Genomic DNA, 67,842 nt, shown 5'->3' with positions numbered 1-67,842 from the left:
ACCTCTCCCTAGTCAGCTGGCCCTTGGGGGAGTACCTCTTGACATCTCCCTCTTGATTCCTCGTCAAGGTGCATTCTAGGTCAGTGAGTCCACACTCCCTGTACTGTAGCAAATTTTCCCCTGTTTATTTAAAAAAGCAATTAACCAGAATGGAAGTTTTCCAGCTACTCCAGTCAAGTAAAGAACTACATTTAATTTGGGACCTAAAATTCCTTTGTTTCACTCTGCCTTGCCATATAGAAACAAGACAAATACCCAAAAGGTACAAAGTTAACAGCATGTAGCCCATAGCATGTAGTCCACCTAAAATGGCCTTGCTTATGACTCTGGCATGGAGATGAGGAAAAGACTCTGATGGGACCAACACCAACCTAGAAATATTCCCAAGAAACCTGATCCCTCAGAAGCATCAGATGAGTCAAAATTACTCATTTGCTCCTTCAGTTGGTTGGGGAGGGGGACATGGAGAAATAGCTTCTTAATATTGGCTCATAACATCTAAAAATTGCAGCAACCCACATGTGGTTCAGTTACGGTGGCTGCCGTGTAGAGGAGACAGAGCCAAGATCCACCCAGCCTCCATTGCTTCTCTCCCAAACTTGTAGCTTCGCTGACTCCCGTTGCAGTCAGACCCAAGGTATGAGCTGTCTGTGTAGGAGTGTTTGCAAGTGGTATTTCTCCAAGGCACAGTGTAACACTGACACACACACTCTGATAATCCAAGTCATCATCTAGCCCTGCAAAAAGGCAAACTGAGTGGCAATGTTGGCTGATTTTTGCATTATATTGCCAGGTCTGCCAACCTTTGTCTGCTTTGAAGACCTGGGCTGAGCAGCAGTGGGGTCCACATGAACACCTGGCATATTCTCAGGGAGAAAGGGACATAAGTTGCCTCTCCAGAAGACTATGCTTTTGGTGGTTTAAAGACAAAAGAGGCTTGTATCAGAAAATATTTGTGTACAGGCAATTTGAAAACATTCAGGTAACGTTATGACTGAATTACCTGATTCTATTTTCACAGTAAACTCAGCTATAGAAAACCTCCATTTATAGCAAAGCAAATTAAAGTCACTAATTGTTTCATATGTGCGATGTGGGAATTGCAGTTTCATTTATAATGAAACTTTGATTACACCATAATTGTTCTGGCAGAAAAAAATGAATCAATTTTTAGAGGCTTCTGCTGTGTTTTCAGACTGTGTCCGTGTCTGCAGTAGTTTTTATATACTTTGACTAGCATCGCGCAATCATATCTCTTTTGGCTTTCCCAGAATTGTGATCCACATTGCCTGACTCTCAAAATCCAGACAAACTCAACAGAAACACTCTGCTTTAGGTGGAAAGGCAAACAGAAATGCAGTGTTTTGGATAGACTATTAAGTCCTGACTGTTCTGTGCAGAATCCCAGGGGAAATATCAACGCATGCTTTTTACTTTCCTCGGCAGACTTCTGCACTTGACACGTCCTCTAATGCTTTTCCTCTTGCAGAAAGCCACTGTTCCCTTGCAGAAGGTGCTTCTGCCACTTACTACCAGAGCTTATCTAGTAATTGCCTACAAAGGATGAGCATGTCTGCACTGAACATCTGGAATGAAAAGACATCATTGAAAACACCTTCAAGAACTTGTTCCTAAGGTAATTAAATGCATAAATCACATTCCTCATGACCGTCTCCCTCCTGTAACATGTTTTGCTTCACACTCATCCATGAAGATCACTGCCAAGGTGGTTACTGGTATAACTTTTAATGTTACACTTGTCAGTATTTCTCTTATGTTTGCACTGGTGGGACAGCGGTTTAGGACTCTGAACTGTTTGTAGCAGGGATCTCATTTTCTTGGGTTTCAATGTCCAATGTACACAGGCCTGAGAGCTTTATAGAATAATATGTAATAATAATAACCTGAAGTTTATCAGCTGTGCTTCCTTTACAACTTTTCCAATGTCCTCTCCTATTACAAAGGAATACTGTAGATACCGGGTGGCGTAGGAGGGGAGCAACTCTACACCTCTAGTCCCATAGAAACCCTAGGGTAGTTACACACAGCACAGTGAAGGAAGAAGCATTTGTAATTAATGTCAACAGATAGGGGCATGAAGTGACTGACAACACCGTGTAATTGTGGCCCAAAGCAGGGAGACTCACAGCTGAGACCAAGGGTGTTGTTTCCATGTCATTGATACCAGGATTGAACCGTGAAGTGAATATTCACATCACTGGAGTGAGAAGTATTCAATTTCCTCAAGATAAACTCTCTGTAGTCTGAAAGTGTGAGGAAAATGTGTCAGGCCACTTTCTGGGCATACTTTTGTGAAAATGAAAGAGGTTTCCAAGATATGAGAAAATTAACACCCCAAATGAAGCTGTTTTGCCAGATGACTTCAGCCTTTTCATATTAAACTCTCTTCCAGAATAAGACTTGCATTTTTCTGAGTAACAGTTGTAGGCATCAGCAGTAATATGCTTTAGCATTTAGCTGGCATTACTAATGAATTTTTATGTGTGACACACCTTTGGATGGAAAAACTACAGTATTAACATTGAAAAGTGGAACCATTTTAACCTGGATTATTTAGAAGCTTTTCCTATGCTTATATTTTATAAATACTAATGACATGTTTCACTGCTCATGTTATAAATCATCCATGTGACACAGGCATTCACTTCTATATATTTGAGCACAGCACTGAACAACATGTGTCACTATTTTAGAAGATCCCGGTGTTCTCAACTGGAGAAACTGGTACTTCTAGAAGTCTATTCATCCCTACATAGGACTTGCAATCTTCTGAAAATCTCAGTGATGGGAGTCTGGTGTCATCAAAAAATCTGTCTTCAAATTTCTTCTTGTAATTTGTGTTTTTCTCTGAAGGTTTTTCACCAATCGAATATTTACCTCCTTGAAATTTCAATAATTCTGCATTCATAGAGGCTGAATTTATGGTAAATACATCTGCATTTCTCAGTATGTCATGGAGTTTCAGGTAGGCTAAAAAACTCCTTTGATCAGTTATAATAAATGTCTTGGTTCAGATAATGTAAAAAATATCCATTAACAATTAACATTAGTGCTGAGGCACATCCCATAATTGATTATGTCAGATTGCACTCTTGATCAAACATACAGAGATGTCTGATGATGCTGGAAAAATATAATTAGCAAATTTGATTGTAAACTATCATAAACCAAATTAACATATGGAAAATTATTCAGATAATGCTTTAGGAATCTAAAGAGAATTCTTATTATTTTAGTATGTCATAAGCCAGACACTGCCATGAAAGGAAAGAAAGATAAAACTAATTAAAGCATTTCCAGTAAAAAGCACTTTTCATTACAAAGTTCCATATGTCAAAACTGAAACTATTCACAGAAAAGGGTTGGTTTTAGTAAGTCTTAGGATAATTTAAATTCCAAATTGTCAACATACCTCTTTTTGGTTCTTTAAAGGAAAAGTCTTCTTTTCTGACATAAAATTCCTTTTTTCTTCAGCAATTTTCATTAATATATCATAAAAAAAGTTTAAAAAATCAAAGTCAGTTATCAGAAAAAAATCATGTTTTGACTAAACCAATCTTTTTTATTATTATGACATCATACAGAATTTTTTTTTCTCTTTGTCCTGAGTGAGCTTTGAAATCTCAAAAAATCCTACAAATCAGAAAACTGCTTTGCATTCAGCTCTTGCACATGTGTCAGCATTTGATTATCTCAGCATACTGTACCATTGGTTTTAGCTAGGAGTCACGAGACAATGTCAGCATTGTGAAACCTATCCAAACTTCCGAATTCTTTATTTGGGGGCATATTTTTTTCAGTGTGCACCTTTTCAGACAGATGTAAGTTTTAAATGTTTAACATTTTGCATTTTTTTTTCCCCTACACCTTATTACATTATATAAATAGCTATTGTGTGATGTTAGGCCTTTCTCTGTCATCCAGTGATAGACAGTTGATCCATCAGTGTGTATTTCACGTGCAGATCCTTTCATTTTCTGTTATACACTTCCACTGCTGGTTTCATGATATTTTTATATGTAGTTCCTCTGATGTTAAATAAATTAATTTGGAGCCACAAGTAATTGACCGAGTTTCCTACATAAAAGCATTTAATATACTGCTTTTTGACCTCTGCTCTCCCACATGCCAAGAGGAGTGTTAAAATTCATACCACCTTTGTCAGGACAGCAAATCTGGTCTGGGGTATATTTAAACAGAATTTTAAAAATAATATCCATGCAGGTGGCTTCTCAACTACTCGCTGTTTACTTGGATGTCTTTAGTTAAGACTATGGTGTCGTCATGGCCAAAGAGAAACTACCTCTCCAGTAACAGCTCTGAAATCAGTGCAGGAACTACATGATAACAGCAAAACCTTAACCTTCACATGGATCCTTATCATCAACCTAACCTAGGCGTCAAAGCACTAGTTCAATGTACTAAGACTTGAGTCAGAGACAGCTATCTGCTCTATCAACTTCAATTTCACAGGGAACTAGACAGCAGGTTTTTGTCATGAGCACGAGAGCAGCCTGTTCCCAAAGTGACTAAGACTTTTGGTGAATGAGGCAACACCAGCACTGTGTGTTGAGGCGAGACACAACCAACCACGCTCAGGGTTACTGGCTGGCAGGTGCCTGGAGGCTCTGGCACCAGCACTGTCAGCCAGTGCTACAGCCTGGCTTTGAGCTCCATGAATCCATGGCTGCTCAGTGTTTGGTTTATTCAAAGCACAAAGCAATCTCCCTGTATGCAATGTAGGCCAATCTAAAGTGCTTACAAAGAGGGCTTGTACCCCTTTCACCAGCAGCAGCTGGAAGGGTCCTCCTAAGTGTAAGAGAACCAGACACTAAATGCAAATGGCTGGTGACTTTGGACCAGCAACACAGCGGAACTGTTGCCAGTTGTCCCACCAACCCCATAATGTTACTCACGCTTTACCTCTCAGAGGGGGACTCAGCCAGCTACTGCTCTCAGGGCAGACACCAAGTCTGTGCAGGCACCATGTCACTAATTGCCCTGTGTAGCATGGGTCAGAGAAGATGGACATGCGGAGACAGGAATCATTAACATACTGATACATATCTACCACTTATTAATGGAGTAAGACTCCATGTTCAACAGGACAGTTGAGAGGACACAATGCCACGTGATAGTGCTTTTAGGGCAAGGAACAAAGGCTTCAAATCATCAGTCTTTCACCCTACTGAGAACCAATAAGGGTCACCTTGTCACTCGCTGACAGATCCTGATGGCTACACTTAGCTGAATTAACCTAACTCTGACTTTGGCCAAGGTCTCTGTTTCTAACATCCATATTGGAAACCTCAGACTTAATCTGAAAATATTCAAATCTGATTGAGTTTTCTGTAGGATCTGGGCAGGCTTGAATTGGAGCTACATGGATTTTAGGCTAAAATACTTTCACCCACTAAACAACCTTCCAAACCTTCCTGCAAGTCACTCCTGAGGGAGAGAATGCTCTCTTAGCACTGTAACAGCTGATGAGAATTATTAGCAAAATCAGTAACAGGTGACCTCCATCTCTTCTGAGTGCAGATGGACAAGTACAGGGCAGGGAGGACATGGTATGATTTCTCAGAAAAGGCAAGGCTCTATCTAAAAAGACTCACACTTTCAGTATACTGTTTCCTAGAAAGAGGTGCCACAACAGCCTCCTTTAGATTACAAGCACCCAGTTTGTGGCCAGAATGTTCTAATGCCTTCTGCATCTCCGCAATTGCTGTTTTTAATATTCCCTGTTGCACCAGCTAGGAAATCAGGCAAAAAAATAAAATCAAAATACACTGACATTTATCTTAATGGGATGAAACTGAGTGTAAGGAGAACATGCAGCTACAAAGGCACCTTCATGACAGAGTTAAAGACAACAAAAATTTAGCAGCTCAGTCAACAGCAACCCATTAACAACTAAATCCAAAGGCAGATGTCTTCAGCTTTGTGGCCTTACCGTAAGTAGTACAGAGGCTCACCTCCAGCTTGCTGTTACAGGAGGTAGAATTTTGCACCCTTACACTCCAGCTGCACTCAGCACAGATGCCTCTTTTACACAAGTTTTGCCATGGACTTGAGGTTATGTTAAACATAAGAAAATGATTTCAAGCATGTAGCTGAACAGAAGCTGTTAGAGGCTTAGCGTGCACATCCATACATCAGTATCCAAGAGTGTCCATCTGGAAGATGTCCAAGCAGAGAGTGTTCTGAGTGGTAGTTGCCATCTACCTCCTGCCCCTGAATTTTGGTATGGATAGATCTGGCCTTTGCTCAGTACTGTCTCCTCTGAGATACAAGGTCAAGGGGTAAGAAGGTCTGGTATATCTCAGACTAATGTTAGATAACCATCTAGCATTAGGTGGTGCTCAGTGTTTAAAGGTTAAACCTTATCACATGAACCTCGGGGCCACGCATTCAAAATTTGGATCAAAGAAGGCTGGATCAGTCTCGTAATGAAAAAAGGAGTTTGCCACCTGATACAGATCCAGACGTCAGGGCAAGCAGGAGCCATAAGAATCACAAAAGCAATGGCAGAAAATATCAGCAACTGCTCAGGCTTCATCTAGAACAGACATTATGTTATGCTGTGTTATGTTAAACAGAATCGAAATTCTATATGTGGTTGGGTGAAATATGCTGAAGTTTGGCTGCTTCCTGACATTATGGATGAAAATTCCACCTAGTGATGATAAGTATTGAGCCATAAACCTCTGCAGAGTTCAGGGAAGATTTCTTGTTTTCAGAATGTTCTTCTGATGTTACAACAATGTGACTCAGGACTTATTACATATGGCTGTTTCTTTTAATCTAGTGTACTTAGCTTCAATGTCAATTTTAGACAGTCCCCCTGGAGCTACATGAAAAACGAAGTCTCGATCGTTGCCCAGCTTCATGGAAATTCAATGCAAGCAATTATGAGTTGAACCCTGAGAAGGTCACGTTTATAAGTAAGAGCGAATAAAGGGAGCTTAGTGAGACTGACTACTCTGTGAGCAGCAGAGATAAAATGAAGTGCAGATGTTCTCAGCTGCTCGTTGTCTCCATGGTGTTTGCTGAGCTGATAACAACCATCACCTGAACTCCAGGATCTCCTCTCCATGCCATTGCCCAGCAAGCACTGGTCCAGGTGATAGCGCTTCTGTAAGTGAAGTGGGAGGCAGGCATATGAAGGACCGGGGACTGGGATCACCCTGCAACCCAGATGCTACTCCAGCCAGTAAAGAGTCTCCCAGTGGCCTCTCTGTCTTTGATCCACTTGGGCTTTTGAAAGTTTTGAGGTAGGATTACCTTTCCTGAGGGGTCTTTGGTTGCAAATTTAAAAACCCTTATTTCAGTGCTTAAGTTGTATTGAATTATTCTGGCAGGAAAGGACTTAATACTTCTCCTCCAATTTTATGTTATATTTCTTTACCACTGAGTGAAATAAAAAAAATACAGGTTAAAAAAAAGCTTGCTTTTATTTCATTTCTCTTCTTTTATTGCATTTTCTTTTTGCTGTTCTACATCACACCTTTAAAATTCTCCTGTGTTTTTGGAAGAGCTACGAAAAGGTAACAAGTGAAATAAGACATTGCAGTCCTGCAGAAATTGACTCATTTCAAATGAAACTACCTTTGATATGGTATGTTTTTCAAAATAATCCTTTTTTATTCTGCCAGCCCCACTATTCAATTTTGCAGGCTTGAAATGAAATAGATGTATAGTTTCCTATAAGTACTGTAAGACTTCAGAAGAATTAAGATTATTTACATTTTGTTATTTTAATTTTATTTCATTTACTTCTATCAGTCTTCAAGGAATATTTTGGTAACTGTCAAATGTCCATGATTTATCACAATAAAGAACTGGCGAATGGAGAGAGGTATCATTTCCCTCTTCTAGCCTAAATCAGCATTGCTAAATTAATATACTGTAAACATGCTGAGATAACTGCTAGTAGTGAATCTTGGGTTTAAGTGGTAGAATTGTCAACAGTTTGCCCATGGACAAGCTGACTCCTGGCATTGCTCACACTGAGGAGTTCTCATGTACCACAGTGAACTGAGAGAAAATTTTGTTTGTTTATAGATTTACAATATAAAGTTATATAGTCATACAAACTGAAAAGCAAATGCAGTAAAGGTCGTAAATAACAGTTAGCGTGTCCAGCTCACAGGGTTTTTTTTGCTTTGTCCAGTCCTTATAGCTTTGCATTTGGACTAAAACAGATGTAAATTGCTACTGTTCTGATCTGGTAGGATTTCAGATACTAACTAGGAAAGAGATAAAACTAGTAAGTATGCGGCTTATATTTGTGATGTGATTGACAAAAGTGCTGTAAAAGGTGAGGCAGTATAGGTTAGCAGTGACACCGTGTTTACAAGGCACATGGCTTTGTAAAAATTATGTCATATATTTTCTTGTTACATTTCATAAAAATTCATTCCGTACATCTGCTAGCTTACTACAGGCAGTAAATCAGCCTGTCCTTTCTCATTCTTTTGTTCTGGCACACAAAATTTCTACAGTTCATATATATATATTTTGGCAACCACAGGGATGATATTGAAAAACAGGGAAAAGTGCCTTTCCATATTTATACTGCTTTATGCCAGGAGACTTGGCATCTAATATTAGACAGCTGATTTCATACTTGACACAGATTAGTAGTGCCTTAGACCTAGCACCTCTCAACCCATATTTGTCCATTAAATAACTTTGACTCTTTTGTAATGCAAACTAGCTGAATGATAGTTTCCCAAGCGTACAGAATTGCTCATTATGTCAGCATCAGTGTCTGATTTGTGCTTTTGGTTGTGGCAGTAAAAGGACCTGCAACTCCCCTTTGTGCTAGCTGAGCCTTCCTTGAAGGGGCAGAAGAAAATAGAGTGGGTGTTTTTTGGGTTTTTTTTTTACTTCCTTTAGTCTTTATTTTTGTTGTTGTCACTAAATAGTAGCTTCTACCTCCATGTAGTAACATGGAAAGCACCTAATTAAATCCAAGGATTGTAAAATATTCAGTGCTGAAAAGGAAACTGCCACAAAATCCATTTGCACAGCATATTAAAAGGAAAAGAGCAAGTGCAGCTGGAGAAATTAATAAAACTTGACCAGTGGAATCTCTTGGATAAGATTCAAAAGCCTATGGAAATTCTCTAGGCTCTCATGTATTGAACAAAGTGAACCTCTTAGGTTATGACTCGGCCCTAAGTGAGTAGGATAATTAAAATCATGATAATATTTATTCAACACGGATTCATTTAATTTGGAATAGGATTCAATCGTTCATAAGCGCTGTAGAAGTGAGAGCTGCTGGAAGTGGTTTTATAAACTGGGTTGGGGAGCTCAGTGTTTTTCATCTTTCTTTTCAGTTGCTCAGATGTACATCTTCCTCACTACACACGGAGGGTGCAGGATGGATTCAACCCAGATCGCATGGATAAGCAGTGGGCAGCCGTGAGATCTGCCTCAGCGCACACCTGCAACTGCAGACGGTGTGCCAAAGCTGCAGGCTTGTTCAGCAGATGGCTGGGAGCATTTGGGGCATGACGGAGCACAGGGAGCTGTCGTCAACATCTAGACATGGGCAGGTAAGAGAGACTTTCCCTCTCACACACAGAGCCAGTCTATTTGGGGGATTAAAATGGAGATTTCAGAAAAAAAAGCCAACCCAAAAACATTTATTAGAGAAAACAGGACACTGACACCAGAAACGAAACTACTACAGGACTCTTATACTAAAAGTTACCCCCAAATACTCAGAAGAATCTCTGAGTTGCATTAGTGTTTGCACATCTGTGTTCATAGTCCTCTAAAAGTCTTGCTGCTTCCTTTTCTTCTTTCACTTCAGACAGTCACATGCCTGTGAAATATTTTGCCTGACTTGGGAGGGAAATACACTCCTCTGCTTTTCTATGCTAGATTATCAATTATGTTAAAGACTTCTCTGCCTACTAATGAGAGAAGGAGAGGATGAGCTTTCACGGAGAACTTTTCTTTGAAGTGAAAATCTTTAGTAGAGCCCTCTCATTTCTAAGGACACTATAATCATCTTGATGGGAGAAAAAAAAAAGGATTCTGGCTCTGTACCTATCTTCCTCCCACTCTCCCCCTCGTTTTCCCTCTCCCTCTCCTTTATGCGCATGTGCACGCACGCACACACGCTCTCTCTATGGGCTATGGAAGTAGCCACCTACAACGCATGTATTTTCTGAACTGCACATTTACATCTACACAGGTACAGTTATTTTTTTCAAAGTGGCCCATAGCTGTAATATATGCACACCAACACACCCACACCATACTTCAAGGACTTTACTTTTATTCTTTTCAGTACACTTTTATGGTTTTGACCTTTATTTTCCGCACACATCCTGTCAAATCTTTTGCAAATGAATTTTATAGACACAAATATTTGCTCTAAAGGAATTTGGAATTATAAACACCCATACTCAAGGAGACTTTACTTTAAACATGAATGCTTTGCTATGGAAATAGTTGCATTCTTCACTCAGGGAATAAAATCTGCATCTTTGTCTGACCGCTTCTAACCAAGCAGCACTGCTTGAGTTACAATTATGCGCCATAATTCCCTGTTATAGAAGTATACTGACAATAATAAATTCAAATGCATTCAGATAAATAAATCTAAAGTAAATGCATATTCCTGGAGGATGCTCAGCAAGCAGAAAAAAGAAAAGCCCCATAGACTAATATGTTTCTTCTTGGCAATAGCTCTCTCTGCCCTTTTGCTGATATATTCTTTGGGAACAGTTTAATGTGTTTCCTATAATTAGCGAGTACTTCATAATCACCTTCTAGAGAATGAACTCTCTCTGTAACACTCAGGTTGATTTTGCAGATATCATAGTGTAAATGGTTCTTGTATCAGCAGAAGGGAGGTTTCAAGGGGGGCTCTAAAACGTTACCAGGAGGCATCAACGTCAGTTCCCTGTAGCAGACTACATTTCTCCTCTTTGAGAAATACTAGTGAAATCCTGGTCTCACTGAAACCCGGCAGCATTTCATCAGCCACTTCCTCAGCAATCCAGCCAGGGGAATGGCTTAATTTACATTGTAAAGGGGGGGGAGCAGTGAGGTATGTGGGGACAGTCAGGTGCTCCTTTTCTTACCTGGATGAGGAGGTCAACTGTGGGCTGTCCCGGCCTGGGGAGGCAGCAGGCAGCTCTCTCCCAGGCATTTCCCTTGTGCCTTGCACTAGCAAAGCCCCTCCATACACTCTTAGAATCATAGAATCGTTAAGGTTGGAAAAGACCCTTAAGATCATCAAGTCCAACTGTTAACCTAGCACTGCCAAGTCCACAACTAAACCATGTCCCTAAGCGCCATGTCTACCCGTCTTTTAAATACCTCCAGGCACAGGGACTCAACCACTTCCCTGGGCAGCCTGTTCCAGCGCGTGACTACCCTTTCGGTGAAGAAATTTTTCCTAATATCCAATCTAAACGTCCCCTGGCACAACTTGAGGCCATTCCCTCTTGTCCTATCGCTTGTTACTTGGGAGAAGAGACTGACCCACACCTTGTTACAACCTCCTTTCAGGTAGTTGTAGAGAGTCATAAGGTCTCCCCTCAGCCTCCTCTTCTCCAGGCTAAACAATCCCAGTTCCCTAAGCCTCTCCTCATATGACTTGTGCTCTAGACCCTTCACCAGCTTTGTTGCCCTTCTTTGGACATGTTCCAGCACCTCGATGTCCTTCTTGTAGTGAGGGGCCCAAAACTGAACACAGTCTGCGAGGTGCGGCCTCACCAGTGCTGAGTACAGGGCAATGATCACTTCCCCAGTCCTGCTGGCCACAGTTTCTGATAAAAGGAAGGATGCTGTTGGCCCTCTTGGCCACCTGGGCACACTGCCAGCTCATATTCAGCCAGCTGTTGACCGACACCCCCAGGTCCTTTTCCACCAGGCAGCTCTCCAGCCACTCTTCCCCAAGCCTGGAGCGTTGCATGGGGTTGTTGTGACCCAAGTGCAGGACCTGGCACTTGGCCTTGTTGAACCTCATACAGTTGGCCTTGGCCCATCAATCCGGCCTGTCCAGATCCCTCTGTAGACCCTTCCTACCCTCCAGCAGATCAACACTCCTGCCCAACTTGGTGTCGTCTACAAACTTACTGAGGGTGCACTCAATCCCCTCATCCAGATTGTTGATAAAGATATTAAACACAACTGGCCCCGATGCTGAGCCCTGGGGAACACCACTTGTGACCAGCCAGCAACTGGATTAACTCCATTCACCACAACTCTTTGGGCCCGGCCATCCAGCCAGTTTTTTACCCAGCGAAGAGTACTCCCGTCCAAGCTGTGAGCAGCCAGCTTCTCCAGGAGAATGCTGTGGGAAATGGTGTCAAAGGCTTTACTAAAGTCGAGGTAGACAACATCCACAGCCCTTCCCTCATCCACTAAGTGGGTCACCTTGTCATAGAAGGCAATCAGGTTAGTCAAGCGGGACCTGCCTTTCATAAATCCATGCTGACTGGGCCTGATCCCCTGGTTGTCCTGTATGTACCACATGATGGCACTCAGGATGATCTGCTCCATAACCTTCCCCGGCACCGAGGTCAGGCTGACAGGCCCGTAGTTCCCCGGATCCTCCTTCTGGCCCTTCTTGTAGATGGGCTTCACATTTGCTAACCTCCAGTCAACTGGGACCTCCCCAGTTAGCCAGGACTGCTGATAGATGATGGAAAGTGGCTTGGTGAGCACCTCCACCAGCTCCCTCAGTACCCTTATGTGGATCCTATCCGGTCCCATAGGCTTGTGTGTGTCTAAGTGGTGTAGCAGGTTGCTAACCATTTCCCCTTGGATTATGGGGGCTTCATTCTGCTCCCTGTCCCTGTCTTCCAGCTCAGGGGGCTGGGTACCCTGAGAACAACTGGTCTGACTATTAAAGACTGAGGCAAAGAAGGTATTAAGTACCTCAGCCTTTTCCTCATCCTTTGTCACTATGTTTCCCCTTGCATTCAATATAGGATGGAGATTCTCCTTAGCCCTCCTTTTGTTGCTAATGTATTTATAGAAACATTTTTTATTGTCTTTTATGGCAGGAGCCGGATTAAGTTCCAGTTGGGCTTTGGCCCTTCTCGTTTTCTCCCTGCGTAACCTCATGACATCTTTGCAGTCCTCATGAGTTGCCTGCCCCTTCTTCCAAAGGTCAAACTCGCCTTTTTTTCCTGAGTTCCAGCTGAAGCTCTCTATTCAGCCAGGTCGGTCTTCTCCCCCACCAGCTCGTCTGTCAGCACATGGGGACGGCCTGCTCCTGCGCCTTTAAGATTTCCTTCTTGAATAACATCCAGCCTTCCTGGACTCCTTTGCCCTCCAGGACTGCCTCCCAAGGGACTCTGTCAACCAGGCTCCTAAACAGGCTGAAGTCCTCCCTCGAAGTCCAAGGTAGCAGTTCTGCTGACCCCCCTCCTTACTTCTCCAAGAATTGAAAACTCTATCATTTTGTGATCCCTATGCCCAAAACAGCCTCCAACCATCACATCACCCACAAGTCCTTCTCTTGTTCTATTCTGTGTACCCCTCTCCTGGTCACACCCCGAGGCTATGATGTCTACAGGCCATATGTGTTCCTTTAAATAATGCTAACTGCCTGTGATAGTATGGAGAGATTACTGTGTCGTTTTTAACCCTTTGAGTGTCCTGGGACAAACTCTGTCTATGAGAGCCTCTCCGGCACGCAGAGCGCTTTAACTGCTGCTTGCCAGTGCATTTTCTATTGAGTTGGCATGCCGAGAGATGTGGAAAATTATGACTGAATATCAATCTGATATATTGTCATGCTTTGTAATTATTCTGTCAAGTGTCTTGTGAGAGGAGAGAGCGGTAGAAAGAGCCATGGAAAACCAGGCAAAGACTGTTGTTATTGTATATATCTTTGAGCTTGATGTTCGGTAATTGCATAGTGATAAGAAGGACCACAGTTTATAAGCACTATTTCATTTGATTGTAAAATCAGTCTAGTGAAGGAAATGTCTAGAAAAGAAATGGTGTGGAAAGTTTACTTCTGGTACTGTTTGCCAGGTGTTTGAGAACTTCAAAAGAATTGATGACTAAAAAGCCCAAATTAAACAGCTCTAATTTTAATGCAATTTTTTCCATCTTTTTTCTTTCTCTACAAACTTGAATTTGATAAGAGAGGGTTGCACATTTAAAAAACACATTAGCTGATTACAGCTCACTTTCTGGACCCCATGGATCCCTGCACCTCCTCCTGATAGTAAACATCCCCAGAAAATTTCCTGGTTTTCAGTTTGAACCAAAGAAGGCTTTTATGACATCTCATGCTAAAATGTATTTACCTGAAATAATTGCTCAGAAGTGATCTACAGGATTTAGACTGCTCAGAATTACTTTATAGGATTTAGACTATGACAGCCAAAGGATTTAGACTGTGATAGTGCTCTCTGTCTCAAAAAACAGAGCAAAGAACTTATAACCAAATGGCTTTGTAGTAATCTGATTAGACCAAGCTTGCACCTTATGCATAAAATAATGCATAATAATATAGCTCTTTGATTTCCCGTAGAATTTCTGATGCACTCATGTTATAGTATTGTTCCACAATTACTGGAATACTTGGACTGAAAAGTTGAAGATATCTGTAAAAAAACTAGGCGGTATTTTTCAGAAGTGAAACCAAAATGTGGAAGGGCACTATGTCTTTCAAGTACCTGAAAGCAGCTAGTTAATAGGGTGATTTGTTCATTGTTGGAAAGGTGAGGGGAAGAGCATTTGTAAGACTAACCTTTCATGCAAGGATAAGTTAGATTAATGGTTTACAAAATGTTCTGGGTAAAGTAACTCTTTTACCTGCAGGGTTTTATGTAGGCAGGCATGTGAGAAGTCTGTTTGCAGTACTGCAGGGTTGGCATGCACTGCTTATTTAGATTCATACCTGCAAAGCCAGTAGTGATTTCATGCCATCAGAATGAATTTGGAACAGATTTCTTTGCTCTTTCCAAGAGAGATAATTTGTGAGAAGCCCTCCTGGGGAAGACTTGTTCTTTCTTTGACCTTCACACCTTTTGAACTGCGTGCTTTCGAGGAGGATGTTAACAGGGTGTTGAAGGACTTTGGTAAAAGCCTAAGACCAGATGCCTAAGTCTTAGATTCTCTGTCTACATCTAGCACAGAGATCCCATGTGGCCTGGAGCTTGTTACCTGACTTCTTATGTGCCTCAGATTCACTTACTCTGAAATTGTAAAATTTGTCCATCTCCCAAGTAAGTAGCTGAGTATTAAAACTTCTTTTTACTCTAGGGCAGGACACGTATGGACAAGAGAGGGCTGGGAACTTCACTTCATCACTGCTTATATCACACTATCAAATTACCAGTTTCTAAGGTGTAATTTGAGATGGACACAGTTCTGGGAGATCCTAAGCATCCACATCTTCCACTAACCAAGGTGGCAGCAGAGAGAAGTGAACATCTCCTGGGAGAGCCTGGAGAATCAAATCATACTATAGAGCAGAGTGAGAATAGATACGGATACATATATATGCATGTCTACCCACACATAGCAGCCAATTAGCCTGATAAACTAGCTAACATTCAGTCAGAATTGGTTTTGCTGTAGGTGTAGAATGACTATATAAATCAGACATTTCCCTTCCTTGCAAACCCAGTCATCACAAGAGAACGTATATAGAGGTTATACCTTTAAACACAGTAGGAGCAAAGAGCAGCCAGCCCTTTCGCTGCCCTCCATTTCCAGGATTGCTTTTCCAGAGAGTTCTTGCCATAACAAGCTCTGAGTTTCCACCCCAGATGAAGGTGACTAGGCTTATTCTACTATCCATTTTCTTTTTTCACAGTCTCTGGTGTTGTGGCTTTCAAGAGGCACAAGGAGACCTCTAAGACAATGTGCCTTGGCTGTGGCCATGGTTTGCCATGTGGCTGATTGCACGGGGCAGCAACTTCTAGAAACTCCCATTCTCTCTTATTGCAAAGGGCTTTAATTGTCTTTTCCGCTCAGTTATAAATGTCTTGCACATGTGGTGGTTGAACAGAGTCTCTGGTTGTATGGCAATGAAATTCTCGTCAGATGGGAATTGCCCATATAATAAGCTATAACACTTTCTCACATTCTGTAACAACAAGCTTGACACAAGCTTCAAAAAATCATTAAAATATACCCTAAAATACTTTACAGATGAGAATTTTCTCAGACACATGGCCTGGCCTGGCCTGGCTCTCGTTCAAGTTGATGCAAGTAATGCACTGCCATTATGTGTTCTTATTTAATAATAGCAGAAGCAGCAAGAAATTCAGGGACACACATTCAAACTGGTTCAGTAAAGAGTACACAGAGACTTTTCTGTAAGTGTCATGGAAAAGGACCTTAGAAATGTTCAGTTACATTTAAACATACCATGATAGGATGTTTTCTAAAGCAGTCACTCCCTGCACGCTGTTTTCAAGGTAAGCACTCAGGGATGAGTCTTAAATGGTGAAAATGCTATTGAAGATTGGGATAGGAAGCCAAACAGTGTCTCAGGCTGTCATACCTGTACAAGAAGATGACAGTGGCCACTACTTAATGGTTTCTTGAGCACCTATTGGAGATAAGTACCAAAAAGATGTTCACTGCTTTTTCTCAATAACCCTTGTGAAAAGAAGAATCAAATAGTGGTTGGAGAGATCAGTGGTTGTTAAAAGGGAATCCATGCAACACTGTAGGATCAGCCCTTGAATATATATGGTCTGAGTTCAGTGAACTCCACACATCTCTGTAAAGGCTTCCCCTTGTAACTGGGGGAAGAACATGCTCCCTATTTCTTTTCCTGTTAGAATAATTACAGTATATTAAGACACACTAGGCAGGTCAGAGCAAAGCCTGTTTGGAGTTTGCATTTCAACTGCACATTAAGCACTTGCCTTGTAATATATTCAAACTGACAGCATCGTTATGGTGAATTAATCTAAATTACGTCTAGACATATATTACAACAAGCATCATAGAGACTGTTCGGTGGCTGACTGCTTAGAGGAATTAAACAAGAAAATCCCAGGTTTAAACCTTACCAATAAATGACTAAACTTATAAATGGAGGAATAAATGAGTTTAGGCCATGCTTCAGGAACAATACCAAAATCTTCTCCCTAGAATTTTACTAGTTTACAGGTTCCTTCGACAGTTTACCACTTTAATTATCATCCCCTCTGCTGCAGGGGCATAACCCTGCTGTAATGCTATCGCAGGCTCAGAAGCCCACACAGGGAGAGTGCAGGGCAGTTACAGAAAGTCACAGGAAGCATTACATGATTTCTGCTTCTGTGCAGTAAAAGTGCCTGGATATACCCACATTTGAAAGATTATCATGAATCTCCTATGGCTATTTTAAGTCAGGTGTGTCAGGAACCTTAGCTACCGTTTTAATGTTAGTAAAGTTAAAGACATAAATTAGCATTGTTCCACCACTAGTGGTGATGGGGGGAGGAGGCGGCTTGTAGTTCACGCTGTTATTTATTATTTGTAAGGACAAAGGCTTTAGGAACAAGGTTGATTTCTTTTAGCGCTTTCCACCTACAGATAATCATTATTACCCAGCTGTAATAAATCCACAACACTGCCAGTGGATCATGTAATTAATTGTAATTTTATAGACTGAGTATATACAGTACTTCATCCTATACTCACTGCAGGGTAAAAGCTTGCAAATGCAAGGCGAGGGACAGCATATGAGAGGTTTGGTGTTTCGCCAGTTGACAGTAGCCGTGACTCTCGGGAGAGCTCTCGGGGCAGCTGGGCACGCAGGACTTACCTGAGCCAGCGTCTGTGCAGCCTGAGGAACCCCCATGTTATCAGAAAGGACTGTGCTGCTGTGTCACAACAGCAGGGAAATTACATACTTTCTCCCCTAGCATGGGGTTAGTGGCAAGGGAAGGAATGCCTCGGCCAGCCCGTTTGGTTTTGAGATCTTGATCCGTCTGCTGTAACGCAACCTTCACGCGACCATCCAGGAGGGCTGGGGAGCAGCTGAGGGAGGAAAGCGGGCTGAGCCCAAATTGGGGGGAATTAGATGCTGGACAAGAGACGTGAGACCGGAGACTGCTCCAGCACCAGGGCTCTGCATCTCCCAGTATGCTAGAAAGCACTAGTGATTTTTACACTTGAGGAGCCCCACGACAGTAAATTCAACTCCTTGACATGCCTTTTCTCTCTGTGGGGAAGCAGGAAACATTAGCATGGGCACAGCCTTCAGTAACATGTCTAAACAGCTTCCAGCCTGGAGAAGGCTTTCACTCGGCTGACTCAGAGTGCAGGCAGAGCTACCGTCCGTGCAGATGTGCCTGCAGATAAATCAGGTGGAAACAGAGCAGTGCAAGTATTGTACATGTTCTACAGAAATGGGGCTGAGGTAAGAGTGATGGCAACACAGAAAGGTCAAATTCGTTCCTTAAGATTGCGCAAGAGGCCTGTGCCAAACCCAGCATTTGAACCCTGGCACCTCCTGAATCAGGTGAGTAACTGCGAGTGCAGTGGAGGTTTACGTTCAGGAACACTATTGCTGCTGCCTTTAATAAGCACTTTAAATGCTTTGTCGAAAGAGTTTAATAGTTATTTAGAAAGCAGAAGTAGAGATGTGAGTGTACAGTGTTAGTTAGCCACTGCTAGAAGCTGGCTTGCATTTCTGGTCCCTGCTGGTTAAGGGAGGCTGAGGAAATACTACAGAGGTTTCAAAGGGGAGCCACACAGCTGACTTGTGGGCTGCCAAGCAGACTGTAGGAGGGGAGACTTAAGGACCATAATTTATTCCTGAAAAAAGAAGCCTGAGGTGATTTGGGTGTTTTGTATAAGTGTTAGCACATGGGATGGATATCTGAGAGTAGAGCGCTTTTAAACTTTTACTGACAAAGGCATGACAAGATCCAATCACTGATAAATGTCTTTTGGTGGGAGAAACTCCAAATCGCAGCCTGCAATCAGTGGCGAGGACCTCACATGATTGCCTTCAGGCTATGAAAGGATTCCTTCTCTCTGCCTCCAAGATATGTTTTGATTGCTTCCCTACCCACCTACCACTTTCTGAAGTATCAGACCTTGGTCACCAGTTGGAAACGGGACAACGGTGGGGTTAGACCACTGACAGAAGGCACTACATAGTCCCAGCTTTCTGCTTTGTGTAACTTCCTCTGATGCTCAGGGTCATGACAATGGCCAGATTTGGGGGAGGAAAAGCATTTTACTCCAAAAGATAGTCAGGCGGGGATCGTGAGAGTTTTTTCCTTTATCTTCGGCAAGGAGTGCAGTTTGCAGGCTGGAATTCCTCATTGTCCCAGGGGCCTTCAGGGTGCAGATACTTGGTTGCCTCTTCTTTGCACCTGGTGCAGAGCTTTTTCTCCCAAGAGCTGAAACAGCGTAACTGTAGTCTTTGGGACATGCAGGAATTCAAACAGTCCTTGCAGGCCAATAAAAGGACATCGTTACCCAAGTTAAACATTTAAAACAAAGTCCCAGAAAGTCCTTCTCAGCCACTGGCCCATCCTGGCAATGCCCAGACTCCTCATGCATGTCCCCCAGGCTGGCAGCGATGAGCAGCTTGAAGCCTGTCTCATTTCTGTTCCCCATCAGGATCAATAAACTGGAACTCTTCCTGCTCATCTCCCCTTAATAACTTAATCTAGCAGGTGTTCTGAGGAGATTCCCAAATAGAGCACATTGCATTCAAAATGCAATGACAGTCACTTTTAAAACATAGCCAGAGAAGAAGAAGGTCTTTATGTACCTGGTAAAGGGTGAAAATGCCCAGCCACAATATGGTCAGTTGACACAGGTTTAATTGTCCTTTCTCTGCCTGGGGGAATTTAAACCTGAGATTTCCAGAAGAAGAAATCTTTGCTTCTGGCACTCCCTTGAGCACTCTAGTTAAAAGGACATTTTACAAGCAGATAAACAGCAACATCAGTCATGGTTTTGAAGAAGTGTCATGTCCACTCAGTGTATTTGAAGGAAGAGTACTGACATATCCTTTCTAATGTAAATTAAGGCCTGGGAATACTAAGTGAAAGCACTCAGATACCTGCCTGCAAGGAGAAGTGGAATACTGGAGTTTTAGCCCCACTGTCAGAGTGTCCCATCAGCTTGGCTTCCCTCCTGTTTTACCTACTCTGTGGCATGCGGTGCTCTCCTGCACTGTATGAGGAGCCTATCCCAGGACTAGCAAAGAACTATGAGCTTGTGCATGGTAGTCCTGTGAACCTGAAGCTTAAAGATTTCTGAAGTTTCCAGCCAGATAAGAGAGAAACAGAGAAAGGCTACTCCAGAAGAAGAAACCTAAAACTATATTCAGTATATGGTCACTTCTGTGAACTGCCCATGAGAAATACCTGGGCTTTTACAAAACCTTTTGTCACAAATTAAGTTATTCTGTGAGCAGAAGGAAAAAAAAAACCAAACCTTTGGTGTAAATCAAGAATTATTGGCATGTTTCTTTGATTCACGTTTTTAGCCTTTTTTTAAATGGAAACACTAAGTTAGCTGTTTGTATATGTAGCTCTGTTTCCCCTTAGTTTTTGAACCTACTCATTGATTTGAATAAAATTTGAGGTAAGAATAAAACCCTCAAAGGATTTTAATGCCAGAACATTATTCTGGAGGGGAGTTGGAAGGTGAAAAAGTACAAGGGAACATGGAGAGGGGACAGAAAATCTGAATATTGGTCTGCTAAAGCAGCTAAGAGCCCTGTAAGAAACCTGACTTCATGTTTTGTACTCATTGCTTTTATCTGACTTATTTTTATGACTTTATTCTTTTGGCATATAATACCCATAGTTTCTGAAGGTCTGAGTCTCACTTATAAATCCCTCCAGTAGCTGCCTGTTCTTGTGACCCTTGCAGGAACTTTGCAGGAACAATATATTTGAGGGTTGTCAAACTCGGTTCAAATCAACCAACAAGTTCTGTGACTACTGAAAAGGAAAATATATGCAGGTGCAGTCCTGATAGAAATAGGAAAGCTTGTCAGCCCTGCAGCCATGAGCAAACCACCTGATACCAGCCAGAGCTAATGAAAGGAAAAGAAGGGCTCAAGCTACTTTACCCATTCCAACACATCCCCTTTAAAATATCAGGTTGAAATGCAGGCTAGTAGAAACTAGTTTATTGCTTTTAAATGCCTCAATTGCTGCTTGTGATTAATCAATAGAAGAGCGGGCTACAGCATGCAGGGAGGTTTGTTTGGCCAGCTGTGAGCCTGAGCAAGTCCAGACTCATGTTACCAGTCATCACTTTCTCACTGTTAATATATCCATGCAGAGCTCTCTGTTGTTGTTCTTGGGAAGAGTGGGTGAGGATGGAGGGAATATGTGGATGAAATATAGTTCCAGGACAGCAAGCATCATTTGATCGGCAAGTGGAGAGGCATAGGAGAGGAACATCTGCAATGCGCATACATAAAGATTCCTATATCCTGACTGTCTGAATATTACAGACATAATTAAGAGGTTGCAAAGTGATAATTAACTTTTATGTCCAACATTCTGGGGCGAGAATCTTGTTACTGAGCTTATTCATTCATGATGGCCAATACGCATTCATTTAAAAAGGCACATTTGTTCTTTTTATCTGATTTTTCTGTGCCCTTATGTATTTCAAAAACTCTTAACATTTTATAAGAATTAAAAATCTCATTTTCTGGGCATCACAATCAAAATAATTATAGTAATTTTATTTTTGCAAAATTATGTTTGGTATCTGCTTCTGTGGTATAAATATAACCCATCCTACCATGTAATAGAAATTCATTTTAAACAGTGCACAGTTACACAGCTCATGTGAGGTCTGATTCTATTTTCAGTTACTAGCCATGAAAGCTACTACTCTACAAGCTATCGGTTCAGTGATAACCATTTGGTGGGTAATTGCATAACTTACATTAGCTCAGTGCCACATGCCAGCTAAGGCATGAAGCGTTTGCTCAGGAGTAGCTGTGTGTCTAATTGCAGTGTGCTATTAGACTTCTGCTGAGGAAATTTCTGCAGGCCCTATTTGCATTTACACTAATTGCACTTTCTACACTGTCAAGGCAGTTTCCTCATATTCTCTCCTCTGTGTCTCTTCACACTTCCTGGGCTATGTGATTATAATCTACATATCTGGATATTGGTCAAGAACATCTGTATATTTTCATACAGATGATTATATCACTGCAAGTGCACACATGCAGCACAGATAATCTCTGCGCACACAGTAGTCATATATATGCTGGCATATTCGATTTAGGTCTGACTCACAGTAGAGCAAGTACGCAAACATAGCAGATGGATCAGACTCTGCACAGATGCTTTGTGATGTTGTATTCCTGTTTGGGAAATCCCTGACCCCAGCGGAGATCATCAGTGCTGCAGCAATAGATGAGGATTGGGACCGGGTATGAAGAAAGGTGAGTGTATGTGGCAGTACAGCAGTTGCACAGCGATTAACTCAATTTAATTTAAAACAATTTAACATTTCACTCCAAACTGCTGGAATATTACTTTCGGCACAATGCATCCACACTTGCCTCTGTCTTTGCAGCCAGCCTGTGATGTTGAATTGCCTGCATGTTTGACAGCCATGTTACCTTCCCTGACTCTAAGTAGGCATTTCCTTTGCTCCCTTACCAGCAACTTGACAAGCAGTGCAGCAAGAAGATGAAAAGGCCGCGTTTTTATGAGTAAAGGACAGACAACTGCAATAAAAGCTGCCCCTTTTACTGATCACGAGCCTCTCTGGTAGACTCAGCTAATAATGTTGCAATGCTGAAAAGCTGACCGGCTGCGGGCAGCCGGGGAGGGGGGTAAATTAATAGCTGCTGGGGCTGGCAGGCGGGGCTACCTGGGCTGCTGTGCTGCCTGGGTGCGATGCAGCGGGGAGGGATGGACGCGAAGAAGTGGGAGGGGAAGGGAAGAGAAGAGAAGCCCCCATAGGGACACCAGCACACTCTAACAAACCCGCAGCCGCGACCCCCGGGCAGAGGTTTGTTTTTCGGAGAGCGCGGCACGCGTCAGCGCGGCTGCGGCCCAGCGGGGTTGGTGACGGTGCTGCCCGGCGGAGCACAAAGAGCTCCTTGTCCGGCTGCTGGTGACTTGTCCCGAAGTGCTGCAGGCCTGGATTTGTTTTCTGGTCTTAGTCACTTGATCGCTTGCCCATGGGTTTAATCCCTGTCTCCAGTCACAGTGATTTTAACTAGAATTCGACTACATCAGCTATTAAAAAGAAGTGTCTGGGTGAGGGGAGTGAGCAGCGGCTCAAGGCCTGTCCGGGCTGCCTTCTCCTCTGCAGGGCTTTGGAGGGCCAGGGCGGCGCTGCCAAGCGCTTGGCGAGGCCGCACAGCTGCACTCCGCACCGGCATGCAAGGGGGAAGCCCAGCAGTGGGCCTGGCCCACTCCATGTGGCTTTTCCAGCCCCCTTCAGCCATGTCCCGTGCTCCTAGCTGCTCCAGCAGGGAGGGCCTCCCGCGACGCTGGCCCTGCACCTCCAAGGGCCTGGCTCCCACCTCAGCCTGCCCAAACCACCTGCATCCCACGCATTTGCAGCCTGTGCTGTGGTCCACACCGTGGCTGCCCAGGCCTGCATGGCGCAGTGCGAATGCAAGCTGCCCTGGCGAGGGGCGCCTGCTTCCCTCAGCCACCCCCATGGCAGGGAGACGAGGAAGCATGGGGGCTGCCAGTGGTGGTGGAGGGGGAGAGGGGAGGCGGCAGGGTATGACTCCAGTTAACCAGCTTGGGAACCAGTTGTCATCTTAACAGCCCAGTCTCTGCAATCAGATAAAAGCGCTGCCGCTGCAATCCAGTGGGAGATAATGGGGACCATTAGCCAAGGGGCTGAGCTTTTGTGCCCCTGCTGTTCTGCTGGGGCCTCTGCAGGGATGGGACAGGGACAGCTGAGCGGCTGCTGGCACCTCCTCACCCCACAGCAGACAAGGGGAGTCACATCCCAGGAGCACCCCTTCCTTCCCTCATGGCCAAGGCAAGTGTGAAGGACTACCTCGGATGCAGGGATGCTCCTTGCAGCACCAGTGCACAAAGCTGCAAGAGGGATCCCAGCCCTAATTTTCATTTTCTATCAGATTGACTGAATCTTCCCAGCAAAATCTTTTATGGAACCAGCAGCCGCGTCTTACAGATGTCTTTGAGCAGAGTTTCTTTTTTGAGATAGACATTCACATTCATACAAAAGTGGATGGATTTGCATTTGTACTGAGCACTCCCAGCTCCTGGTGAACTCATCAAGGCTTGACCAAGGGCAATACTCCTGGAAACAGGAGGCTTGTACAAAGTTGCCTAGTTGTCAGCATCACATCAGGAAACGCTGTCCTGTGTGTAGGTCACCTACACAGGCATGGCTGCTCTGAACAGGCATGGCGGCTGGAGCCTGTGGCCAGGCTTTACATTACGTAGTGCCATACCTTTATGTATGGTTAATATGCGAAGCTGCCATCAGGGATGCTGGGCAAGGCAAACAGAAGACTCAAGTGTGTGTAGCAGGCTGTTTTTCTGTCCTGCCAAACTGTTTTTCCTTGACCTCCCTGCCCCTGAATGCACAAGCTGGTTTGCACACCCCCTGCATACCAAATTTGAAGGGAGTCACACTAGTTTTCTACTTTAAACCCACTTGCACCTGTTTGTCTTTCCCAGTGAGTCTATCAGCACCAAATGTAGCCTCATGCCTCTTGCCTCCACCGCTTCAACAGGGAATCTGCCACTGCCGCTCACGTCTCAACTGAATGTAGGCTATTCTTCCTCAGATGACTCTAGAAACCCATTTAAGAAAAGACACTTTAAAAAATACTTCTTAAAGTTTTTTTTTTAAATTTTGGCTTCAGCTTTTTCTGTAGGGTCTTAAGGCAGGTATGTCAAAATGCTTACAATTTTAGTACCACTGAATCTCACTGGAAGCACAAGCTGGGTTGCTAAATTCCTAGACACATTTAGGACGTGGAGTTCATTTGTTTCTATTTAGTTCATTCTGCATAGGAATGAATACAGGCAGGATAAATGTGTATGGCACAGGAGAAGACAATAGTTTTGTCTGCGGCTTGTTTCTGTTGGTTTTATGCTCTGCTGGCCAGTGGGATGACACTGGTGTGAAAGGGGAATCAGGGCAATATCACTGCCCCAAGGAGCCCAGGACTGCTCCATCCTGTAGCACCCCAAAGGGGAAAGCAGCCAGCCCCATGGATCACCCCAGGATGGTGAAGCTATGTCACATCAGGTACAGGTGGTGGCTAGCAGGTGCCACCTCCTGCAAGGTCCCAGGCACACATGGTCTCTCAGATGGCAAATTACCAGCTGCCAAAGCCTCTCCTACACACCCCAGCTCCCCACGCTGTAGACAGGTGGTCAACCAGATCTGTGACCCATTGACCAGCTGTACCTGGTGGGTGGGATAGCAGCAGCAGGGTGCTGCTCGGCAGGTGTTTGTGATACAGGGCACTTGGGAGAAGGGAAGGGAGGGGAAAGGGGAGAAAAGGCAAAGCAACCAACATCTGCTTTCCCAGTCTCATGTTCGGCATGTGAGACCTGGTAGTTGTTGGCAGCATGATTGCATAGGGACTGAGTGTGACAATACAGGTACTGCAGGAAGGATCAAGAGAGTCATTCATCTCCCTTCACCCTGAGCATGTGACTGGTTTCACTGGGAGCTGCTCTGGGTTTTAATGAAATCAGATGGTCAAAGCAGACTAGGAGGATTTGAGAACATGTAGTTAAATTGAGCAATTTCTCCTTCTTATGTTACAAATAGTTTTGCTATGCTGACCTAAAAGCTAGGTTTTGTTCATCAGATCATTTATTCAGATCTATAGTCCACAGGATAATTAAAATTTAAGAGTTAATTAAACCAGCAATGATCTAAGCATAAGCCTATAAAGAAGGCAGGGAATCAGATACCTTATATCTCCTCTTAGAAGTCATGACTTCTGTCACATATGATTACTTTCCCCTGTGGTGTGCATGGGAAAGACCTGTTTCTAAATGAGGACATTTTCTATTAAAAACAGCAGGAGAAATGTTCAGACACTAAGGGCTTCATCTGTAAGGCTGATTTTCGAATGAAATCAGCCCCAGTCTGGCAAAGCAGTGGCACAAATGTTTATTTATGTGTGTGCGAATGGTTCTGTTGCCTTTAATGCCATCACTTCTGCTCCTGAAGTTAGGCATGCCCTTAAATGCTTTGTTCGAGCAGCCCCAGAGCACTCGCTGGAAGCTCATTCAATTGGCAACACACAAACCAAGCACCTAGAAATCATGGACTTCAAAAAAGTGCCAGCAATACACAGCTCCCAAGATCCTGGCACCTAGCTGTTGCTCTGGCAATGGCAAGTGGACTGTGAAGGAGGTAGGACTTGGGGAGATAGGGTGCAGAGCTTTGTAGAGAGTCATGCATGCACTGAAGGGGAAATATGCTGAGATGCATTCCAGGGGTGGGAGAGTTGAGCTGTAGGGTTGTTCATGGGACTGGGACAAAGTGGATTGTCGGGCTGTGTGGAAAGGTGGTGGACTCATCAGAGGTGGACTGTGGACTACACCTGGGTTTGGGAGAGAGGTGCTGTAAGGTTTGGTGGAAGTCTGTGGCGCTGCACCTGGGGCAAGCTGCAGAGCTGGCTGCGGGGAAGGAAACTGAGGACTGTATGGAAACTCTGTGGCTAGCAGTGGCAGCGCTAGAGCAATATCTGGGGATTATTTCTCTTACTGTAAACGCTATCAATTTTTCTTTCTGTTCTTTGCAAGGTGAGATTCTGCACAGATTGCAAGCTGACTTAGGTCATTGCAGTAGCATGGATTAATCATGCAGGATCCAACTGTACATGTGGGCAGTTTCTACAGCCTCTTGAGTTCTGGAAATGTAGCTGACATAGTGATCGGAGAATGAGATTGCTGTGGAAACTGGTTCAAGAAGCTCTTGCACTTCAGATGAGGCAATGACCTAAATGCTCTTTAAGGGTACAAGGAGTGGTTTGTGCTGTAACCAAGTCCGTCAATGAAACCGCACTTGAAAACAGACCTGAGGAAACAACACAATTTTTTTCTTCAGTAGTCATTGTTTGATTTTTTGAAACGAATAGATTGCATTTCCCCTTTCTTACAATCGTCAGCTTCTAACACTTCAGTTTTTCCCCAGCCCACCTGGCAACAAGGAATGAAAGCCACTATTTGGCTGATACCTCATGTCTCAAGGTAGAGGGTATCTTCTCTGCCTGATTATGGGTTTGAGAAAGCAAGTAGGGGGTTGAATAGGAAGATAACTTCATCTGAGCATCAGTTTACTACTGCTTTCTGCCCTCCCCATTGAAGAAGTGTCTCCTTCTGCAGACAACCTTACTGTATGGAGTCCTGGTGATTTGTCTGTCTCCTTCTTGTTTGGTTCAGAGGATGAACAGGTAGCTTGGTCAAGCAGCTCCAAGGAAGCAGCACAATTAAGTGTTGACTAGGCATCATTTGCCCAAACACTGAAGAATCTGGGAAACATATGGCAAAAGCATTAATGGGTAAGCAGTGAACAGAAGATAAGAATAACACTCATTGAAAAGCACTTAGTGCAAATGATTCGTTGAGCTCTATTTGCAGTAAATACAGAGTTTAGATAGATGTATATACACACATGTGTGTATATCAATAACATTGTCTGCTCTTTCAAGCTGCCTGCCTATTCACATGGTGTATCAGCCTATCCAGCAGGGTAGCAACACAAATGTTGCATTAATTTCACATCACTAAATGAATATTTTGGGGCACACTTGATCTCTTGCTAATTCCTACCTGTAGCAGGAATACATTTCAGACCTCTCATTACTTCAAATGCCAAGCAGAGACAGGCTGTTAAAACAGGCTTTTTCTGGTTTTCTTTGCAGACGTAGAAGGGCAAGAATAAGTGCTACCAGGACACCCTGCTTGGGATCACTTAGCTGAAAGCAATCAGCCAGCATCATCTGAGTTTTTTTAGCACTGTTGTTTGCATACAGGTATACTTTGCTTTCAGCCTTTGAGGAGCAGTGCACATAAGGCAGGCCTTCACAATGACATTGGTATCTTCCCCTGGAAGGAACTGCCTGCCCACCAACTGTGGCTGCAGTTATCAGAAATCAGCTAAACTCTGGGCTTATACGAAAAGGCACCAAAGGTGACAATGAAATGAACCCCGATGGTCCCCCTAATGACTCTTCCTTTGGGATTCATGAGACAGAATGGACTGAGCTCTGCAGGGCTCTTGTTTTATGTTATTTTATAAATGAGCTGGTTTGGGAGTACCATTGTAGCTGAACTTGCAATTTTTTTACCTTTTGCGACCTGGTGGAGATGGAGATTACAGAGGCAGGTGAAACCTGAGTGTGGATGTGGGGGAGAAGAAAGGCTGTGCAGTCACAAGACTGCCACACTGTATGACAGGGAATATGTGTGCAAAGCAGGCTGGGGGCAGAAGAGGGCAAGAGCCCTCATGTTTCTGTTATAGATCTGCATCACTGTACCATTTGGTATCACGATGACCTCAGCTTTCCTGCGGAAAGCACCTACTTTCAAAGCAGTTGGCAATGGCCCTCATATTCCAGCAATGACTAGTTAATCTCTCAGACGACCCTGCTGAGGTACTGGAATGAACTTCTCACCAAGTATGGGTCACAAATATTTACCTTCTTATTGAAATATCGTGTCTCCTACACACACACTCCCACACGTAGGCATATACACATAGCTACATAAATAAACCAAGCAGTATTTTAGCTTTGTAAGAAAAAGAATTGCAGAGGTCTGGCAGAGAGGGTAAAGAAGCCCCGCAGTGTAGGGGTTGTGCCTGGACCCTCCCTGGGTCCTGCCGTAGGCAAGTATGTAGGCAGATAGCTTGAAGAATCATTCTCTCCTCTCTCTCCACTTCTGCCTTTTGATTGCCCGCTACTCTCTCCCATTCAGTGCCAGCAAAATCACTATGGATCCATGCACAACTAGATTGGGAGGATGGAGTGGGGAGGGAGAAATTGTCACCCTTTCTTTTTCTGCAAGTCAGTTTTAGTCCATATCACCCATGGGACCTGGTTTAGTGCATGCTGCATGGGTGCAGGTGCAGTAGAAGCGAAAGAAGGTGGTAACAAGAAATTGAATCTGAGGGTGGACAGGATTGCATCTTTCTGGTGCATTTCTGGCTTAAAATGACCACGAAATCTGTGGCCATTCTGTAATATATTATCTCAGGAAAATGTATCCAGTTCCACTCTTCAGGCTAAATTTATGGGAGGAGAGTGAAAAATAAAGCTTCGTATTGGAAACTCTAACTTTACGATGCAGAAATCACTCCCATACATCCATGCATCCACCTATCCCTATCATTAGTGTAGTATCTGAATACATCTTACTACTATCTAACTCACATTTCTCAGTGGACTTTAACATTACTCTTTTTCTCATGCAAGTGGAAAGTAGTCAAATTCTCTGATGCGTTCCAGATAAGTAGGCAGAGAATGGCATGGGTCTATGAATTTTTTTTCTCAGTTGCTGCTATGTTCGTAGAAAAACGTAGAAAACGTAGAAAAACAAAGGTGGTGATAGAAGTGGAGTAAGGGATGCTGAGCCCAGCATTTCAGCAATGCCCTTGAATTCTTGTTTTACCTGTTTACCTGTAATTGTAGCTTATCAGAAGCACATCAGAAGCCTCAGGTAGAAATACAGACAGATCACTGGGCTTGAAAAAATGAAGCCATGGGCTCCCAAAGTGCACAAGGACAGAACCAAGACTGTGCTTTGCTGAGAACATAGTGAAATGCATTAGGCTCTCTCTAACAGAGAGAGAGATAAACCCTTAAGCTGTGCAGAGGAATGTCTTAGAAACTTTCAGTGTGCTTCTCTCCTCAGCTCAAATGCTTATTTCTAAAAGTGGAAAAAGAACTCATTCTCCATTTGCACCCACTCCTTGCTCGTGGCAGAGGCATTTTAATGCAGAAATCCCTGCACTCTTACCTTTCCTCTTTAATAAAAATGAGAATCTTCTAGGGGCAAGAGGAGTTTGATCAGTCTCCAGGGACATCAGTGCTAGTAAGCTGAGGACACACAGCTCTGCCCCCTCCTGACTAGGCCCATAGTTCTGGTCCTCTGGCTTATGGCTGGAAATGCCTGCCAAGATAAACAGTGACACCCTAATCCTCAGTTTAGTGAAGTTAGGCACCTCAGTGCACTTGAGGATCTGGGCTCCAGCATCAACTCTGAAGATGGGCTGCCAAACAGTATTTGCTCAACACAACATGGTGTTTCACAGGGGTACCACGTAGCCCTTGAACGACGTAAGTGATTCCTGATTAAGGAGGTGTATTGAGATGAGTACATGCACCTCTGCCAATGCTTGAGAAATCCAGTCATACGGTCAAAATGAGTGCTAGTAATTTAATAATTTATTTAATGTGGAAAAATCATGAAGGGTGTGAGTATTAGGAATTCAGGAAAACTCCCACAAAGCATTCAATATCTCCTCTTAGAGCACTGGAGGGAAAGAGCATGATATATGACAGTACTTTTGCTACAGATGGCCTTTCAAACCTGCTGCAAGCCTGACATGATATAGAACAGCAGATTTGTGTCTTCCAAACAGGGAAAATCTGCAGGAAATATGAAAACTTCTGGAACTCTCTCAAATGACTCTCACTTTTCCATCAAGAGTTTATTTACAGAAGTATTGTTTCAGGGGTAGAAAATTCAGGGAAACAAACAAACAAACAAAGTAATTCGTAACATGTGATGAGAATGTAGCCTTATGACTTCTCACACTTCCTTGATTATCTTATAGAGTTTTAAAGTAATAATCAGTATGTGAAAGACAGAACCGTCACATGGTGTCTGCTGTAGATTTCAACAAGCCAGGACAGTAGTGTGCAGGAATATAAATCATCAAGACACTAAGAACTTGTCCCTGTGTCTTTAGTGACATGTATTATTCAAACCATGAAAGGTACATGACTTCAGCTGGTTAATCTGAAGACAGGATCTCATAAGACTACTTGTCTTATTAGACCAGAAATAAGAATGAGTGATCCATACAAATACCACAAAACTATGTAAAACACTATACGAAATTAATCCTGATTCAGTCTGAACTAAAATGCAATTCTGAACCATATCGTGAAAGCAACTCAGTTAAGAACCGTGATTTAAACACCTGCTCTTTCCATACGTGTTCCCTCTCCATATCAAACTGTAATACTCAGGTTGGAAGCAGAGACTCTGAATAACTGGAAGCAGATCTCCTTTTGGAAAGGCCTGCAACCATAGAGTAGAACATTCCCTTTCAAAATCTTAAAGTTCACATGCAAAATAAGAGTTTTACAGGAATATTACTACATTCATTAATGTTTAGAAAATTTCACATCACCACCAGGCTGTAACAACCCTGCTTGCAGATTATTAGGCTGTACGTCAGTGCATCACAGTGATACATTTCCAGATTTAAAGATTTTGCATGTTCATCCCCATCATTTCTAAGCTTTAAAGAAGTGCATCCCATACTTTCCTTTGCTGAGATAACCTGGAAAAATGCACATTGACATAATACTGCACAACCCATTTGGCTGCAAACTGAGAATTTTACCAAAATGCTATTTGTCACAGGGTAACAAAGCTCAGGTTTGAGAAAAGCAGCCTGGAGCTTCATTTTCTATCCTGCCTGGAATGACAAAATGCATAGATTTACCAGGAAGGTTTAGAGACATCAGAATTGGTAGCTCCCCTCCACGTGGCACTGCCTGGGGTGGCAAACGTGGCTTTCATGGGGTCACAGGAGGCGCCCTGCAGCTCCTCACACCCTCCTTCAGACCAGTGTCCAGCCCTGCTCAAAGCTCTGATAAGCCGCTGATTATGTCCAGACCTTTACATGCCAGAGATATCACCTGGGTGTGGTACCATAGCACTGCACATTTAATACCATCATGACCTTGTATTTAGTAACTGCATTAAGATAGTTGGTAAGTATGCACAAAGTCCAACATGTACATGCTCAAAGAATTGTTTCCTCTGATTCCTGATAAATGAACAAAGGTTTGTCATTCACTCGGGTTACCTGCTTTTCCCCCTCTTCTGTCCTCTGAGACTTTTATTTAGTGGCCAATGCTTGCAATGTGGTGGTTTCCTGGAGAATTATAATTGCTTGTAGATAACGTTATTTAAAGTGAAGACGTTGAGGCTGAAACGAAAGGGGAAAGGCCTTTCAGTTTTACGAAATGTACATACGTTCCCACTGTGTTTCTTTTTTCACTAGATGATATTCTAATAAACTGGATGCTTTCTTATGAGCACCAAGAATCTAATCCAATTTTCACAAAAGGCAATGGAAAAAAGTCCTTTTGTTTTTCATGGGGCTCAGATTCTCTACCAATTGTGTTTTCTCTCTCTGCCTAGCAGATATATGAATAAAATGCTGCAGATGTGGTTTTGATTGTCATTAGATGTTCTTTAGATCATGTTATTCCTCTGCTCAGCCCAATTACGTCATTAGAACATCTGTTTATTCCAGATTTGTTCCTTTTGGATACCTTTTCATCTCCATTTTGAAATCCTCCCCTTTTCAGGCAGTGGCAAGAAAGGAGCCCTTTCCTTTCCTGCTCTTGAGGACACAGTGCACCTGGCCTCTTTTAGAAGTCTACATATGGATGAGGGGAATCAGATTCTGGAATTGCCTGCTCCTCACTATTAACTCTGAGGTGAGTTAAGACAACTGAATCAGATGCAGATGACAGCATTTTTACATATCTTGCTCAGGTCAGATGTTGCTACTCTGGGCTGTTGACTTGTCCGAGGACAGACAAAATCTGGTCCTAAAGAAAGAGTGAAATAAAGTCATAGCTAATGGCAAAGTAGAAGAAAAACATAGAACTTTTTTTCTCTGAAAAACATAGAACTCCAGCAATGGCAGGTTAACTCACAATGACTATTTCTGAGGATTGGCAAATGAAAAAGCAGAAGATGCTTGTTCGTTTGGAAAAGACTTCTCAGTTGCTTATTCTTCGTGGTGAAACTCTACACATTTATGAGCTTGTGTAAACCCCAACAAATATTTTTGTGAGTGTAATTTATGGTTCTCTTGCCAGAGAACTAGTATTCTTTTTGCAGTAATGAGACACTCTTTTTCTCACTGTGCATGATTGAAAGATGAGTACAGCTACATCACTGTGCACTACCTGAGGAAGTAATCCATGGTTTGTTTAGGTTTTTTCATTTTAATGGAACTCTGCACGTTATATGATAGAAGACCTATCTTAAAAAATTTCATTTCTGCCAGTGCGTAGTATGTATTTGGCAGTATGTATTTGGTTTGTATGTTGGACTTATGTTTCCCATAATTTTAATTTCAATAATTTACTTCATTGTCAGCTGCCATTTTGAACATTAGCCTGCTGTGAAGTAGCTAAACTAACATTTTTATGTAAGTTGAGATTCTCAAGCTGCAAAACATGAACAGAATCATAATGAATGAATCTGTACAGAATTTTTTCATTTTCTCCAACCATTTTTCACCTTCACCTGCATCTTTGCACTGATCTAAATATTTCTGTATTTTGAAAGTTGGTGGGCAGAAGCGTGTGCGTGTGTCTGATAAGTAAGAGTATTATATATACACCTCAAGCAGCAACTGTGAAAAGCCATGAGGGAAGTGTGTTTGAAGCTTGGGTAGCATCAGACATTCTCTTTTTTGTCACTTTATTGGACTCATGCAGAGAATACCATCAAAATCTGTTAAAATTCTCACAGTGAGGCAAACCGGCTTTTTTTGGTTCTGTTTGCTTTCTCTGTGTGGCAAGCACAGCAAGAGCCAAGTTCCTGCCCCAGCTCCATGTTTGGAAAGGACTGTTTGCCATGGAGCCTCCCTGGTTAGACTGTGCAAGTAATCATGCTGGATATGGTGCAGGAATGCACTGGTGGTTGGATGATTACTGCAGTGGTTTCCTCTATGGTCTTCTTCATTGTTCCCTCTCGGTTTGCCAAAAAAAAAAAAAGTGTTTTTCATCCAAGCCTTTCTTCACTTTAAATCTTTCACTGGTTTCCTAACGACCACATATCACATTCAAACTCCTTGTACTGCCTTGAAAGACTTTCTGTAACTCTCTAGACTGCAACTTTAAGTGCCTCTTGTACTTGTTCATAGTTATGTCTCAAAGACTGCATCCTTGATCTGAGCAAGGGTGACCTCTTCTTCCTGTCCCTAATCTGTTCGTAGTGGAAGGGCTTTTGAAGTCTTACTCACAGAGATATTGTCCCCTTCTCTTTCCACCACCCAGTAAAGCTTGTTTCTATTGTGATGATGCCCAAGCTTATTCAATGATATCTTTAAAATTAATAGAAGCATCAACAAAACATTACTTGTGCCAGACACAAGCAGTTACCTTTTGAGGTGAAGGCTGTGGTTCTCATACTCCTTTAGTCCATAATCACCATGCTTGTTGTTCTCATTGTAGCAGCACATCTAAATTTAGACTGTAAATTCTTTGCCCATTAGATTGCCTATTTACTGTGCCAAGTACAGAGCACAGTTTAGGCCCTGCATAGTTTGGCTATGGGTTAGGATTACTTACAGCTGGGGTGGCATGCTGTTGCTGGCTTGCCGACCAGGCTTTCTTGAAGGATGTGGTCTGTGCTACACTCTGTTTCGATTTCATTCCTGGGTGCAAATTAGGGTATTGTCTTTGACCGTTAAACTTAAACCAAATCTGGAAATGGCTCCTTAAGGGCTGCCCCTTTGCTTGTGTGAGACCTTGGAAATAGAGGACTGCTGAGATGCTTCATAGGAACCCCTCATTTTCTATGCAAAATATTTCTGGAAAAGTAATTTCCTCAGAAAGAGCTCAACTCCAGAGCTCCCTTTCCTCTCACCTTGAACCAGCCAGTCTGTGGATCCAGTTCTGTTTCCTCCAGTGTTTGAAGGAAAAGGTCCAGTGTCTGAAAAACTGAAAGTAGGTTAAGTGCGTGTGTTTTGAGGGCGGGGTAAGTAAACATAACCAGTGATGAACAAGGAGAATTTTCTGGATCAACTGATCAGGTGTACATTTGTCTAGATCATCTTAAAAAAAGAAACAGAAAGGCAGTGTATTATGTAAAATACATGTTAAAAGGTAGCACTAAAGATAAATTCTGACTGCTGTGCTTAGCACAGCTGCAAACTTTTCATTGCACTCCTGTTTGCTGGCAAATAGTGTTAGGCTTGTATTGCATCCAGGACACTACATAATGACTTTTCAGGCTTAGTCAATATCTAAAAAATTCATTTGAGGCCCAATGAAATGAAGGTACAGGTTAATCTAATTAATTTAAAAATTAAATCCAGGTAATTTTTTTGTTTAAAAATGTCAAAGAAAAACAGTTGAACTTAAACAAACACATTCTTTTATTTTTTTCCCTAGCTGAAACAATTTCATGAATTTGCTAGGGATTTCCATGCAATTTTGCCTGACCCAAGAACCTTTTTTGGAGAATAAGATACACAAACAAAAATGATTCCAATTCTTGCCATACTTAGAAACACGTAAGTGAAAAATCATATCTGTCTGTAGGACTGGGACCTCTTGTCTTTCCAAATGTGTGGCCTTCGGGGGCATAACTAGGCATTTGCGCCAACAGCCACAGAAAATGTGAGATGAGCCTGATGCACACTGGTAATATTTTTCTACAGTTTTGACTAGCTGGTGCCAAGCAGCTGTTTGATGTGATGCCTGCCTCGTCCAAGGCTCTTCATCGCCGGTCCCCCCTGGACTTGGCCCTGATGATTCAACTCTCCTCCCTCCTCCCTGCCCTCCTTCTCTCTCTCCCTCCTTTGCTTTGTCTTTCGCTTTTGCTTATCACATTCCTGTCCCTGCCCCAATGAAACCAGGGCTGTGAAAGTACCATAGTGTTTGCTGACGTAGATTTATGTGTTTTATCTCCTTTCCCTAGTTTTTGGCTGTCTTGTCTGTTTTGACTGTAAGCAATTCAGGGTGCAGACTGTCTCCATCTCTTCATCCACATGGTGCCTAAGACAGTAGATCTCCATTCCCGGTTGATCCTTAACAACACAAATAATAAGTATGTAAATAGAATGGACAACAGAGTTGTATGTACTCATCTAGATAGGAAATGGTAAAGAAGCATGATTCTTGCCCCCAAAACTGTCCCTGTATGAAGCAAAATAATTCTGTCCTCCTATAGTGGGATCCTTCTCTCCCTATTTTACTTTAAGCATGTTTTGTATTTTTATCTTACACTGGCAGCCTTATGTGGCTCTACATAGCAATCTTTCTAGCATGATAATTCCGTACTCTTATCCTTTCTTTCCTTTCTCCTGGAGACCAAATTCAAATTTCTCAATCTCCATATCCACAGACTTATATAAATTCTCTCTTCTATCCTGCTCTGCAAACCTAATTAACAGCAGAGTCCTGCAAGAATTCAGCACACGTAAAAGCTGGGGTAGGCTCCTGCACTGCAATTTCTTTTTAAGCAGTGATGAAATCAAGTTGATAGAGGTATTCAGTGTTTCCTTATCTCCTGTGAGGGTAGTCTCTCACACAGCTGCTTGCCAGCATTTCTTTGACTCACCCAGCAAAGCTGGGATTGGAACAAATCGAAACAAACACAGTTTCCAAGTTTTAATCCTAATGTCCTACACCTAGTTTCAAACCTGGGCTAAAAGGGCTTGCTTACAGTCTTCCCCCTCAATCCACAAAGTCTCTTATATAAAATGCTTTCCTAGGTCACTCAAGAATCATTTCATGGTGATTCAGTGGTCCATAATCTTTAATGAGCTTTTGGCACTGTTCGGTGACTGCTTGGAAATTTGAGGAGTGCAAGTATAAGGTGCACTGTATAAGTGTATGAGGGAAAATACATTTTCAGTGCTCATCATTTATAGCTCAGCAAAGATCAAGCATGAAAATAGTACAGTCTCAATTAGCTGCTGGTCTGGATGATACTGGCAAGCTGTAAATAAAAACTGTCTGTATTTTGCTGGACTGTGAATAGGCTACTTTGAGCAGCTGAGGAATGGCTTGAACTGGCTGTCAGAGGCTCAGAAAAGCCCCAGTCTGCATGACAGGCTGCTGCCCTGCTCAGCTGTTGGCAGTTACCTAATAGTTTGGGGCTTGGTTTTCTTTTTCTTTTAAATTAACTTGTAATCAACTTCAAGTTAACCTTAAACTGAGGCCAGTCTGAGGCTAGGTACATGATACATGTGCGTGATACTAAAAACATCTAAAGGGTTCTGATTACTTTAACTCCTGTCAATCTAGTTACAGACCTTAATATAAGATAGAAACTGTTCTGGTCCCACAAATCTCTAGTCTTCCTAGCAATAGGATAAGAACAGCCCTCTTGGCTATTTTTTTAGATCCTGGATATTTTTTTTTTTAATATCAGTGATCAGCACATGGTTTTCATTTCCCTCCCGAAGTGGAACCACCAGAGCTGAATGCAAACACAAATGAAGCATCTTTTCTGCAGACTAAAAGCTCCTGGGGAAAAAGAAAAAAGAGAGAGAAAAAAAGGAGATTGTCTCACTTTCCTACATGTTTCTAAGGACCACTTCCAAATTTAGGCTTCCAAAGAAGAGCCAAATACCACCTGCAAGATCTTGGTGTGGTATAATCTGCTGCAGTGAGGTCTCCAGGCACTGTAACTGATTTTCTCAGAACTTTGTCAAAACTTCTTGTCCTAGAATTGTTTGGAGTAGAGTTGACCTGATGAGAAGTCTTTCTACTGAACCTTAAAAAAAAGGTGATATTGAAATTACTCATGAGCATCAGTTGATTTAATTAAATTTCTACTTTGGAAAAACATTAGGAGAATGTTTTTAAAGTATTAAAGTACCCACTTGTGTCAAAATATTTTCTAGTTAAAAAATTAGCTTGGTTTACACCAAAAATGGTTAGAAGCAAAGCTGGTTTAAAAATTTTATTCATGGAATATTTAGATCTATGAAATCAAAACTTCTTTTCTAACCTCACAAAAAATAGTCAAACATTCCACTTCGGCTGAGGAAAACCATTCAAATCTAGAATGTTCTTGTAGAAACATTGAGTGTGAAATGGCTTTTTAGGTGACATCCTTTCATTTTGCAAATCTGCCAAATCTATTCTTCACTCCCTGTGAAATGGTCAGGTGTTAATCAACATTACCCTATTAAGCGATGGAGTTTTCTGTTTTAACTGCCTGGGGATGGTATTGTTTGCACAGGTGCCCTAGCTGGGGAATTGAATTAATAATATCCATTTTCCTTGGCTAATAGGCTTGTTTTTTATGTCTTGCCTGTCTTTTTGCAAACATAAATGCAGAATGTCTTTTGGACTTGCATTTACAATTAGCTGTTTTCACACAACGGGCTTTCTCTCCTGCTGATGCTGGTTCATTAGTATGTAGATACATTTTCATGCCTTCACCTAAGGGCCTGATCCTTTCCCCACTGAAACAATTAAATGTGTTGCCACTAATATCAGTGGGAGCAGTGTCTGACCCTACTCCTCTTTTCCTGAAGAAGTTGCAGGCTTTCCCAAAATTAGTGATTAGACAGTAAGTTGCTCTCCATTAAACGCAACATTAAGGTGTGCAGCTTTTCCTAGTCAGGAGCTCTCCGCGCCCTCAGTCATGCTGAGCGTGCTCTCGCAGTTGACAGTACTCAGCCTGTTATAGTCCCCAGGCTTGTACTGTCCTTTTCACTGGAATTTGGATACACAGATCCAAACTGCAAATGTTTCCTGTCAGATTATCTGCCTACCTACCAGCCAGCCACTGCTTAATACACTAGTTCATTTAGCTTTCCTACGAGTTAAGAGTTTTCAAAAACAAATCCTTTTTTCTCCTTAGGAGTCTTTGCTTCTAGTTTGTATTTTCATAATGCTTTACGGAAGAACAAATCAGAGGGATCAGCTTTGTATTTAGCTCTGAAAGAGGAAAGGCTAATTTGCTTTATAGGACGCATCCAAACCCTATGACATATCCTCTCCCCAGTAACCTTAGGAGGGATTTCTAAGTGAGTTAGGTCTCTTATAGGAAAATGATACTGACTTGCCCTGACACAGAGCTCAGTTAAACCAGATGTGAAGGTTCCTGGGGTTTCAGTGAGTTTTGGCTCAAGCTGTGAAAGGAGCCCTGTTCCACACAGCAAATACCTGCTGCCTTCTCCAGGGTATTTGGTCTTGCTTCTGAACAAAATGAAGCTTAGTTAAGCTTACTACCCAGAAATGAACATATACCCTAACCGGTTCTGTGCAGGATAAAATGGACTACAATTGTCTGTATTTATTTTTTCTTCCTAGCAGACTTTCAGGTTATTTAAAGCACTGAAATGAAAATAATGTTATGGTGATAAAGTGACCCCGCTACTCTGTCCAAGTATACCTTTCCCAGAGCCACAACAAATGGCTGTTTTCTGCTGCAGCAGACAAAGACTCCATCCAAGAAAACCATGCAAATGCAGGAAACCTTAGATACATGAGCATTTGGCATACAAACGACTCTCTCTTCTGCCTGCACCTGCTTAATTTTACCTACATTCAGTTTTGACTAGCTTCTTTCTGTGAAGGTGATAATGAAAGAGTGTCTGAGAATGGAAGAAGCTGGTAGTTTCTTATTTTGTAGCGTCAAGAGTATCAGCCCACAAGGACAGACTTTGTCTATAGCTTCTCTAGAAATCCACTTTATAATGGCAGCTGGAAGACTAGCTATTACATGTGGGAAAACTGGGTAGGGCATATGTAAAGATGACCTTGGTCTACCCTAACGAGGCTACATAGCCACGGGTGGTGAAGTCTACGAAGATAAAGGCAGAGGCGATGATCTTACGTATTTCGCCAGCTTGTTGGAGAACATTTCTCACACTTTGCTGGAGATGCCTGAGTTTCAGGAGTGGGAGAGAGGGAGGCAGGTGTGGAGGGACGGCAGCATGGGGGAGACGTGTAGCACAGCATCTAGCCTCCGTCTGTCTCCAGTCTTGCTGATCGCATGGATGCCCTTGAATAATTTTGGCTCAGGTGAGATTTTCCTGCTTTAGATGTGAAGGGAATAAAATGGCTGCTCCATCTCTTTGCTGTCCCTTGGCTAAAATGAATATGAAAACGGTGGTAGGACAGTTGGAAGACTGGACGGATGTGCAGTGGTTGAAGAAGTTTATTTCGGGAGGCAGAAATGAAATGACGATAGCCAGCATCTCTGATTTTTGAAAGATTTTTGAGTGTCTATAAACTCCTTTATAAGTTGGTATTTGTAATTGCTATAAAATATTGCATTCAAGTGCTGTAAGTGTTTTTTGAAATTGCTTCCAAGGGGAGAGTTTTCTGAGATGCTACTGGATATAAAGCAAATGACACACAGCGGAATTCCTTACCTGCTGCTTTCCTGCGCTGTTCCAGTGACACAAGAAGCCACAGGCATGCACAGCTCACAGGTCCTGCACCCCAGCTGCCACTCCCTGGGCACCTGCCTGCTTCTCCCTCCTTCCTCTGCCCCGTCCTCCAGCAGCTCCATCCCTCCTTCCTCATTTTACTCTGCAAACTCTTAACTCTCAGTCGTCAGACAAAGTGGCTCTTACCTCTCACCTGAACCCCATAATCATAAATCCATTAATTACAAGACGACGTCTACATAAGTAGAAGTCTGGTGAGGATGCTTATTATTTAGATGACAGAGAGAGTGTTTCCTGTTTATCTGGTTCTGTTCTTACGAAGTATCCTGCTACAAATAAGTGCTTTGGCTGGAGCCTCAGCTTTCATAGGATCAGCCTGATTTTACCAAGGCGAGTCCACATCCTGGAACCTGCAATTGCACTTTAATACCCTGGAAACTATTTTCTTGCTCACAAAAACTTTATTTAGCAATGTTATGGTGTAAGCATGCAATGCCATCACCACATGCTGTTCTGTTGTGATGTCACTGTGTTGCAAAGTGACACGCTGGCATTTGCAAAGCAAGAAGAATTACAACCCAAAATAAGAGATTTGGGAGGATTTTGTTTGTTTTTAACCAGGGCTGGTGAGTCAAAAATAAATCAGCAGTTTAAAATATATCACAAAAGTCTTTAAACAAAATTTCAACAAAATGTTGTTTATTAGTCATTCTTCTATTACTAAGCTGCTTCATAATTATAGCTCAGTACATAGGAAGCTTGCTAATTGCTTTTATATTGAAATGTCTAATTAAATATTTGGCTTAACTAAATAATAGATCAAAAATGCCATGAAAGAACATGACGTGAATAGCTGACTTTTCTGGTAATGGGGAAGATGCCTTGGGAGAGAGGTGTGTGATAGCAAACAGCCTCTCTGCAGCAAGTGCGCAAGGAACTGATCTGTTCCCAAGAAAAACACTGCACAGAAATAGTCTTCTATCATTGATGCAATTTTTATTCAGCTAGTTCTTATTCTTACATTGCTTGTTTCGCAGTAGCCAAGCTGGACCACATAGAGTCTCCTTTTCACTCTGCGTATAGGGAATCCCTCTGTCACGCCAGGTACAGACTGTGGGGAATGCGTCAGAGGGGTTTCCACTTTCGTAGTGACAACTTGAGTTCTCTGTTATCAATGCAAATGGCTTTATTTTTAAGTACTAGTTACATCGGGTCAGGGCTATTTCTAGAGGCTCCCAAGAAAAGATGAGCAATTTCCTCTCTGGTAATCTAACCTGGGCTACTAAATCTAAGATTAACAGTCTTCCTGCCTTAAATGGTCTTAGTGTCTGTGTCTACAAAGTCTTCTATGTTAGAAGAACAATCTAGTGACAGCGTTACTTTGGAGAATACACATCCAAATGATCGAGCTTAAATTATTCCATTGATCATCTTAAGAAAAGCACTGTATAAACTGTTATGATTTCTTCATTTGTTCACTGTTATCCATCATAAAGATATAGCAATTCCTTCTAGTTACACACAATGGTTTTAGTTTAAAGGTGAATATATTACAAGGTGAATTTAATTGCGTATGGGCTGGCACATTAAAAGGATTTCCAGTTAAAACATCTGAAATGTATCAGAAACTGGAGCCAGAGCTTCACAGCTCGGTGACCAAGCTGCTCCAAACAAATGAATTGGATCACTTCATTGATTCAGATACAGGCTCCAAGATAACGTGTTTTCAGGTTGCTATTTTCAGCATTGACATGGACTCTGTTAGAGACCAAAATGCTGTATTAGCCATCCAGCTATTGAATTAATGTTCATAAAGATCACCTTGCAATGACAGTGCTTGGAAGATTTCAGCCAATGTGCACAGGTGTATGGAAAGAGAAAGCTGTATTGGAAACAGCTTTGAAAATTATGTAAAATGTATCTCCAGGCCATTCATGGTTTTTGAAAGAAGATTTGTGACACAATCACCTTGGTGCTTTCCATTGTCATCTGCAGTTTTGTGCATGTCCCTTTACAGAAGCATTCAAGAGGACACTTCTGACAACAGCAGAATAATAGGGGAAGAGGAACCTCAGGGCCCAACACTGCAATGTTCTCATCAGAGTTGGTTTTGCCATTGCATCAAGTGGGAGTAGGACTGGTCTTGAGACCGTAGGCACAGACACAACAGAAACAGAAACTTCAGGGAAATTTTTTTGCATTTTATTTTGCCCTGTGTTAGACAGTCCTTTCAAATGCCAACTTCCCTGCTCCATAAGGGCCTATCATGACAATTAAAACCAGACAACGTCTTGTAAGCCACTAGATTTTAATCTTTTGTAGGAAAAGTTAGAAGAAGACAATATAATTCTTGGGAGAGTGAGTCAGCCTCATTTCCTGGCCAAATTCTATTTAGGGTTATTAGTTTCCTTTTGTCTGTATTCCTTGACATTTTCAGAGACACTGTAGTTTAATTCCAAACTCACAGTACTCTGACGTGCTGTTAAAGGCCTCCTTCCGCTGCATAGGTGACTATGCCGAGGTTGTGGGAAGAGCGATTCTTGCTTGTTAAATCATAGCATTCTGCAGTCTTGCATTAGTCTTTATGTAAAAGATGCTGTATAAATATAGATTTCAAAGGAAATGTATTATTCTTTGTCACCTTTATTATTTTATGTTTCTTTACTCCTATTGGGAATGAATACTTTGAAATATTTTGTAATGTCAAATATTTCTAATTCCAACTAAACTCAGTGATCCAGTAGGATCTGAGCTGGCATGTGAGCTTTGATCTCAATCTAAGAATTTTAGATCTTTCAAGCACTGTTGACATGACTAGTGGATAGAGTTTCTGAAGAACCTCAGGGTTGCAAACAGTATAAAGTCATATTGACTTGGCCAAGCGATAGCATTTATCAAGGTGATGTCATATTAGTGGTGGTAGTGTGATTTTTTATAAACATACCCTAGAACTCTAATCAAAAGTCTGAAAAAAGGAACACACTAATCTTACAGTAATAAAAATAATTATATTTAAAAGAGAAACCTCAACTTCTCTTTACCTGTAAAGCATAAGGAGATTGTCCTCGTGATCTGATGACAGACTGTCCTTGAATTCTTTCATCATAAACTAAAAATGGCAACAGAGGAACCTCCAAAGGAATGAGCCTGTCTTCTGAGATGCACTGAATATACACGAGCTATGTTTGAGTCACTCAGTGCAGTACTTATGGAGTCTTAACACATTGCTATAGTATGCTACAGGTCTGGTGTCACATGCACTAATAGCAGGGTAGAGAGCTGGAGCTAATCTCACCCTCATGCACTCAAGGCATAGTCACTGTTCATAGAAGTAGTACCATGGTGCTGTTAGATCTTTGCTGAGATTTCTGCCCTGCGGCAGCCCCACCGATGGGCAGGAAAGGGCTGAGGGGTGACCCCGAATCAGCACATCCCCTGGCAGTCCCAGAGGAGCCTTCCCCTGCCCCGGGGCTGCACACCTCCCCTGCGGGGTGCTGCAGGGGAATGTGGGCACCTGCCACCCTGCTGGGCTCCTCCAGGCAGGCTCTCCTCCCCTGGGGTTTCCTGCCAGGCTCCCCATTGGCAGAAGTCAGTGTGAATCCTACGTAAATTTGTCTTCCGATATTTACAGGCTGCAGGTTGCTTTGGTAACATGGTTAAATCCCAGCCTAGGTTTGTTTGATTTCATCTGTGCGGTTGTCTTTATTAGATGACCAGGATCTCTTTTCCCAGCACGCTCATTCTGCTGTTTATGTGGGACCGTGGTGAGGCGACTCAGGCAGAATAGGACTCTTTCAGCATCATCATTCACAGGAGCTATGCCATTGCTTCATCTGTTATATTTTCCTCAGCAACGCAGCCAAACTAGCAAGTCCCAGAGCATGTTCCCATTCTCCCCCTCCCACAGCGAGTGGATGTTAGCCATGCACCCCCTGAATGGGATGGGGAGACAATGCTGCATTTCCACAGGGCACACTCAGCCTCTGACTATGCCCCGCAGAGCCCAGTCCAGCTCCTCTGCAAACTTCGTTTTCAGATTTTCCATGTGCGGTAGAAGCCTGACTTTATTGCAGCTGCCTCAGCTGATCAATACGCTGACACCAGTTATTACAGATGCAAGATTATGTGGTGAGAGGTAGAGTCTCACCAGACACATCTGGAACAAATTAAAGAGTTTCTATTCCTTGCTTTGCTTCTCTGCAGCCACCACCTTATTCAGAATATAAGAACAACAGCAACAAAGGCAGTGGGGAGCAGGCAAGAAGGACTCATCCTTTTCATTTCGAAAAAGGATCATGTCACTGTCATTTAGACTTGAGCCTCACTGTGAACGGAAGTATTAAAGGATTAGTGAATCATTTATACCCAGTTACACCTCCAAACATCGAGGTGGCTTTCATTGCAGCTCAGGGTCACCACTCGCATGTGTGTGCAGAGGAGAAGAGGATTGCCCAGTGTGACCGCCACACCGAGACAGGGGTTAGCTAATGATTTATTTCCAATGAATTAACGGACTAAGGGAAACCTGTGTCTGAACAGCTTCCTAAAATAACACTGCTTACTTGTTGTGACAGTAAATCCTAGATTAACATGTTGTTCTCCCTTCCACCTTTCCTTCTATTTCTTACTCTTACAAAAACAGTCTCCTCCTTCTAAAGTAGGATATTGAACATGACTGTCTAGAAACCTGTGTTTCATCTGAGAACACGTGATGTGCAAGAGAAAACCAAAATCCTAAAGCTCATGGAAGCTGACAGGAACAGTGCCTGAAAAAGAGCCATATAAAACTTTCAAGAATTGCTCCAAAGCTAGACATGGTGTATTTGTTTTACAGCATCAGAAGCTGAGATGGAGTAACAACACAAACTCAGTTCTGTTTTATGCTACATTCTTGAATGTAGTCTGGTGTCAGACAGCTTAAGCTCATTCTTTAATCTCCATTAAAAACTACTGCTAAAAAAAAATATATATATTTTTGTAAGTGCTTTTTTGGGGGGGTAGGTTTTATGTGCTATTTTGATTGCTGAGCATGGAGGCACGGCAGACTTCCGTTCCAATCCACCAGTTTCAAAAGCAGCAAAAATGCAGGCCATGTCAAACAGCTTGTGAGCATATAAGGCATTAACTGACCTCAAGCATAGTAGGAGTTGGATGGCACGCAGTGGCTGTGAGTCCGTGTTAAGACTTGATGAGGTAAAAGTGCTGCTTTTGGCAAGAATCTGACTTAAATGGTCTCATTGCATCCCTAAGTAATTAGCTGTGTACCAAAGCCCTACTCCGTAGTGTGCGTCACTGTTTTGTACATACACAAGGTTACAGTGTGATAACTACACTATGGAAAACTGAGCGGTCCGTGAGGTGGGAGAGGACTGCACCACCTCTCCTTTCTCACCCTCCCCAGTCCATCTGTGAATAAGCTCTGATTCCCTAATTGCCTCCCTCATCAAGCTGCCGAGGAGCACAGCGGGGAGGTCTCACCCCATGAGTCTGCTGTGCCTGGTGGGTGCGTGAAGGGGGCTGTGCTGGGTGGCCCTCGTGGCTGGCCTGCCTGCTCCGCTGCCCCACAGCCAGGGTACCGCTGCGAAGGGGATGCTGGGGAAAACGTGTCACTGTGGGCTTTGCCAGGGCGAGGCTGAACATCTTGGAGGAGCCCCCCCAGGAGAAGAAGGTAAGGCTGAAAATGCAGTTAATGGGATATAGCACTTGTGGCTGGTATACAGAGAGAGTCCTTGGTCTTCCAATAATGTCTCTTAAAAGAGGAATTCAGGTTGCACATACAATTCTGCAAGTTATCCATTATTACCTAGCAGTCTCTTTTCTTTCAGCTGTAAAATATGGCAATAAAGATTTATTTGGGATCTGAAGGCCAGAATCCTTTGGAAACCCAAAAAGCCTCTGTTTCAGCTGTGGCTGGAAAAAAATATCTCTCCTCTTTATTTTTCCCACTGAGTTTCACGCTTCTCTGCTTCCAGGTTGTATTCACTTCAGTATCATAAGAAAACACTGCTTCTGGTGGCACTACACAGCAGGAAGAAGTAAAAAGCAATGAGACTTCCATCAGGGTTTGAAGATTTGACCAGTTCAAGAGTTGTTTAAGGAAATTCTGAAATTATTGCTGAAATGCAAAAGTATCCAAGCACACTCATGCACTTGGAGGTCTTACTGTCCATGATGAATTTTGCACTTCATACTGCCCTGCCAATGGAGAGCAAGGCAGCGTGGCCACCTTGTGAAGGAGCCCGTTTATAGCTGTCATTAGCAGGAAAGTGCGCTGAAACTGATGCCTAGATCTGCAGCAGGATTTGGGGGTCACAAGCCTTGTGCCTTTAGCAGGGTTCAAAATCCTACTTTAGGTAACCAGACTCCCCCAGCCCTGTATGGGGAAGGTCAGGTAACTCAGAAAAAGGTGCAAAAAGGAAGGGATACAGGCTAGGGATTTGGGGGTATGGGAGTCAGGGTACATCTCAGTGTTCCCACCTTCTGCCCCTGGCTGCCCTCCTGCCTTGCTCCCTCACCCCCTGACCAGCGGGTGGTGAAGACGGACATTTTGCTCACCCTCTGGCAGGGGATTGGGGTGGGGGCTGCGTCCCACCCGGTGGGGAGAGCTCACCCCATGCCTCTCAGAGGGGCAGCTGGGGACTGAAGGTGGCTGCCTCTGGGGTGCTCCAGCTGCGCACCATGCTGCTTTCAACAGGCACGGGAGGACCTTCCGTCAAGCTTCTTTTTTAAAGGAGTTAACTCAAGAAAAGAAACAATTACATGCTCCGGTTCAGAGAGGATTCATCTCCACCTGCGCGGAGGTTAGCAGCCAGTCGGATTTGTGCCATATTAAATGTGCTTTAAGCAACCAGGTCACGATGACTCCCTCAGGTGATAGAGATGCCAGGGGAGAAAGCTGAGTGCATGCAAACCCTTGAATTCCCAGTACAGAAATCTTACCCGCTGGACACAAGGCGGGAATGAGTGTACAGGTCCACCTGGTCAGAGGTCAGGTGAATGCCAGGCACAACAAACCATCTGGCATGGTTGAGAGGTGCCTTCAATGTTAAATTGCAGCAGGGGAAAACCCCTCTCCTGTTGTGTGACCCCAGATACCAAGCGTGTCGGATGCCAGATGCACAAAGGTGAGGCCAGGGTGGCAGATGCACTTGGAAAGGAAAAGCAGAGATTAATCTGCACTGGTGTGCATGGGCATCTAACTAGAAATTAAGTCCAAATTACTTCGTTGGTAGCATCAGGGCTTTTAGTGGTTTTTCCTTTCAAGAAATGGAACTTCTGATTCTTCAAGAACTTTAATGTTTTAACACCTGAAGTACCTTTGAGATCAAGTCACAGCTATGCAGACGTTACATCTCCAAAATTGGAATTAGGAGAGATTCAGGAACCTCCATCCCTCTGTAGCCATTTTATACTATTCTGAAGTTTTCACACCCCATGGAAGTAATTAAAAGTGATGCAAGAATCAGACTTGAATTCCCTGACTTCAGTGTCCTTATCATCACTGAAACATCAGGGAAAGCCAAAGAAAGGTTTCATATGAACACTTCAGGGATGAAGTGCAATACTTAAAATTTGTGGCATATAAAGTCACACTGCCATTCACATTTGCTTGAACTTGACAGGTCTTTTATTATTATGTCTTTTCTATTTTTTTTTTTTACCTTATCTTATATTCATTTTTGTGTTATTTCATTTTTTATATTGCTGCTGTAGCAAGTTTTGCATTCAGCTTATTATTCTCTGGCAAGAGGATGTGAATGAACTCTGTGATTCAGCAAGTCAGCAGCACTGCAAGAAGGACTTCAGGGTCAAAGCAATCAGCTGCTATAGACATAAAAGCACTACACTAAAATAGCATTGCAGCATCCACAGGAGGCACAAAAAAATCAATTTCTCTTTAGAGACCACAGAAATAATGATGATGTATTTTTACAGTAGAAGGTAGAATGCAATTTTGTGATGATGTCAGGTCTTTTAGGTACTTGGTGATGTCATTCGCTTAGGTGCTCTGGATGGAATAAGAACAACCAGCATCACAGTTCTCATCAGCAATGGCTGGATTTGCAGTCTCATTTCAAATAGATGCCAGTCAAGAGTCTGGATTTTTAGTGAAATATCACTTAACCACAAGGAACACACTGACATGAAAAATTGAAAAAAAACCCAAAATCTCTCACGGAAATTCGCTTTCTTGTGCAATCTGCATTTTTTTGCTCTGCTCTTCCTTAAAATACAACAAAAGAAACCCAAAAGCAATTTGTCATTTTGGCTTGGAATCAGAAAACACTGAGGCAGAGGAAACTGCCCAGCATGAGATTTTGGGTTTTTTTTCAAAGTGACGTATTTTGAACATTGAAAATATTTCCCAACAGGTTTGGCTCAACCTTGGGACGAAGACTGTGGTCGTTTCCTCGTACATCTGACCTCATATGTTCACCTCTATTCATCAGGCAATTACTGCTCATGTGCGGTCCACCCCCACGGTGCAGGACAGAAGTGCTTACTGGTGCCCTGTGGTTCAGAGCCTGCAGGAGATGCTGGGTTTCACTTTTCTCAGTGACTTTGGCTCTGAGGATAGGGATGCAGGGGGCTGTTAAGAGAGATGACTCCTTTTCTCAAGAGTCTGTGCCTCTCTTCCATCTTTTTGCAGGACAAGTAGGCCAGGACGGGCCCCTGGGCTTCAAATAAGCTCTTCCTCGAGAGATGTCATGTCAATCCTGACAGCCTGTGAGCAGCAAAGTCAGTGCAGGGGTACTGCACGCTTAGCAAGCTAAGCCTGGCAAGGTGTTCAGTTCAGGAGCTGGGCAAGATGTATCTCCTGACATATTTACTTGTTTGCAGGTGACATAAAACACAGCCAATGGGTAGGGAATATAATGCGCTAATGCACATTATCACTTCCCTTCTGAGTTTACATCATCAACATCATTCAGTCAGACCCTTATTACATACAGCCAGGTGCATGCTCTTTCTTTAAATCTAGTTAATCATAAGACTACCTCCGTAAAGTTTAGGATACAAAAGGCATTTGACCATGCAGAGAATGGAAAAGAACATTTGCATCCCAAGGTAGTATTTTTAAAGTGATTACTATAAACACATAAAAATCAGTCCAGATAGAGGTGTAATAAAAACTCAAAATTAAATGGAAACAATTAAAAACCCCAAAGCTTTCCCACTTTAAAACTGCCAAAGCAGATTTAGGTAACTAAAAAAAAGGTCTTGTTTAGGACAAAATAGCAATTTTTCCCCCCTACTTTTCCACTTCAAGAAAATTCTCAGTGACTTCATAAGATGTGAAATTTCTGAATTATGAAACTTCTTGAAAATAATAATCAAAAACTGATTAAAATTTTTGTAGAAACATATATATTTTTACACTGTTCTAAGCTTTATGATAAATCTTTACAGAAAATAACAGAGAATTCCCAATTTCTTTTTGAAACAACCCAAAAGTCCATTCTTGTTCATTGTCTTCAGCTCAAAGGTCAACAGAAATAGCAATTTAGTCTGTAAACCAGTGACTGTGTAACTTTTAATGATTCAGTGAAATAATATATGCATCAGTTTGTATTTTCAGTTCACGTGAGCACTTGGTCCTGATGTTGTATATTTGCTTATGCAAGCAAAACCCCCACTAGTATAGAATAATTAAAGCCCTGTTCAAAAATACATGCAGACACTCTTTACTTTCCAGTCAGAAGATTGTTTCATTTCCTAGGTTACTATTTTAGCACCTTTTGCCCAAGTGATCAGTTACCATTAAAGACATCTTCCAAAGAGGGCGGCCCTCTTGGGGAAGTGGCTCCTGCCTCAGCCTGTCCCCATCCCGAAGTGCCCACCGCTTGGGCTGGCCTGCACAGCTCCTGCTGACCAAAGCTGAGCCCTCCAAATGGGATGGGAAGTCACCTCTGGCAGGGGGACAGTGACAGAAAGACGGGACACGTGCTGGGAGAGGTTTTCAGAGCTGTGTTCAGGCAGCTAGAACCTGCAGCTAGAAGTGAGATGCGAAAAAAACTCAAATCATCAGCAAAAAGCAGAGTGCAAGGAAGTTGTTGCATTAAGACCTTTGAGGACTCTGACTAGGTCTCCTGCACAAGGAAGTACTGAACAAGAGATATTTTCTCTCCCACAACTTATGTTGGCATAGATTATTATATTTCTAGATATTCCTCATGACTTTACGCATGCACAAGCTCCTATTTGTGTCTAGTTACTCCTTAGGTCATAGATAGCTGCAGGCACAGCTGTTTCTGGTAGTCTTTTCAGCTCAAAGGGTCTAGCAGACGTTCTGCGTCAATGAGCTGTGCGACTCTGGTTGCACGTTTTGGCTAAGAATATTTCCTTCTATTGGTTTTGAAATCAGATAGCTTGAATTTGTACAGGGAGGTCCAGAAATTCTTGTCATTATCGATATTTTAGGCATTGTCCTCAGGGGACAATAGATCAGGTCTGCTTGTGGGTCTGTTTCTTTTCTTCCCCCCATATCTGAGGCAGCTCCATGCTCAAGATTTTAAACCTTGCATTTAAAAACTTACCCACCATAAAATGAAGACATCAACTGGGGAAAAATCCTTCCTGTTTCTAATTTGATTTTGCTCCCAGCAGTCTATGTACGAGGAAAGCAAATAACTTTCAGAGACCTGCCTTGCTGTAGATCTAGTTATCGATGAATCAGCAAGGAAAGGTACAGAGCAAACTGCTCAGCCCTGCCCGGTGGCCAGTCCCAAAATACTTCAGAGAAAGAAGCTGCTGCCAGGCTGCTGACCATCACTGCATGATTATCAGAGAGGCATGTGTGGAAAGAAATAGTCCCAGTAGCAGCTCATTTGAAGACTAGCTTGAGCTTCACTTGGGAGTTGGCCAGCTGGTGGCCAGGACCCTGGACCTCATGACTCCTTGGTGGAAAACACAGCTGAGAGACTGTGTCCTGCTGTGTTGCCTCAGCTATAATTTCCGAGTGTCTTGAAGGTGGAGTTCCACGTAGCTGTAATTTGACCTCAGGGTGACAAACTAAGATCAATAAACACACTAAGGTCCCTAGCAGGAGACAAGGACAAAACCTGCCTGCCAAACGCGCAGTACAAAGAGCTTGGCAAGTCTCTCAAGTTCATTATATTTAGTAACTCACTTACTATATTGGCTTTGCTGTGCATAGTGCAAACGAGGATTTTGAACTATTGGGAGTATCTTCCATAACGATCCTCTAACGCTTTCAAGGATATTGTGTTTAGGGATCACATTAATATATTCCAGGGTTTCCTGCCACACATCATAAAGAAACAAATAGAAAAAGCCAAATAAAATGTCTTAATTTTCTCCCAGAATGTTGTATGACTATTCAGTATGACTATTCAGGAGTATGAATTTGTCTATTTTTTCTCCATGTATAAAATGTTCAGAATGCTAATCCTTAGAAAAATAGCTAGCATATGAGTAATTTTTTTTCAAAATCTTTACAGTTGTCTTCCTTTTTAGTACAGGAAAAAGATTTTTTGTACTATGTAGGATCCAGAAAAGAGTAATCTGTTGACAGATTTTGGGTTCTGCAACTTAAAAACAGCCAAATGGGGGTTTATTTTTTTTTTTAATATCCTTCTGTCCTGAGAATATATGCTATATTTCTTCTAACAGCGTAGTTTTAAGGACAAGATATACATTGTCTGGCAGACCTGCCTACCCAGCACAGCTGTGATTAGTTTCATTCCAATCTTGGACTGACTCTCCAGCTCCATTTGCATCTGTAACAACCGACCGAGTTGATGATACTGCCTTTCCAGTTACACAGCGACACAAGAGAAAGTGGTTTAGAAGACACTGCTGCCTCATTTAGAAGCAACACAGTCAGTTTTCAGCCTGACACTCTGTAACAGAGCTGGTCGCTGGGAGCTCCGTTTTTGCTTGACAGAAGAGATGGCACTGCTGCACCCAGCTGAGAGGCGTAGGCTGGGGCAAGGTCTGGTTCAAACAGGCAGCTGTAGCGACCAGGAACCCCAGCAGGAAGAGGTAAGGGATTATCAGAGGTGACAAGCTTCAAGGAAAGGCAGGATACAGAGGTCCAAGGTGTGTACATATCTGAAATTTATGTAATATGTGATAATCTTATGGTCTTGCCACATTGGGACATTGTGTCTTTTTCAAAATCACTTCAGATAGAACAAAATATTTCTGTCAGGCGTTTACATAAAAATCTTGGCCCCAAATCAATGAAGGGTTGAATACAGTCCTATCTGAAGCTTGGGGATGTTTGAGAGGGGCGGGGCGAGGTTTCCCTTTTGTGCGAGCTCATGGCTGTTTATTTTCTATTAACACAAGTCACTACCCAGCTGTCAATTAAAAGCAAAAGCTCTAACATCCCATTGCATGGATTATTTTTAAGATGTCCTGCTGGATAAATAACTGCACTGGACTAAGCATGGGTGCTTCTGCTTCTTTTGTGATATTTAACCCTTTCTGTTAAGAGTTCTTCCACTTAACATGAAACAATCAAATGTTCTTAAGGACAGAGAGAGCCAGAAAGACTCCACTTTGGGCGTCCAGTGGATGAAGCAGGGAGTGCAGGAATCCAGCTGCTGCATTAATGGATATCACTTTACTTTGCACATAATATTTGCAGATAAAGAGACTGGATTGCAGACCTCCCTCTCATTTATGTGTTTCCTATTCATGTTTCTGATTCATCAGACACCAAAGTGATTCCAGTAAGAAGTATTCTTTAATTTAGAGCACAGAAACGTTGTATGGTAGACTCATGCAGGTCCTTGACATGAAGTTTAGCTTATTCTGTGCCAATACGCCTTTAACAAATGTGCTTCATCCCCTTCCTCCATAGGAATTCACACTGCTTGCAGGAGGAGGAATGCTTATACTCAGGGAAGCGGTCAGCATGCTGTACTTTCAATATTCCTGCTAGGTGTCATGAGCATGGGGCATGAGACGACAGCTGCCCAAAGGCTTAGGTTATCTTTGAGAATATAAAATGAACATTATCCACAATTCAGTAGATTCTTTATGGGTAATTTTCCACCTACACATACATTATTAAAGCTCTTGATGCACCCGAGTGCTCATCTCTAAGTTACAGCAGTAATATGAAATCCCACAAAGTTATTATTACACAATTTTTCTTGCAAAGATGATATTTTACTGCTGTAATCACTTCCCTCTAGGAGACTCCAGAAGAAGGTTTCATCTCCATTACTAATGATTTATAGAGCCACCTTTGTGCACTTATCTTGAGCTTTCATGTGACCTGCTGAAGCACAATTAATGGAAGCTGAAATAAGGAAAGTTGACTTCCCTCTTCCTACTAAAGAGGAACCTTTGCAAATAGGGTGTATTTGGAAGTTTCATACAACGTAAAATGCCAGTGTGTTTGTGCTCTGTTAGGGAAGGAAACAGGAAAGGAAAAAAATCAATTAAAATAAGAGGAAAATGGAGAAGAACGAGAACGTATTAAAATAAGAACAGTTACAGGGAACGTGACTACAGTGGAGTAGAGAGGTGGAGAGAGAAGCATTATAATGAAATAATAATGCATGTACTATTTAGTAAACGCATTCTGGCAAGGTTTTTTTACACAGAGAAGCCTTTTGGCTTTGTTTTTAAAATCTCATTGCCCCAGAGACCAAACAGGCTAAGACGTTAATGGGACAAAAAGCCTCAGACTTTATTCCTACGTTGGAAACCACATGAGCCAAAGCCCAGGAACAAAGGCAATGCCCTCTGCACAGGAGCAGAGGTCGATCCACACCATTGCTCAGAGGGCCAGGGTCTATATCTGCTTGTGTTGAGGGATTCTTTGGCTGAAGACCCTCCTGATGAGATTAGGTCTGGAAATAGCACTGTGTTCTTTAAGGACAAGGAATATAGAGTGGAATTCAATAAAAATTCCACCAAGTGTGGTATTCTCCTTCATTTCCTCTTCCACTCTGCTTTAGTGCAGTACCACTCCTCCTGCCTACTGACTGCAACAAAACCTGTCTGGGGAGAATAAGGTTTATGTGCAATACCTGCTTGCAATAAAACTGGCTGGGCTAAAGAAGAAAGTGTCACATAAAGCTGCTCACTTACTTTAAAGACTTGGTTTTGTTGCTTCAACCCTGTCGCACCAAAAGGGTTTGTATTGCTCTAATTCTGTAACATGGGAATGCTACTAAACTCACATGTGACATATGATGAGATCTATAACCTTTCATGCAGTACATCTCTCATTCTCTAGCATTATTACTTTTTAGATGAAGTCTAGTATTATCATTATTATAATATATTATATAAGAAGTAGTATGTTCTTGACTGCTGTTAAACCCTTCCTGGAGTGGATTCCCTCTATGACAGTAAGCTTATCTGTTATGGAAAAGGAATGCTTTCTTTTAAAACCTTCATAGCATCCTTGCTTTTCTCTTGATCAGCAGAAAAAACATTTAAGGAGAATTTTCTGACTTGTTTTTGTAGAAGGTCCCAGGAGCTCAGAATTTACAGTCTTGCTTTCGTCCTTGGAAATGTATCTGCATGTTCACACCTTCAGATTGAAGTATAAATATTTTGGCTGCTCTGCTAAAGCCCTAACTTAGGTTTCCTGCTGGGATTTTACAGCCAGAAAAGATATATCTCTGTTGTCTTTTTACTTTTGAAATATTTTGTGTACTTGAGTTGTACTGTCTTTTGTTTAGAATTTGGTTTTTTGTTGTTTTGTCTTGAAGCAGTTCAAGGACTGAGTAGGGAGGGTCAGAGCATTAGGCTTTAAAGAATACATGAAACAAGAACTTGCAGAAATAAAATCCAAAGACAAGACAGCTTGGAGATTTGGAAAGAATGTATGATTGCATTTTGTGAGGGTTCTGAATTGCAATTATTAAAGCAGAGTGCTAATGACTAAGTAGGTGATAAATCTGTATTCTGGAAAAAGAGTCATCAGTTTGCAGCTGAGGTTATGATACTATTTGTAGGTGTGAGCCCGCACAGTCTCATTTGTCTAATTCCATGTGTGTGTCCCTATGCGGACTTGTGCTCCCACACAGCGGGCTGTATTTAGATCCCTTGTACATGTGGGATGTGTCATTTGTTTGTATGTACCACCGTTCCTTTTTAATTTTGACTTGTTTCTTACAATACTCTTAACTTCCAAACTTAATGTAAGGTTGTAAGCTTGTGTGAGAAGTTACATGCTTTGGGCAGTCATGTGCTACGATTTATACTAAGAAATGGTTCACATGGCTTCAACTTCTACAATTTTCCATGAAAGACATTGCTTAGCTTTGTATGAACACATGAATTCATGTAGAGAGAGAGTTGTAAAGCTGTCATCTTGTACAGTACTACCCTGGTTGCTAATACATATTCACCTTTAAAACATATCTATCTATCTATCTCGATTGCTCTGCAACAGTTGGATATGTATATGTGTATGTGTTTTGACATCAGCACTTATACAAATATTTATCTATGCAAACATAGGTGCATATGTGTTGCTTGTGTAATTGTTGCAAAAGAACCAGAGAAAAATAACTGAAGCATGAGCAAGTACTGTTGTCACACTGAATATTTTAAATAACACGCTAATGTATGTACATGTAATGCATGAGTATACAGTTCCTTAAAAACCACTAGTTTGCCCACCAGTAGGCAAAACTACAGGTCATATCTGTGTAAAATAAATGCACATGACATTACAGTAGTAACAACTGACAACTTAATATACTGAAAGCATAAACTTTACTGAAAGGTTATTTAAATGAAAACCTTTGTCCTTTTACATAGACAGATAAGTTCTTCTCCAGGTCACAAGCTGTATCTCCTTCCCAAGAACATCCCCTCCTACCTATTACATGATTATAGTTGAGGATCCAAACACTAAATAAAAGAGAGAGAGAGAGGAAGAGAATTCAGGAAGCAAAGACATTTATGAGGAAATAAATTAGTTACTGACTAAACATTTTCAGCATTTTGATAAGATGTTTCTTGCGTGCCAAGAGACATTGCTGAGTAGGTGTCAAAAGTCCAAGCAGATTCAATCTAAAGATAACCTCAAAGAACATTCCCTGCCAGCATTTTGTTGATTTTAGCAGTTCAATATGTTTCACAACATGAGATGAATTTTCATTACGTATTGCTGGTAGTGTATCATACTGCAAGAACATGCAGTGACCTGACTTGAATTTTTCACCCACTCAGGAACAATTTTGCCATTAGCCAGGCTGCATGGGGGCTGAGGGTGCAAAGTTCCCGCTGCTCTGAGGTTGAAGAACATAGCAAGCGTGTTTGAAAGGTGAAAAATCTAAACACAATTCTAGGAAAAATGGAGCATTGCAATTAGATAAGAGGTAAATAGCTGGGGTCTGGTGAAATCTGACTGCTGGCGACTGCTGGGGATGCACTTCCTCAGAGCATGTGACAGAGGATAATAGGTCTTGCTCCCTGTGGTGTGGCAACTCATTTTTTTTGCTCCCATGACATGAAGGAGGATACAAGTCCCTGTGTAGCACATTTTCTGATGGAGAGCGGTACATTAACCTCTCTTCAAAATGCCCTTTACTGTCTTCTAGGAAGCACTCCAGTTGAAAGCGGCTCATGGCTTTGGGGATTTTTCTAATTCCCAGCACTCCAGCCCCTGGTAGATCTACCTTTGAAAGGATGCACTTGTCCAATGCTGCTGCAAGTCCGGCTCAGTCCGGATGGATGGCATGCCCAAGCATGGCTCGAGCAGGAGCAGTGGGGTCTCTAGCTCACCTGTGAACACCAGTTGGTGCCAGGTGTGCTTCCAGCCATTCACACCCCCATGGTCACATCTGGAAGGTCCACTCATGTCTTACCAAGATAACTTCGGATGGAAGAAACAAATGCCTTTTAGCCAATCATGCTACAGCAAAGCCTCCTCACTACAAAATTGCAGTGTGTGCATCCCCAAAGCTCCTCAGTCCCCAGGAATGGGCGGAGTAAAAATGATTTTTCTCAGCACAATGCTAGAGCTCACCATGTAAAGATGCATATGACTGAAATAATAAAATAATACGTGGTAACTGTGTTTAAGGCATTAAGAGCAGGGCACTAAGGGGAAATAAGCAGTTGACTCAGAACAGTCTTTTTTGTGACTGAATTGTACCCACAAGTGTTTTATAACCAAAGACATTATTATATATGCTATTACAGTATGTTATATTATATAAAAGTAATCAGACTAAGAAAATGCAATGCTTTAGTCTAATTCTCACCTAAGGACTACCTGCTAAAGCATGAACACCTTTCAAAATTAGTGACCTTCGCTGGATCTTCATTGAAACACTATTTTTTTTCCAAATAGGACAAGTCATCTGACACTGACACAGTAAAATAATTCAAACATTGTTTATATTTTGACTTTATCAAAGGCCTATCAGTTTTTGTTTTAATCCAGACTTGCCAACAGAAGCACATCACATTTACAGATGAGAGCACACTAACCCCTACCCTTTAGAGCACAGGACAAAAAAGTAAAAGGAGAGCTGAGGACATGTTCCCCTCAAAAACTTCAAAACAATGATAGATCATTTTTTTGTCCACACAAGCGCAACATAGTTCAGCAGTTTTTATAGTGTGAAGTCTGAAATGGCCAGAAAGCAGGGAAAAGAATCCCAAAAATATCACTATGCTTTCAATCAGTGTGTACAATCAACATAAAGAATAATACATCAAAGAATTGTTCTATGTACAGACTACAGGAAATCCTTGTGCATAACTACTAAGGAAATGAATTCCTTTATTGTATAGGATTATATCTGAAGTGACTCTTGTTCCCCACTTCTTGTATTTTGTCATTTGGTTGGCCAAGAGCATCTCTTTTGCTAAGTTTACGTAGTGTCCAACAGAACAGAGTCCTCAACCAGATGTGGGGTCTCTGGGCACTACTGGAATAATATGTAAAAGGATACTTTAACATTGCTCTTTGGAGACCTGGAATTAAAAGTCTTCTGTTTAGCTGTGATCGTTACATTGACAACGCAGTTTGAGGTTATGAATGTTGGTCTTGTGGTTAATGGGGCTCTAGAGATCCGCGTTCAGCTCTTGGCTCAAGCATAGGCTTCAGCTGTTCAATTAATCTTCATGTGCCTCAGTCCTTAATCTGTAAAAGTCAGATAATAACATATTTTTCCCCATCCTGTGTCTGTTTCATCTAGTTAGCATATAAACTCTCCAGGGCAGTGATAGTCTCTTTCTTCAGGTCTGTACAGCTTCTAGTACAATTAGGCTCTCTTCTTGCTGTGCTTCTGTAAGATATGCTGTATCAGAACAAGGAATAATTGCAAAACATTTCTCAATCATGCTATTTTTAATTTCTCAGTGAAGTTCACAGTCTTTCTTTCCTCAAGACCCCCTACATAGCCCTTGTAAAGACTTCTTTTATTCTGTGAAATGTGCTGGGCCACCTCCTAGAAATCACTCTGTGCATAAAAATTCTTCTGACTCTGCTGTGATGCTGGTATGCTTCTTTCCACAAAAAATGAGATGCTGCAAATTATTAAAGAGGGTGACAGACCCTGCAATCTGATGGTGCCATCAGAATGCTCCCGGTCCCCTGATCAAGGCAGAGATCATAATTTATTGTTAAGCATTCGATTAAAAAAAAAAAAAAAAAGCAGAGAGAATACTTTCCAAGGTCATCATTATCTGTCTTCCTTCCTTTTTTTGGTAGCAGTTATGCTGTAGAGTGAATGTCCCCTCTTTCTGCACATTTTCTTCAGTGAACAGTCAGAAACAAAAGCATTTTTGAAGGAACAGCACCTTCCTAAGAGAATTGTAGTGTATTGACAAAATATCAAAATGAATTTACTTGAGACCCAGGGAGGAGGCCTTGTGCTATGCCACTGAGTGTGTACGAGTACTCATCTTAGTCATGTTTTCTTATCTTCATCTGAAAAAATGTCTTCCTCATAGCAATGCAAATTGCTACAAAGTTATTAAATCCCAAAGGTTATAAATACATTAATGTAAAGCGGGACACAGTGTTTATAATATGTCTTTGCAGATTTTTGTTTCATTTACTTTTTTTAATCTCTGTTGGGTAATGGGTAGGTGCTACATTATGCCAGTAGAGAAAAAGCATATTCCTGATATTTATTAAAATGCTCGTTCCTCTTTCCTTTTCTGAAGGTTCTTGACTATTGTGATTCCACAGTCCAGTTATGCATGGTGAGAAAAAAATATGTCCTTTGAGTTTTGAGTTTGCTGCCTCTCCATTCATTGAATGTTCCCTTGCTGCTGCACGAGTAGTGACGCTCCATATCTATCATCTCTAGATCTTTCATTATCCTACAGACTTGTATTATGTCCCTTCTTATTATTCTCCTTTCTAGGGTCAACAGTTCAAATCTTTTCAGTTTCTGTGCCATATGAAATTTTTTCTGACACTTTGCTCAGTCCCATTACCCATCTACAAACTCTTTCGGTTCTGCAATATCCTCTCAGAGATCACGTGACCAGTACCACTGGATTCTGGAGAAATCCTCAGCATTCCTTTAGCGATAGACATCCTAAGGGAATCTATATTCTTTTCTGTCCTGTTCTTCATTTCAGCTGCCTTTAAGATGTTTTTAGGGTGTACAAGTTTTTCTGCAAGAGTAATGCCTTATGGTGTTTCAAGTTTTTGCAAGCAGCTTACATGTTCCTGCTTCCGTGCCCAAAAAGAAATATTTTACAAACCCAGATTTGACTGACAAGGTCTTGGCATGAGAAGCAAAAGTCAAGAGGATAAAAGAAAAATTCTGGACTGCTTGAAAGTGTGTCATGAACTTGCAATTTTCTAGGTGAAAGCCTCTCCTAAGATACTGCTCTCTACAGACAAGACTCCCCAGATAATATTCTGTCTACGGGAACGTTTTTTCCTGATTACTTATCAGCTGCTTTTCAAAGTGAACTTAGTGCTACTGAAAGATGCCAATTCAACAGCTGAGAGGACTGATGGTCCTTCAGAGGGACACACGGACACACATACACCCACGAGCTGTTCCAGCTCTGGTGCGCTGGCAACGTGGCTCGGTCCAAAGGGAACTTTCTCAGCTGTAAAGAATTCATCTTCTGTCTAGATGATATTTATATGGCCCTAATTACTGTGTTATCTATTTTATTCATAATCTAGAACTGTATTATTGTAGAAATATGGGGCATTTTGCAGGCACACATGCAGTCACACACACCACGCTCTCGAGCCACATGGCAACAGCCCTTTCCTCAGCCGTGGCTGCTACAGTGGCACCTTACTGGGGAGAACACGTGGGAATGCATGTTTTTGCCGTGGAAGACATGCAGCAATTGTTGAACATACGCATGGCAAGCATTTGCCCATGTTCCTCTTTTTCCTGCCCAGCTGCAGAGCTTTATCCAGGCTGCTATTTGGATTGCAGCATACTGGATATCCGTCTGGCTTGTCTGCTGCACTTGCCAAGTAACGCACATTAGTTTGGTCTTTGCTATTTTTTCAGTATGTGAATGTGCTTTTTCAAAATAGGGAGAAACCATGATCTCATTTCATAAAACCCATCAGGTTTTTAAGCATTCAACTGTAGTTTAAGGATATGCTGACTCACTCATTGACAGAGACTTCTTATCCTTCAGTCCATTTAATTCTCGAGACATTTTCTACTTCTCCTGAAACCTTCTAAATATTTGTTTCCTCTTCCATTTGGCTGGACGATAAGACCAAATTACTTACCATGCTGAGAGTAAAAACCCTGCTTCCAGAAAAACAGCCTGACAATCCCTGAATTTCATTTCGGTGCCTTGTCATTCCTCCCTCTGGAGCAGCACAGGCGACAAAGCTTCAAACACCCATTCGAGAGGTGTCCCTGCACCACCCACAGCCCCCCTCAGCCCTCCCGCTGGAGCACCCCGGGCAGCTCAGCCAGAGCCAGGCTCTGTCCACGCTTCTTGGGGCTGCTGCGAATTGCAGCCTTTGCCCAGCGCTGTTCATGGGGCAGGGCAGCCAGGAACAGCAAGCCCAGCTGCCAAGCACTGAACAAGATACGGGGCATGGCAAGAAAGGGAAAGGATGACAACGGGCCCATCCAGTCAGACGTAGATATGCTAGTCTGAACAGTGTCCTGGCAGAGAAACTGCAGCTCCAGCATTTCAGGCAGCCGGGCACACCAGGCAACAGGAAGGGATGGAGCCTGCCCGCGGCCGAGGTTCAAAGGACTCTGAGTGAGACCGAAAGCGCTGGTGAATTGACACACAGTGGCCTCGCTCTAGCCACAGGTAACAACGCTGTGTTGCAAACACAGCTGGGTTACTGTTGTCCAGAGGGGCTCTGGCGGGACCGAGTGAGGCTCTGTCAGCCAGGAGATAAGTGGCCGTGACATCCTCTGGCTCTCTGAGCAGCTCCCCGCCTCCAGGTCACAGCAGGGATCGCAGAGGGTGATGTGCATTCACCTTGCAGCTGCTACAGTTCATAGCGCTGATGACAGTGCATTTGCACTTACATGACTGACCATGCACTGCAATCACTTGAGACACAAGCACACGTTGTTTTCGCCACCTTACATCATGCCACCTTTTGCCACTTTACTCCAGGGACACTGGCAGAGGGATGGAGCAAACAGCTGAGGGGCCAGGAATGTCTTAGAGGACTTGTTTCATTGCACGTGAGTTATAATGCTCAATCCAGCCCAAGCCAGATGCACAGAAGAGAGGAACGGAATACACAGGAGATGTTTCCTGTTGGCCATAGGAGTCAGACTGCACAGGTTTATCCCCAGGCATCTCTTTTTAATGGTGTTCTATAAGTCTTCGACTGCTATTCTGTGAACATCTCTCAAGCAATACTGCTAGACATCACATTCACATTCACAGCCTCGTTCATTGCCAGCTCTTACATCACCTGTTGTTGGCAGACTCCATCAATGAGGATGGTTTTCTGGCAATTATGTCAGCAACCCTTCTTCTTTATATAGCTGTGTTGTTCTGCATTTGATGTCTGCTGATGTGGTTTATGAACTGTTTTCCTAAGAGCTTTCAATTGACATATTTGCCTGTGGTTTCCAGTTTTAATACACCTCGACTGCAGGTGCAATTCTGTCCTTTGCACATGCACTGCTTTTTTGGGGGGGAGTGAGCTGTCAAACAATTAAAGGAAAAGCTAAAGAGCCTCTTTGGGCAACAACAGCCAGAATCCCTCTAAAATGTTCAGAAAGATATAGGAGGCAGATCCTGCAAACCTATCAGTCAGCTTCCAAAACCCCCAGTGAGGGCTTGGAGGTTGAGGATGGTTGGTTGGGGATTAGGTGGAAGCTGATCACAGGCTGGCTCAGTTATGCATTTCCTTCAATTCAATCCCTGCTGTGCACAGACCAGCAATGTACCTAACAGCTGCATGTTCTTTGCTTCCCTTTTGAGCCCCGTTCTGGCCAAAAAAGCCTTTATCAGAGGACACATTTGGGTACCTTTGTTCATTAATGATAACTGAGATGGAATACAATCATCTCCATTGCCTCTGCCATAAATCCCCTTGGAATAAAATCTCCTGGGACTTTGCAGCACTGCAAGTCAACTGCTAAAGGGAATTTAAATAAACAGTGCCTAAGTTTGGCAGCAGTAATCATTTGGAGTTTTTTTTCCCTTTGATGTCCACAGTCTGCAATTGCAGAAAGTCTTACTAGCCCAGCTTGAGGGAAAGGGGATGAGTCCTCTCTGCAATTCTATGTGCTTTTCTTGAGCATTTGCATGCTTGTCTTTCCCTTATTCATTATAATGACCGGAGGATCTCAGCCAGCCATCCGTACAGGAGGGAGCCTGGATGCTGTTCTTGCGGGAAGTCCATGTTCCCTGCAAGTCTTGCATAATGCAGACTTTCCCTCGGACTCAGTCCAGGATTACTTCCTGCCAGGCTCTTTTCCTCTAGCAGTGGGACCATATGAGGAAAAAAGAAACCTTTATTCCCTATTAGGGAAACACCTTATTCTTCCCCTCCCCCTCAAACCTAAGATATGTTAAAACTCTCATTACGTAAACATAAAACAGCACTCTAATGAAACTGTCAGTGTCTTTTTATGACGTCCCAATATTCTGGTTTGACAGGTTTATAAAATGTGTGTACTCTTTGCCTAAAGTGTGACACCTTCCTTCTGCCACCAGCTAATGACATTACTTAAGTAATCTGTGTTATGACACTGAAGGTCACGGGTTTAAATCCTGCTGATCAGTCAAAGCAAATGTCATCGCAAAAGCGGACTTCTTTTCTTACTCATTTTTTATCCTAGAATTGCTGCTGATGAGCACTGCACATCCCACTGGCATGGATGTCTCAGCAGGTAGGACCTGCCATGCCATTCGTGTTTCAGTACTGGAAAAACAACCACTTATATAATTCTCATACTGCCAAAAAATCCATACCACAGATGAACCATCAAAACACAAGCTGAATTTACTGTATGGCCAGATGAGCAGTCAGAAACCAAATACTTACCTAGAACAACTGCAGAAACCAATGCCCAGAGCTCGCAGAGGTTAGTTACAGCAGAGTTGTGCATGGCTTTATCAAAATTATGTTTTAAGCACAGGTTTAATGACCAGGGCTATAATGAAAAGATTTAGTTATCTTTTGGACCATAAACTCGGAGGATGCACAGGCAACGAGACAAAAGCTAATCATATGGAATGAAATACCAATCCTCTTGTTCGTAACTGCTTGCTCTTAATTTGCCTTGTTTCTGCTTGTGAACAACCATGAATCAGACTTTCTGTTCACTGGCAGTGTGAAGTAATAGAATGTTGCACAGCTTTAGGTCAGCTGAAGGCTAAAGCATTCTTTATATAACCAAATTTTCCCAGAAGATTCACAGCATAAACTTGTGAACATTATTAGCAGGGAACTCTCTTACCCAGGAAAACATACAGCTGAATTTATATGGTGTAACTCCACTGAAAGGGGTGGAATTACAGCCCAGGTGGGCTTTGGGCTTTGGCCAGCGCAGAGCTGATGTCCCAGAGAAGAGGTCCTTGGCTGTGCCAGGCTGCAGTGAGTGCCAGACTTCAGTGGCTAGAGATCCCCAACGTGAGCAGATGCCGCGGTAGCAGACGCCTCCCACATTTCTCCCTTATTTTCCCATTTACCTCCGCTCACCCCCTGCTGTTCTGTCTTGGCCGTGCCAGATGCCAGAGGGCTAACTAACCTCTGCAGTGTTGCAACTTTTGCCTTTACCACAGGACAATTCAGTTTTTCCAAGTAAAAAGCAGGGCAGTACCCTTACTCATGCTCCTTGAGAGAAAGACAAAAGCCAGGAAACATGATGGAGGAAAAACATAAAAAGAGAAGAAAGATGACTGATAATATACCTATCACGTGGCATCTCTGTAGGAGAGAAGAGAGCTGCCGTGTAAAAGAGGTTGCCTGTAATGTCCGAGGATGTTGACACAGCAAACCAGAGTGGGCGGCCACTCCTCTTCTAGAGAACAGCCTAACTCATTCTCACTCTTCTCTCCTGGAAAAAGGAGGAGGATCGCTGGGTTGGGTGGGAAAAATATTTTTCCTGTGAAGAAGTGAGACAGCTGAACTCTGTCTCCCCTCCAAGCGTTTTTTGAACTTTCCTAGTTGTGGCTGGTGTTAGCACAGGTGAGCCCTGGAGGCAGCATAATGTGAGCCACTAAACAAGTCCAACCGCTGAACACATTTGTGCCATGACCCAGATTGCATCAATGCATGGAAAGTCCCCAAGTTGAACCAGGAAAATATTCCTCAGATTCATTAGAAAATTAGGGGCAATCAGAAGCTTGAACTCAGCATTGGACATGCACTCACGCATTGTTCGTTCCAAGGGCTGTGAAGCAAAGTGCAGTGGAGTTTATTAGAAATTAACCTGATGGGTGTAATATTACTTTAATGTGGCAAACCACAGTAGGAAATCTTGACTATGATTTTGACCAAGATTCCTGTTATAGAGCTGATGTTCTCATGACTGGAACAGGTTCAAGTAATAAGCACACATTTTTTTCGATGTCAACTCACATGTGGCAAAGTAGCCAGATTTTAAGGATTGTAGCTGCTTTTCTTTTTTTTTTCATTTTCTTTTTTTCTCTGTGTGCAGTTAAATGTTATGACCATAAGTGCTGAGCCGCAGGATAAAAGTAGCATAGGAGGAAGTGGCAAAGAAGAGAAATTACAGGAACTGAACAATTGCAGTGACAAGTTGATTGAAAGCTCCTCTGATCTGAGGGATGTGTGCTCAAAAAACTCCCAAGCAATGTCCCTGGCCTTGGCTGTTCCTTTTGATAGTCATAATCCTGGGCCTGCATTTCAGTAATACAAAACCATTAAAAATAGCATAGTATAAAAGAGTCAGAGGAGTGAGAAACTTACAGAGGTGGACAGGGAAAAGCTGTTGTAGAGTGAAAATGGGGAACGTGAGCCAAAGTGCATGACTGGCCCTGCAGCTACCAGTTTTGACCAGCTGGTTGCCCCAGGAAGCCTGCAGAGCCTGGTCAGAGCGCCAGCATGAGAGACAACCTTGCGTGCACTCGTTGGTGGCCTTGCCTGCACTCTCATGGACTTTTTTTTTAACCATTGAAAGGCTAGATTGTTCTATGTGGGTTTTTTTATGGTGAGGTGTTTTATGACAGTGTTGTGCTTTGGCCTGCTGCTGATGGCAAAACTTCAAGTCCACAGGTCTGTATAACAAGGCAAACTGGCCAAAGGTCAGGGCTGGCAACATGGGAGCAATGCCAGTTGTTTGCAGTATGAGCATTATCCATCGTCACGTCCTGATGTAAAAAATATTCAGCTGTTGTAAATGTGAAACTTGCCGTTCCCTACCTTTTAGAGAGGTGACTTTTTCCGTGAGGTGAGACCAGAGCAGTCAGACAAGCACTGAGCTCTCCGAGAGCCAAAGACTCAGCCACATCCCTGTGAGAAGAGTTGTCTACCTGTCATTATTTAACATGTTGTCAACAGTATGTTCTGCACTGTGAAGGCAAAAAAAGAAACAGGAAGATATATTAAGCCTGTCTGTTATGGTGACTGTGTTTAAAAGAACAAAGAGCATTTCACGCTGCCTAGAGTTAGATGCCTAGGGTGGGATTTATCTTTCCTAGCTTTATATGTCTGTCAAGTCAGTCATCTGTATCTGAGCTAGGCAACTTCGGCTGCCTGCATAGTCAACTGAGGAGAACAGGAGCTTCGAGAGGGCAAATCACTCTGTCTTATTTTGGACACCCACAGCAGTCAAAAGGAGGACCCAACATCTACAAGATTTTCACTATACACTGTCTCCGGTTTGGTCCCACGGACAGGACATCCACAGGCAGCCAGGGCATGCCTTCAGGAGTCCAGTTCATGCAACCCAAGATGATTTGCAATATGATAGCCTGCAGTATGTGGGGCTGACTGGGAGACCCATTTGCCGATGAAGGCAAAGATGCAAATATACACACACACAATCTCTTCTTTTTAGAAGAGAGGGCTTTGGATAAGCGTCAAGTACAGGTTGTACCAGGCAGGATATTCTCACTTGGTCCTCATATACCACTGTCAAGTGTAGGTGATCTACTTGCTTAGCACTTTCATTGGGGAAATATTTATCACTTATTCATTAAGGAGCAGACAAAAATGGTCTTTGAGGAAAGAAGATTTCTAACTTTGCATTCAGTAAACTCCTTTTCTGTGGACATAAAGATAGCCTTATCTGGCACCCATGAACCTTTTGTTCCATATTTTAGTCAGTGTTATATTGCTGCTATAAATAAATATTATTGCTATTTATGCTTTGCTTACAGTAGGTGCAACCAGGACAGGAGAATGGGAAGTGGGAAGTGCAGTGCACAGATTCATTCCTGATTTATTTTGATTTAGGTTCTGCCACAACTAAATAATTTTGACAGTGCTCCAGATGCACTAGATGTTGTACAGTTGCAAAGATCAGTGTTTTTGCTGATCTTACAGCTGCACAGAGAGACCAATACAACAGACAGGGCAGAAGGCAGAGCAACATCGAACATGGTGGTGGAAAGGTGAGCAATTGCATCTCTGAAAGCTATTTTTACACACTCAGTTTTTCCTAGTTGTTTTATACCCCCTACACACACCCCCCCACACACACATAAATGGCTATTGCTCTGTGACTGTATTTAGGGGAACTCTTGTTCCTGTTACTATGCATGGTTAATCAGGCTCACGCTGATGAAATCCTCAGTACTGGGAGGAAAGGTAATTAGCGTGGGTCTTAAGTCAATAAAAGCTCTTCTAGACATGTCCCTCCTTTCACAGAAGTTAATGCCATGCTGATTTTCAGTAGTTCTGCAGTCTGTTCCTCCACTTAGTCCAAAATGTCCCCCATGAGAATGCAGGGAGGTACTTTGCAGCAGTGGGCACTGCCTGTGTCAGCAAAGGAGGCTCCTACACAGGCAAGAAAAGAATTCAAATCGAATGCACCGGGACTCAAGAGTTCTCTGGATTTGGCATTTTAAAATCGTAATTAATCTCAGTGAAACTGAAAGGGAGACTTGAAAAGTGTTGATTTGAAGCTGTGTGTTGATACCTCATTCTGA

At 42.5% G+C, this 67,842-nt stretch overlaps 1 long non-coding RNA gene across 1 annotated transcript; it reads left to right on the top strand.

Annotated features, from left to right (window-relative positions):
- The first annotated feature begins 7,221 nt into the window (after window positions 1–7,221).
- Window positions 7,222–13,633, top strand: LOC148053342 (uncharacterized). Its single transcript, XR_015708767.1, has 3 exons — window positions 7,222–7,295; window positions 9,369–9,587; window positions 13,062–13,633. It is a non-coding gene; the product is annotated as an uncharacterized LOC148053342 (long non-coding RNA).
- The last annotated feature ends 54,209 nt before the right edge of the window (window positions 13,634–67,842 follow it).

The sequence above is a fragment of the Nipponia nippon genome, unplaced genomic scaffold (genome assembly GCF_047370975.1).
Source record: "Nipponia nippon isolate SJK-2023a ecotype South Korea unplaced genomic scaffold, ASM4737097v1 scaffold_4, whole genome shotgun sequence".
NCBI lineage: Eukaryota > Metazoa > Chordata > Aves > Pelecaniformes > Threskiornithidae > Nipponia > Nipponia nippon.
Note: the sequence above shows the minus strand (reverse complement) of the source record. Positions and strands in the feature narration are given on the sequence as shown.